The 67,624-nt window shown below is 39.7% G+C and overlaps 1 protein-coding gene across 1 annotated transcript; it reads left to right on the forward strand.

Moving 5' to 3' along the window:
* The first annotated feature begins 1,234 nt into the window (after window positions 1-1,234).
* hdac11 (histone deacetylase 11) lies at window positions 1,235-48,478 on the forward strand. Its single transcript, XM_063474853.1, has 11 exons — window positions 1,235-1,651; window positions 2,125-2,184; window positions 2,292-2,440; window positions 6,527-6,627; window positions 11,312-11,428; window positions 14,389-14,431; window positions 21,413-21,489; window positions 21,819-21,881; window positions 32,638-32,734; window positions 35,660-35,838; window positions 45,161-48,478. The coding sequence occupies exons 2-11, from the start codon at window positions 2,150-2,152 to the stop codon at window positions 45,401-45,403; spliced, it is 1,104 nt and encodes a 367-aa protein (XP_063330923.1). The 5' UTR covers window positions 1,235-1,651; window positions 2,125-2,149; the 3' UTR covers window positions 45,404-48,478.
* The last annotated feature ends 19,146 nt before the right edge of the window (window positions 48,479-67,624 follow it).

A 67,624-nucleotide genomic window follows, 5' to 3' on the forward strand; every position in this document is an offset into this window, starting at 1 on the left:
AGGATTTGGTTTTTCTTGTTCCCTTGTTGCACAGTTTGAAACGAGGTAAAACTTTGTAAATGCAGCTGGGAAAGATACTCATTAGAGCGGCCTGTGAAAGTACAATAATTGTGGATGGCAAAAGAAATTAGTATAAAGGTTAGTTAATTAGGGAGCTGGCTGTTACAGCATATGCTCTATGACTTAATGCATATTAGTCACCTATATGCAAATATGTCCTGCACTGTTCATAGCCGGAAGGCATGTATGAAAAGGGCTCTGTGTATACATCATTCAACATACAAAGAAAATTAACTGGATCAAATGAGCTTGATACAGCCAATACCTGAATTGAATCCTGTGCTGCTTCTCTTCTATTATATGTGTACTTTTCTTCCTAGCAAAACGTAAAATAGCTCCAGTTCATTGAAGATTCAAATTCATTGTGTGGCACACAGCCTAAAAAATACAAATAAAAAAAAAATCAATAGCCCTGTTGTGTCGAATCAAAGTCTCTGTCATCTTCTAGTCATAAAGCCACTGTGCCTGGCATTCACTACAAGATATTCCTCATCATCATGCTGTCTCATCAATGCTCCAGTGGTTAAACCCTTTATATAATGATGCAGTATTGTCTCAAAAGGTTGGATGGACTTGTATTATACAGTGATGATGAAATAGGAACCACCTGATTTATTTCCAAAGCTTTCCTGCCAAGGCTTTAAGAGTACTTCACATCTCATCTCCATTTATATTATCAACAGGAACGTACAAGTCTTGGGAAAAAACACCAAGTGCACTATTCACTGCTGTTAGGATCAAACTGCTTTTAGAGGCCTACAGTTAGTATTTAGATTTTTTCTGCCTCAGTATGCTATTTGAAGAGTTTTCACATTCATTCGGGAATTTAACAAAAATATAAAGAACACTTATTCCAAAGCAGATTACACAATAGTGCAATAAAGTGTTCCTGCTCACTGTAGATCTCAGTGGACCTGCTAAAGGTTTCGCTTCTTTCTTTCATACTTTTTAAAATGTTCAACACATTATCTATGTTTATGTGATATTGTTGAGACATTACAAAATATATCAAAATGACACGTTTTACACTTAAAACACATTAAATGAAACAAGTAAAATAACATAATTACAAAAATAAGCGCAGCAGGGAAACAAGTTTGTTTCCCTTTCAGATTAAAAGCTAAAGAACTAAGTGATACATTGAGTTTAAAAACGGGCCTTTAAAGACGGACCTCAACCGCAACATAAGGTTACCTTTCAAAATAAAAGCAAAACCAAATCATCCGGACTGAAAAATGCACAATAAAGTTTACGGTGCCTCTTTGTGAAAACGTGAAGTTGAGCTGACAATAAGGCAGAGAAGCTCCCGCATTCTACGAACACGTTTCTTCTTTAAATCTCCGCTAACAGCGTAACTGTACGTCAGTTACGCGGGTTTGGAGCTCGCGCGTAGTCGACGCACGTACGTGGAGCTGGAACAGAAATTAAGCGAACTGTCCAAGAAACACTGAAGAAAAACGTTTCTTTCGTTTCGTTAACTCAATTCTGACAACAGCCCCGCTTAAACCCCGTCAGGAGGGACAGAGAGTCTCCGTCTCTTTACATCCAGCTGCTGTTTGGTGGCCTGCGTTATTCCACAGAACAGCAGCAGGTGAGTCACATCGGGTTGTTGCTAGTTTCTGTTCTCTGAAACGGTTCCAGGCTGTTATGCCATATACAGCGTCTCTGGTGCTGTTTTTTGTCCTCCACGATGAAAACAAACAAACATGAAAATGAGTCGGGTTTATCGTTGAAAACGGCCAGCACACAAACAGGTTTGGCGGCTGTGTGTACGGCTGGAACATTTCCTTGTCCCGTTGCGTCTTTGTAATATGTATACAAATCACTGCGCACGCGCGAGACACGAGCCCTTTTTTTTGACAAGCTAAAGCTTAGGTCCTCGTGTACCGTTTGTGTACTAATGACGACAGTTGGTTACAGTGTGACACAAAGACATTTTGAAGACATTTCAAGCTCTTAGTCTTCTTTTAAAATAGATAAATTGTGTCCTGAGACTTCCTGTGCATATTTACGGCAGTCACAAGTTTATGAAATTTTTTATCTCATTCCTTTTTTTTCAATTAGATGAAAGAAGCAATGCCTGAAAAACATGTCTCACAAAGAAGATAACGAGGAGAAGAGGCGGTAAGGAGTACAAACAAACAGCATGACACTTTCAATAGCGCTTATTAACACACTGGGGAAATCACTGCATGTAAATGAAATACACACTTTTGACTTTCCTCTTTCAGCTGCCATCGCACTGATTTGTATGCCAGCATCCCTCGAACATGTCTGCCTATTGTGTACCACCCAGACTACAACATCACTTTTATGGGCCTTGAAAAGCTTCATCCGTTTGATGCGGGAAAGTGGGGGAAAGTCATCCGCTTCTTGAAAGGTAAGCGAGTGAAGAACAGAGTGGCAGATGGGGAGGATATCTCCCTGAGCTGATGAACACTGAATCACTCAGACTGAGGTCATAAAGGCGAAAAGAGCCGGGGAACAAAGCAGAAACAGTGGAAGAGGTAGTTGTAGTTGAAGAAGAGGGAGTGGGGGAGGCAGAGCAATAGAGCACAGATAATTAGAGAAAAGTCCCTGTGGGAGTTTGTGCAGGTATAGTAGATGAAGGCCAGTGTGGTTTTGGAGGCTGAGGGAAAACAGTTGCTGGATAACTGGCATGACTTCACACCGAGCTGTTGTCAGGCTGCACGGTGGATCATCTGTGCTGTTAAACGTGTCGCACGCAGCTTAATGAATTCACAAAACTTTCCGAAGTTAAGAGTGCAAATAAAGAGCTGAGCTTGTGCTGACAGAGGAAAACCTTGGTTTTTCTAAATTTAGCCATGCAGTAATTGGAAGAAAACTGGATGATATTGCAGAATTACTCAGCATATTTAGAGAGTGATACAAAGGAACTGGTTGTGCACTGGGTTTTTAATGAGCCCTCTGTGTTACGTCCAGAGTTGGAAGCCAATTTTGGACCATCGCGTTTCAGCAGTCTAAGGGAATAACATGTAAAATGGCCCACAATTGACCGGCTGGTGCTCATCAAAAATAACCTACACTTCTTGATATAGTGACATTAATTTATAATGAAACTAAAAATTTAAACTCCACGCTTTTAAGCAGCTACTTTGGGACTGTTTCTGCCTGATTTTACAAACCTCTCTTTAATGCTTTATAACTTCTTATGCAAACACGACAGCTCCATGGTTAACGGTTTAAATTTTAGCATTAAATAAAAAGCACAAGTTGCCTAAATAATTTATCTCTAAGAATTAAATGAATCCGAAAAACATTTTTGTGGCGCACTTTCTTTGAAGCCACAGTACTTGATAAGTATTGTACTTATCAGTTCAAAATTGATTCAGACAGGTTAGCTGGCCTGTCTGTTCAGGTCTGTGTTTGTGTTTTCACCAATCACAGCTATGAGTTTTCAACAGTTCTTTTTTTTTAAATTGCAGTTATTGAAATAAAAATTCAGTCTTAGTGGCGGGCAAACCATAGACCATGTGCTTTCTCATGTAGTCTCTTAAAAGAATATACATGCATTTGTATGTATAAACAATGTATATAGTGCAAAACTGAGGTTCTGGATGCAAAAGTCCCATTCATATTCTCCATAGAAATATTGATTATGAGCCATAATGTAACCATATAATGTAAACTTAACATGAAACATTGTGAAATGATGGTATGTGCTCCTGTAGAAAACACACATATGTATTACTTCAACCTTGCTTTACCAAAAAAGCATTTTACTTTCAATACCAAGGAAAAAAACTACTCTGCCCATAATCCTGTATTGAAACAGCAATGCCTCTGCTTGGTGGAGGTTACTGTTACCATGGAGATGTTTAAACCTATGAAGATCAGGTCAGTTAGTGAGAGCAAAATTTCAGAAATGGCGAGACTGGTGACTCCACTCAGGAATGAAGGACTGTACCATACAATAATATGACTATACTTTACTACATACAGCACACAAACTGCAAAATCTATTCAAAATGATTATTATATAACACTATGATAATGAAAGGATTAATTTTGAGAATGTTGGAAGTTGTTTGGTGTGGAATTTTTTTTAACCTCCTAGGACCTGGCGTCCACATATGTGGACATCACATTTTGGGATGTCTAGACTAAAATACTTCATTTTTCTCTACAAGGGCCTGATATCCACTTACGAGGACATTATAGTGCCACTGTTCTATCAAAATTTAAAACTTAAAATTTTTGTCTAAGAAACAAAAATTAGGTAAAAAAAAAAAATCTGGTAACTCTTTGTTTTTACATTCATCAGGTCCCAATCAACCCAAATAGCAAAGAAAAATTTAAAATGCATGCTATGAAAGAGTTCGGGTCTTAGGAGGTTAAGGCATTATGGGATAAGTAGTTCCTTCACCTTTAAAGATAATTATGCACACAGTTTAACTGTTTACACATTTGCCTAACAAGCAAACATTCATGAGTCAATGAGCCCTTCTGAATAAAAGAGCAACCAACAACAGCATCTATGTACACGGTCTTGTACCTTCAACTTTTTCTTTTTTCAGTTTTTCTTTTATTTTTTTGATCCACATCAAATCTTTTTTTGCTCATAAGTCACCCTGTAGCTTGTAGGTCTGGTTCAAGGCTTAAAATTTTTTATGTAACGATATTCTGAAATGTCACATGAATGGGGAATTCACTTCTGAAACCAGAGCCTTAAAGTGGGTGGTCACCGTTGCCGTCTACAATTCAGCCCAAGCGGCCTGTGTTTATCTCAGTAATGAACTGATAACCCAACAGCAGTTAAGATGATGCTGTTGAGTTGTAATTGACAAGTCAGTAGTCAGTGAGAGGGCACCCTATCATGGTACCATACTGGAATTCACTGAGATACTGAGAACAACCTATTGTTTCACAAATGTTTGTAGAAGAAATCCACATGCCTAGGTGCTTGATTTTATACAGATGTAGCTCAGGTGGTAGAGCGGGTCACCTACTAACTGGAAGGTTGAAGGTTTGATCCCAGTCTGCTCCAGTCTGCATTCCAACCCCATGTTGCCCCATTGCATTGGTGAATGCATCCATCTCCAGTGGATTGTATGAATGCTAATAGTAAGCACTTAGAAACAGCATAGAGTAAAAAAAAAAAAGTGCTTGTAAAGCGCTTTGAGTGCTCAGAGTAGAAAAACACTATATAAGAACCAGTCCATTTACCATTTGCCATCTGGCTATGAAAGCAATTGGATGAATACCTGATTGAGTGAATATCTTCGGCAATATAGTGTACATAAACATAGACTTACATTCGTTTATGTAACAGAACTGATAACTCACTGGAAAACAAGGGGATTAAACTTAAGAAAGCTGTCTAAGGTGCTTCTAAGGCCACTTTTGTACCCCTGGCTGCAGCAATGATGTTAAGAAACCAAGGATCTACTATCCACTTTCACACTGTCTGTCTTTAAGCAGTCGTTGGTTCTGGGAAAATCCACCTGTTAGCTAAATGAGGACTGTCAGGGGTGGCCCATAGGGTCCGGGGGAAGATGCATATTTTTGAACTTTTAACTGTATATTTATAAGTTTTAGAGTTTTTCCTGCTGATAAAGACTTCCCCACTGCCATTCAAGCCACACAAAAGTAGTTAAAAAAATAAACAATTAAATTATAGAAAAGTTCCTGTTTTTCATTGTCTGCTATAGAAATTTCAGTTTAAAAAAAAAAAAAAAAAAAAGAATTTTAAACAAGTAACTGATAGTTGTTTTTATAAATATGGGGCAGTCTGGGCAATGAGCTACCAGAACTTTTTCTGTAATTTTACACATTTATTATGTAGAAAAACTGAGGTGGACTGTTGAAATTATGCTTTTTAAAAAAATGTTATGTTAATATATCTCTGGGATTAAATGTGTAGTTAAATGTCTTTATACGGACAGAAAGAGGAGTTTCACTTGTCCAGCTCGCTTTGATGTAAAGTGGGCTGGACAAGTGAAACTCTCCTTTCTGTGGCCCTCATTGTAAAATGATATTCTGAACTCTAGATGGTCAGAAAATCTTTTTCATACCAAGTGTCTTAAAATTGTGGTCCTCAACATGGTCCTCTCATACTGCATTGTATTATCAAGAGAACTGTTTCTGTTATATAGTCCACTCGCTTTAGAATAGAAACTCCTGTTGCTATAATGCAATAAGCACCACATACTGCAGCCTCATAATTCCTGTGCAGTTTAATGGCAATCGGCTTTGAAAAGCTAAATATTACAGCTTTCATAAATGTAGGATTTGTTACATTCTTCTGTTTCTGCATGCAAATTAGTCTGGTTACTGATAAGAGTTTCAATGAATGCTGACATCTTGGTTCAGATATTGTATTTTAGTAAAACATACTAAATACCAAACTAATTCCTACAAATTGTGGAGCACAAACGTTGTAGAAGCTCCCCCTCTAGCATCCAGTGTTTTGTAACTGTGCTTCCTCCCTCTGTATGTGTTGCAGAGGAGCAGTTTATCAATGATGGGAACCTTGTGGAAGCTCGTGAAGCTGCTGAGGAGGATCTGCTGATCGTTCACACCAAACGCTACCTCAACAGATTAAAGGTAGCCTTGCTTGCTTTATCTCACCCATAGTGCAGCATCTATCACTTTGACTGGCATCATTTTTCTTCCATCTTTCCTGCCGTAACACATGAATTTAATCAAATTCATTTGACATGGAGTGTCACCTCACTGGAGAGGATGAAGTCTGAACCTGTATGCGAGGTCAAGACATAGTGACTATGATGTAATCGGGCTCACCTCAACGCATAGCTTGGATTCTGAGACGAATCTCCTGAACATGTTTTAAACTTTATACAAAACTGGAGTTACCTGCAGTGAGAGGTTGCAGACAGGGCTGGGTACACTTGCGTTCCTATGACTCGGTGCTGGTATGTTGGGTTTTTTCCCCTTGTTGTATGAGAGTGCTGCTCCCCTATAATCAGCGCCTGCTCCCCTACCTGTACTGTGCTCCGTGCTGACTGTCATCTGTGGCAGTTCAGACTATCTAGTCTTCCTCGAGTCTCTGGGTGAGATGGTGGAAGGTACCCCAGCTGTGTACTCCATTTTCTTACTGGGAGAGTTAATGCCCACATAGAATAGGATAGAAATTGACATTTCCTTTATTGTCCCTCATTGGGAACAATCTGGTGTTTACACAATTTAACAATTTACAACATAATGAAAAAAATACTCTACAGTCATTAAGATAAAAAAAATTGAAAGTGATTAAAAACAAAAGATGGAAAAACTGTGCAAATAACAGCAGGGATATGGGCAGTGACATTGCAACCTAGAGGGAGTGACTGGGGGGAATGACCTGCACAATTTGAACCTGAGCCATGTTCTGTCAATGAATCTCTGTGCTAATTATGGGCAATGAACAACATGCTCAAAGATACGGCTATTCTCAAGTGCACATGGCACCAGGATGCTCTAGGTTGTAGGTTGATGTAGGGGTGGGCGATATAAACGATATACGATAGAAACGATATAAATTTGGCCAACGATAGAGATTTTGACTATACCGCTCTATCGCGATAGCGCATGTTTATGATGTCATCAAGCTGCGCCTGTTTTGGTCGAAAGCATCGCAGCGGCTACAACCATTATCATCTGCAAATTATGCCGGGCGACAGTCATAGCAAAGAGATGAAGCACTTTTGACATATGGGGAAAGCCAAAAACTGCGCTTCCTCCACTTCCGTAACATTGGTTCATTAATGTTGAATTCTCTCGCAGCTGCTCTATTCACATGTTGTTGCAGTATATTAATAACTAACCTCGTATTGTGGATGGATTATCTCAGTTGTTCTCCTGACTGAAGTTTGGCCCGTGTATAGCATCCTGCTATGCGATTGCATTTGTCCCTAACCACCAGAATCCCTCACGTTAACTTTTATCGAGTGGGAAAAAAGTTGGCGTTCATCCTCCAGCTTCACTGTGCTAATGTTATGCTAACATAGCTGTGTCGCTAGCAATCACGTAGCACAACATTATATACCAGCTAGTCCAACTTCAGTAGCCCTACAAACGCCACTGCTGTTTAGTTTTCTGTCTTCATTTATGTTGGAAGTGATAGCAGAGCTGTACATTTTAATTAGTTTCAAAAATCTGTCAGTCAGAACATGGTATGTCATGTTTAGGTGGAAACTAGCGAGCTAACTTCCTGTTAACTTCTAACTCCGTTAAATTTAATAAATTCTGTTTTCATGGATGCCTGGATGTTAAACTTAATTGTTACACCTGATAAAGCAGCAACGCTGATGATTTTATTAAAGATGAAAGAATTTAGACCGTTTTTAACTCTCAGTATTCGTTTGACTTTGGGACCTGAAGCGGATTGAGTTTTGGACCCAGATTACTCCGTGAAGCTCCTCACTACGGCAGCCATAATGCTCTGACAATCCATCAAGCAGTGCGGCTTACCAAAGTTGTACTAAAACATTTTTAACAGATTTCTGCACGCCAAAATCGGTTCGAGGTCAGTAAGCACAACCAGAATTCATACATAAGGCACACTCTCGATTTTTGAGAAAATTAAAGGATTTTAAGTGTGCCTTATAGTGTGGAAAATACGTTATACAGAAGAAAAGAATATATCGCGATATATATCGTTACCGCACGTGCTTCAAATTATATCGCGATATGGATTTTAGGCCATATCGCCCAGCCCTAGGTTGATGGATTTTGTAATCAAATTGTCAGATTTGCAGGTGAAGGTGGGAGCAGAGCTGTCAGCTGATCACCACCTGGTGATGAGTTGGATCAGGTGGATACCTGACAGGTATGGCGCAACCAAATGTGTAGTGAAGGCGTTGGGAACATTGTGATGTTCCTGGGGTTTGTGGGATTTGCCCAGAGTTCCTTAAGGCTCTGGATGCTGTAGCTCTGTCTTAGATGATGTACCTCTGCAACACGTGAAAGCAGGGTCACTGCCTCTGAATTGGCAGACTTGGGTGACGATTCCCCTCTTCAAGACAGGGAATCAGAGGGTGTGCACAAACTTTAAGGGGGATCAGTCTCCCCTTTGAGATGGTTCAGGCGTCTTACTAGGATGTCTCCTGGAGGTCTGGGTATAGTGTTTCAGGTGTGTCCTACTGGGAAGAGGGCCTGCTTGGATAAACTGTAGAGATTACATCTTTCAGCTGGCTTGGGGATGTCTAGCTTTCCACTGCATGAGAACTAGAGGAGGTTGCCCAGGAGATGGAGGTCTAACCTCTACTTTGACTGCTGCCCCTATAATCTTTTCACCCTAACCTGCTGCACAATAGAGCAGGGCGATATGACCAAAAATATTTATCACGATATACATTTGAAAATTTGCAATAACGATATAACTGACGATATAATTGACACTAGACAAAATACTTTACAACTCCACAACTTTATTAGTGCAAAAAAAAAAATCAATGTATTTTCACTTAAACAAGCAGCTGTTTTTTATGTGCATTAAAGTTATATAAAAATTTAAAGTGCAAATGCAAATTCCTTGCTGACAGTTTAACCAAAAGGCATTTCCAGTGGAAATTGGCCAACATATCCTGAGCATAACCATGTATAATATCCACAAAACTTAAAAAGAGGCTAAACACACACAATACGGTAATATTATGTTGAAGCACAGTACGTATCACTCCGCGAGGCTCCTGCCTACGATAGCCGTAATGCTCCGACAATCCATCAAGCGGTGCGGGTTCGTAGCTTAGCAAAGTCGTACTAAAACATTTGACAGATTTTCGAGCGCCGTGTACCACATAAAATCGTTTCGAGGTCTGTAAACACAACCAGAGTTCATACATAAAGTACACGGGATTATAAGGGCCCTGTCGATTTTCAGAAAAATCAAAAGATTGATTTTAAGTGTGCTGTATTTTCCAAAAAACACGGTAATAACGACGGCCCGCTAGCATGCTCTACCAAAAAATAGTGCTTTGTTGTGTATCTGATGGACGAAAGCTAAACCAGTTCCACACCACTGAGGTTGCAGCATTTTTACAAACCAGTTCTGGTTCATCTGTTTCATTCAATGATCCACTTTCGCCCTTCTCATTCTGCGTCGCCGCCATGCTTTTTCCGCCATGTGCGTATGAAAACAAAGGCACTGCGCATGCGCGTTTAACCCATATTCTATCGCGATATTTCATTTTCTTATCGTTGCCCAACATTATACCGGTATTACCATGAACGGCATGATATGGCTCAGCCCTACTGCACATCTTTTCCAGCTCTGTCTCTCTGCCTAACTAATCAATGCAAGCCCTTTCCCCCTTCTTTGGCAACTCTTCTGTAACACCTATTGCCTGTCTTAACTCTTTCCTGAACTCTATGCAACATTCTTTCTTCAACTTCCACCATTTAATCCTTGGCTTCTTCTCCCCTGCCAGTACCTTGCAGTCTGCTCTCTCTTTCACCTTCTGCATAAGATGTAGTCTCCTCCACTCTTATACATTACTCCTGTTTTATCCTTTTCACAAAATCCATCACTATTTTTCTATTATACTTTTTTTTGTCTCTTTAACACCATACCTTCCCAGCACCTCCTCATTACTTCTGTTCATGTCCACTGAAGTCTGCTCAATTCACAACTGTCACCCAACCAGGTGCGTGACAGTCTCTATCACGTCATCCATCTTACTTCAGAATTCTTCTTTCTCTTTCTCTCCAGTCAGTTATCAGTCACCAATCAGTCCTCATCTGATTAATCCTTAGTCCTCAGGGAATATCATGTCACTCATATTAACAACATGGCAAATCTTCTTTGAGCTTTTGTAATTTTAATTTATCATCTAGAGGGACTGATTAGCGTCTACATTTATTTACCTTTCCCTGAGTGGATTTGGGAATTTTAAGCTGTCTGTGGATGTCAGGAATGCTAACGTTTCATTGTAAAGCTCTTCATGTAGAGTGCCTGCTACAGAGGAAGCAAAGCTGATAACAGTATTTCTGTCACATTCAGAGGCTTTGTATTTATTCTGTTTTCCCTCAGCTGCCCAAGTGAGGTGCAATAGCTTTATTCTTTACTGTCGTTTTTTCATGAGAATTCAAGCTTCTGCCTGAACCTCCTGGCAACATTATTCAGTTTTTCTCCACCTTTATATCCACATCCTTTTTTACCTTTCTTTTTTTGCTTTGCTTTCCGTGCTGTTCATTCAGTTGAGGGCAACTTAGTTTTGTTTGTCTTGTGACAGATGGCAAAGAAAAAAACATCTCTGTACCGCTCGAATTATGTTCTGCTTCCATTTAGTGGTCTCTGGTGGTGGCAACCATCACAGAAATTCCACCTCTCCTGTTTCTGCCTAATTTCCTGGTGCAGCGGAAGGTGCTAAGGCCTTTGCGGACCCAGACAGGGGGAACAATAATGGTAGGTATCTGACACCCTCATTTCCTCTTCATGCTTGTGGCTGATAATGACATGTTATCTAGCCTCATTTGTCAGAAGTAGAAATAGAGATGATGTCCTGTAGTGTACCACCATCACATAATGATGAGATCCACTCTTGGCTCCGTTTACTTTTATCAACTAATACGAGTGCAGCAGAAACGTTAAAGTTCACACCCACTGCACTCAGCATCCAGCCAGCACAATGAGGTTCTTCCACAAAAAGGCCTTGAATTTTCAATGACCTTAAGTTGAACTCAAGTTGACCACCTTAGTAGATAATCCGCATATGGTTTTAGTGTGTGTTTTACAAAAAAAAACTAGATGCATGAAATAACTGTACAGTACTCAGCAGAAAATTCCAGGAGGAGGACAACACTGCCACATTCCAGCACACAGATCATTATTCTGCAGTAAAGTGCAACGCTCTTTAATTTTTTAGTTTTTTTTTTTTGTAAGGTTCTGGCCTGTTGCCGACCATATACTGCTTTATCTGGCATGGAAGACTGTGCTTACACATGTAGCTGCAGAATCTACAGATGACATTTAGTACTAACTGCAGAACCTCAGATGTTCACATTGTTTTATTACCTTTAGAAACTTTACATTACCTTCATGTTCAAGCTCTGTGACCATGTTGTATTAACAAAAGGGTTTCTTGAAAAGACTTGTGCAGACTTTGCTTTAAATTGATGCTTTCTGTAAAAGTTGTGAATTCAAAGGAAATAAAGGTTCTTGTTTTGTTTAGTCTTGTGAGGGTGAATACTTCCAAGGGAAAGCAGCCTAATAGAAAACCTGTGTTAAATATATATAATTCATATATAAAAACTAATCTCTGTGGTGACAGTTTTAGGGGGAAGATGGGGTTTTCTCTGTTGAACATATTGTGTGTTTGCACTTTTAAATGGAAATACTCTTTCATGTGTTTTGGGGAATGGTTACTTAAGTTGTCTTAAGTAGGACGAACAGTCTATGTGACTTTATTTGAAACATTTGTTGTGATTTACTTCTTTAAATCTGTAATGGTTATGTAGAAGGTTTCCTCTTTAAAATCCTGTTAGCTGTCTGTGTGAGGCAAATTGGTTTGAAAACATTAATATTTTTATCCAAGTTTATCTGGAACGCATTCTTTCTGTCTGACAGGCACATAAAAGCTAAAACTCATATTGACACATTATTTCTCTTGGATTTATATCTTAATATTTTTGGCTGATCTGATTGTTAAGAAAATATTAAATTAAAAGGTGGGAGTCCAGTGGAAATCATAAATCCTATAAATTGATTGATTTTTCTCATGTAGTTTTTAGTGGAGCATAGGGAGAAACTGGAATCTGGGATCTGCTTTTTTGAGCGTTCTTATTGAAAATGGAGAAATAGAGAATAAGAAATAAATGGAGTACAAGAAGAAGACCTAAATGAACCTGAACTATATGCCCACTATAATGCAAACAACACATATCATATGGTTTTCTCAGCATATGCTTGATGTAATTACAAATGAAATCATGTCAAATGTATTTTCTCTCAAAGAATGCATTCTGGGCCTGGTGGTCGATGGAACTGAGGAGAGTGGTGCACATGAGATTCGAGGGCTGTTGTAAAATATGCCTGCTACGCTCTGTAACAGAGTGTTCTTGTTTTCCCCAGACAGAGTGGAGTGTTACGCACACACTCTGTCCATGGACAGACTGTGTGCATACATGCAAATTTGTGTTATTACTCATCCATCAGAGAACCATACTGGCATTTACACACAATCTCCCCAGGTCACATCTCCTCTCATCAGCTCTTATACATGCTGGTCTCTAGAAGAACATGGCAGAGCAGCCACTCTTGTCTTTTCCAAGCGAGAAATCGTGACCTACCACGGTCTTATCGTTGTTAAAAAAAAAACAAAAAACGTCTAACTGACGACATTTTGACCGCCAGTACTTGAGAACATTTTGAGTTTGAAAGTTGAAACTACTTTCCTAAGAATGCCCTTTATTTGTGAAGTGGCTTAGATAAATAAGCCTTTAGTTTGTTTTTTACATAAGGCTAAACCAGGAGTGCAACCAGGCCCAATTAATGTCTTCCTGAGGTGTAAGCAGGCACATCAGGAAGAAACTAATGAACTTAAAACGCTGCCCGTCTCACGTTTCTTAAGAAAGCTGCTCTCAGGAGTAGATTTGGATCAGTGAGGCTCTGCAATGAAATCTCCAAAAGGAATTGTAAATATTCCTTTTACATTGGTATTCTGCTGAATAATTCTTGGCTTCAGATATATTAACCTTTAAAGATTTTAGGTTTTTGGAGGGTAGTACTCTTTAGTCCCACTTTCTTTATTTCTTCAAGCTTTGTTTGACTTCTATCCTGCTGTACACCACAAGCTGGTCTGTGTGGCTTCGGGTTTTTGTTCCATGACACAGTGACAGGGCTCCCATGGACAAGTTGTTTGAAAACCTGTCACCTTTTAATTACACGTCACTGCTGAAGTCTCAGCAGAGCAGAGCGCTTCGCATGGGACAAAGTCGGAGCACCAAAGGAAAGCAAAGAAAAGAGCACGAGTCCACTTTATTTTTCCGGTTAACCCATTAACTTTTGCAGTAATTAAGTCTGTTGTTGTCCATATGCATATTTAGAAATGGTACATGTTTTACATAGTTAGAAGTCAGATTCACTAGTGGTACTTACTCATTTTTAAATCCGTGTCATGCACAGAAAACCAGCATTAGAATGCATCGCTTTGCACCTTTTATTTGTTGTTGTTTTTCAGTCAGCATGAATCAGTTCATGGTGACTGCAGGAGCCACTTGAAGATTCCTGTTGCATTCTGTAGTTTATTTTTTAAAAGGTCATTTTCCTTTCAGGGGATTTTCTGTCTCTGTCAACCAGAAAGGATCATTTATACATTTTTATGGTCACATAAAGGCAACTGAACTGAAATATTGTCTCTTTCACAGGCAGGAAAACTTGCTGTTGAGCGAGGGTGGGCCATAAACGTAGGTGAGTTTGCAATATATGCACTGATCCATGCATCAATAATACGTCTATCTGCAATCAGCTGATATATGTTTAGCTTTGATATGGGAAAGCGGTTTACCCCACACTCTTCACCTCCCTATAGAGCCTAGCTATGGAGGTTTCCATGAGATAGTGGTGTCACATGCCAGGTTTCCAGTGTCTTCAGCGTGTAACAAAAGCCTTCATTTCCCACAGTGGTAGCTGTTAGAATGGGAAAAACTAAACAAAACAAACAAAAAACCACCCAATTATTTTCATTGTTTTGCTTGCGAAAAGTTCAGTTTTCTATTTGGAATTTATATATTATTTATATTGGACTCGATGTTTGGTTTCCGCCCTATTTTTTGTTTTTCTTTCCCCACTTAGCAGAAATACGTTTTCGAATCATTTGCAAAGGGAATGCTCTGTGTTAACGAGATGCTATAAACTCTTCAACATGAGCGTCTGTTTCTGGTAGCTGTGAGTGAAACAGTGTTCAACATAAAGTAGAACATGCTGATCAGTTTACTTAGCCGCTTATCACCTAGAGGAGGAGTGGCGCAAACATAACACTCGCCAGACATGGACCGTATTTTTCGCATCATAAGGCGTGTTAAGCGAAACAAAACAGTCAGATAAGTCAAATTTTATTCATCTCATTCTTCTTGCTTCCTCTACTTCCGTACCATTGATTCATTAATGTTGATTTCTCTCGCAGCTGCTCTATTCACATGTTGTTGCAGTATATTAATGACTAACCTCGTATTGTGGATGGATTATCTCAGTTGTTCTCCTGATTGAAGTTTGGTCCGTTTACAGCATCCTGCCATGCGATTGCATTTGTCTCTAACCATCAGGAACCCTCACGTTAACTTTTATCAAGTGGAAAAAAGTTAGTGTTCATCCTCCAGCTTCACTGTGTTTATGCTAACATAGCTGTGTCGCTAGCGATCACGTAGCACATCATTATATACCAACTTCAGTAACCCTACAAACGTCACTGCTGTTTAGTTTTCTGTCTTCATTTATGTTGGAAGTGATAGCAGAACTGAATGTTTTAATTTTTTCAAAAATCTCTCAGTCAGAACTAGAGATGAACCGATCCGATATTACGTATCGGTATCGGTATCGGTCCGATGCTGACCTAAATTACTGGATCAGATATGGGAGAGAAATAAAAAATGTAATCCGATCCATTAAATATCACAAAAGCAGCTCACAAACTTGCGACATAACGTATCCCAGCTCATAACCTTAGCATGTCGGAGCAGTATGCGTCTCGTGATACAGCGGCTGTAGCGTGTGAGACCTGTCGGCGGTCTGGTTGAGCATTTGGAGCCTTGCTACGTGCTTCCAAACCGGCATTTCATCTCCGAGAAAGCTATCCCACAGAAATAAAGCAAGTGTGTAAGTTCATCTCTGAATGTTTGTAAAGCATTCCCACGTTAAGCTTACAACCGATATATGGAGCGACTGCCTCTCTCCCTCCCTCTCCTGTTGCTACTGCAATCATGAAACTGATCAATGATCAGCTGATCGGCTTTTCTGTCGCGACTCCCGTCTCTCTTGTTTGTTTATCGCTCACTTTGCACCAGAAAGAGGAAACCAGCGGATAAACAACAGCAGCACGTTTAAGCTTGATAAGCTGTTCTTAGAATTGATTTAATATTACTTTCTACACCAGGATCCTTTTCTACGTAGCTGACGGTGGGTAACTATGCAGGGGCGGGTCTAGCAAAGTTTAGCCAGGGGGGCAGGTAGGGCATTAACAGGGAAAAGGGGGCACAAAGACATACTTTTCTTTCTTATTCTCATTTAAAATATCTAGCTTTTAATAAATAATTATCTGAATCTTACACCCAAAGTTTTAATCTGATGTAAAATGTATAGAAGTCCATTATTGTATATAGTAACTGTTAAGTCAAATTTATAACCTAGAAAGCTACAGTACTTTTTCCTTTGCAGTTCTGTTGAAGAAAGATGTTGAATCTATTTAATTATTGTAGAAAAAAATATTGACTTCTGTGCATTTTTTTTTACATGTGCTTTAAATTAAAGTCGATTACGTCAATTAAGCCTGAGTGTGGAGGGTGGTTCCCTATTGTTTTTTTGTTTTTGTTTTTGTTGGGAGTTGGCAACCCTATTAGTTAGGTTGCTTAATATTTCCACTAAGTACTCTTTAAAATACCAGAATAGGGAGGATGGTGCAGGTTTAAGTTTATTAGATTGATCAGTGTTGCTGAACTATGAAATATTTTGGGTGCAGTGTATTTTTTGCATACAGGTATAACAGAATAGTTTTAGTTTAGTTTTGTTTAAAACTTGAGTATGAACTTATACAAAATGCAGCAAGATATTTTAAAAAAACATTTTATTGATTATGAAATACACTATATCGGATTTATATCGGTATCGGCAGATATCCAAATTTATGATATCGGTATCGGACATAAAAAAAGTGGTATCGTGCCATCTCTAGTCAGAACATGCTATATCATGTTTAGGTGGAAACTAGCGAGCTAACGTCCTGTTAACTTCTAACTCTGTTAAATTTAATAAATCCTGTTTTCATGGATACCTGGATGTTAAACTTAATTGTTACACCTGGTAAAGCAGCAACGCTGATCATTTTAATAAAGACGAAAGAATTTACACAGTTGTTAACTCTCAGTGATGTTGCAGTGTTCGTTTGACTTTGGGACCTGAAGCGGACGGAGTTTTGGATCCAGATTACTCTGCGAGGCTCCTGACTACAGTAGCCGTAATGCTCCGACAATTCATCAAGCGGTGCAGCTTTGTAGCTTAAGTCGTACTAAAACATTTTTTTTGACAGATTTTTGAGCACCGTGTACCACATAAAATCGGTTCGAGGTCAGTAAGCACAACCAGAATTCATACATAAGGCGCACTGGATTATAAGGCACACTGTCAGTTTTTGAGAAAATTAAAGGATTTTAAGTGCACCTTATAGTGCAGAAAATATGGTAGCATTTTTACAAGTGCTACCAGTCTGCCATTTAAGCAGCAGCCAGCTAGAGTCAGGTATATGTACACATTGCTTTCCTGGATATTCTGTATCACAGCAGCTAGTGTCTCAGCTTAAATGAATGCATTTGTTTGACTCTGTGATGAAGCGTCAAACAAATAAACTGCTCAGTTAAGGAGCCACAATGTTTTCATTTGGGATTTTTTGTTGTAAACGTTGCTGCAGACTCACAGCAGAAACCTCTGTGCCTGTTGCAACATGCAGGGTGTATCTATATAAAAGTCATTCATAAAGACAATGACATTAAAGTGGACATGAAATACGACATGGAGCCCTGGTTTAAAAAAAACCAAACACTTACGTAGATTTAACATTCTCAGTGAAGCTGGATTTAAGAAATAAGTGCTTAAAATTTTCAGAACATGTTTTTTGCCAGTACAGAACGTGACGTCACTTTTATACTGCATGTTAAGAAACCAAAGAAACCAACAGGTTCGAGCCTGTTTTGAGTGAGGTGACAGGTGGTTCACCGAAACAATAAGCTAGAGTCAGAAACACTGGGATTTTTTTTTCCTCTTCTGGCCGTGTGTACCATGCAGCACTATTTTATTCAATAAAACAGCATTTCATTCCCCAAGCACATCTGAACAGTTCACAAAATAATAGGTCACCACATGTGCATCACACCACAACTATAACTAATACATAGAAGACCTGACTAAACTAGAAGTGATAATTTTAAAATCTGTTTAAAATGTGTCTAATCAGAGCTGATTGTTAATTAAACCTACAAATCCGTAATATAAGCTTAAAAATACATGTATGCAATTCTTAAATGAAATCAACTACTCTGATTTAAGCAGAAATCGTGAGACTCATCTGTATGAGGGAGCAATTTGAAAAGATAGGTTTGGAAGCATTTAGTATTGACTGTAGGACCTCTTAATAAATTTGAAAAGAAATAAAACTCTTATAGTAGGACTCCATATTAGCATTTTATTCAAGATCTTGTTATTCAAGATCTAATCTCATTTTTCGGTGGACTCTGGGGCCTTCTTTTTTTGTTTTAGGCCCACAGCCATGAGGAATCTTTTCCACGATGTATTCTTCTTTGTTTTTCCTGGGAGATTTTCTAATGGACCAGCAGCTTCCCCCAGGAGCTTGACGGCCTGTGATTCGGGGACAAGGTGTTCCTCCTGCTCTGAAACCTTCATGTTCATCTCAGCAGTGTTAACTGTGAGGCTGGCTGCAATCAGCTCTTTGATTTGTGATCTTAGTCCCTCCATCTCTCTGATAAGTGACCGCTCCTTCTCCAAGGTGTCATTTCGCTGGGCTAGGAGCTCACATATCTGCTGTTCTAGGTGTTCCCTTGTGATGAGGAACGCATCTGTTAAAGCGCTTCCTACGTGCAGTCTGTTCTCCTGGTTTAGATGATGTTGAATTTGCCTGAGTTCTTGTTGAAGAGCTGCACTAGCTAGTAGCTCCCTGCTGTTATTCTTTTGCTGCTTCAAGGTGTCACAGATCTTTTGCAACCTTCGTACCTCTTTCTTTGCTTTCTTCTCTGCATTCATGAACTTGTTCTTCAGACTTCTCTCCTGTTTTAGTTTATTTGCCACCCTGTCCAGCTGTTGATGTAGCCGATCCATCTTTTCAGTTGACTGTTTCATTGATGTATTCTGTGCCATCATGATGTTGATCTGACTGAGAAGTCTGTTACCGTGTCTCATAGCACTCTGCAAAGTCGTTTCCTTTTCCTTCATCTGCCTTTGGAGATGCTCTATTTGAGTTTTCTGTTCTTCCAGCTTGGCGGCCCCTTGAGCAGCCTTTTTTTCTAGGCAAGCACACAGAGTCTCAGCACTTTGGAGTCTATTCTTCAGCTCTTCCACTTGTGAAGTGAGCTTCCTCTTCTGAAGCTAATTTATAGCCTGACAAAGAACTCCAGTCAGGATTTAGTGACTTGTTCATTTTCGTTGTTGGATTAAATGTTGTCCTCTCTGATGAGCTGTGCTGTTTCAGACAGGGCTGCAACTGACGATAGTTTATTTATAAGTTGGCATCAGAGAAACTGTAAAGAATGGAACCGCGTCAGTTTGAAGACATAAACAAGCTCCACATGGCTGTATACACTTTTACACCAACAGTTTTACAAAGCATGTTATGAAAAAATGTGCACTGTATTTACTTCAAAGATTAGAAAAGACTGCCTTATTCACCCAACCATATTGTTATATTACAATGACAACACTGAGAATATAGCATAAAACACACTTTTCCCTTTTTTTCTCATTGGACACACACCATTGCTGTTTCTGTAATTATTGCATGGTCATATTTTTATTACTTTCTTAATAAAACAACTGCCCACAGCTAATGAATGTAGGAATGTAGATCAACTGGGAAATCAACAGCTCTGCTTTCACATTAGGCTCTCTTGTCACCACAGCTGACTGGTGTAGTGTGCTCATCATTGCAGATGCTTCGTACTTTTAATGCATTTGCAGAGAGTTATTATTTTAGCATAAAGGGAATTTACTTTCTTTAAGTGGCATGTAATTTCAAATGCAGCGTTTCTATCAGCTTAACAAACATCAGCAAACACACAAACTGTGCAGTTTGTCACACAGTGTGTTGCTAAAGGTCCAGCTGCTGTATTTCACAGGGAGAGAGAGAAAGAGAGCTAACTTCACTCAGGGATGGAGAACGATAAGAAAGACAGAATAGGAGAGGAAGAAGAAGTTAGATTAAAGGTAAGGACTGCTCAGTGGTGTTAAACTGTAAATGTGACGCTTACATAGAGGTCCTCATGTTTTTAAATCAGATATTGGATCCATACATGTGACATTACTTTTTTTTTTTTTATATTGTGAAACATGCTGTGAAGCAAACGGAGGCAGACTAACTTCTATTTAAAAGCTGCATGAAAACACTCTGCAGTTTAGTGCAGGATAAACAGGTTAGTTCAGTATCTACTGATATTATTTTATCGTTACAGTTGCGCATATGAATGATATGAAAAAAACGTTTCTTTCACTCATGCATTTGGGCCAGAGCCTTCCCTGGGTCTGCCGTGCCCCAATCCCGGGTTTCGGCACCACTGTAAACGATCCATGATAGCGTCCGACCACATCCCAACACTTTTCAGCATATACTTTTATTTCAGGACTGACATGTTTAGCCGCATGTTCTCATTGCTGTCTGGTATCCAAAAAACAATGGGCAGCTTTATTGATTGAGAAGATAAAGAGCCTCATCTAGCTGTTACTAATGTTAAAGGGGGCAATACACTGTATTAGGAACTGGGGTATACAATCCTCAGATCAGGGTCATTGGGGTAGTTTGTGTTGAGATTATGATTTAAAAAGAGTAAACACAGTTGTTTGACAATAAATGTGTTCAGCCTACCAGAAACCATGAACGAAAGTAAAGTTTTTGTGCTATCATTCATTTTCTCTGAAAAATGGTTAAGAAATCATAAATTCTGCCAGGGTATATCAACTTATGAGAGCAACTGTATGTTAATATAGCACAACGTTCACTTAGCTTTACACAAATATAGAAACATCTTTTCGAAAGTTTTTGAAAGCTAGGCAATAATGATCATCATATTTTACCAGCCACTTTTCCAGCCTTAATTAATATTTTGCTCAACTCTGTATTTTAATGAACGTGACCAAAGCAGGTCAGAGGAGACTATATTTCTTAACCTGAACGACGGCTTCTCATCCCAGTTGTTAAAAAGGTCTCTTCACACAGTGCTTTTCCCTGTAGACTGCTGCTGTCCTAGCATTATAGCAGCATTAGAACAGTCCCATTTGGTGTCAGTAGTCCCACTGTTATACCACACGGGAAAAGCAGCCATTTTTATAAGGTGCAATAAACTCAATAACAGCCCATTTTAAATCGGCTGTTATAGCCATTTTGAATAATGGACTTCTTAGAAACCTGCTCGGCTAGTCTAATGGCCCTGAGACAGAGCCTGTGAATTTTCTGTTTCCCAGGAGGAGGCTTCCACCACTGCTCCAGCGACAGAGGAGGTGGATTTTGTGCCTATGCTGACATCACTTTGGCCATCAAGGTAAAACTGAATGAGACACTTTTCTTTTTAGATTCCCCATTATTTAACACATTGACTTGACACTCATTGTTAAAACTGCCATTATTAAAAATCAAGGCATGAACCCAAACGCAGTTGGAAAAAGGAAAGTTTTCACTAGAATAGCCATAAAGTACAAACAGGAATCGCATGAAGCTCATTGTTCTTTATGGATGAGTTAAAAGATTAATTTGGGCATTGTGAACATTGTTCTGCTTGAGTTTTTAATTCCATGTGAGATGTAAAAGTTTTTCTCATGCTGGGAATGCGTGTTCAGAAAGACAGCAAATATTTTCTGATTTATCTCTCAGTTTCTGTTTGAGAGAGTCGAAGGCATCTCCAGGGTGACCATCATCGATCTGGATGCTCATCAGGTGAGCCGATACATCACTTCTCTCCATGCCAATTCACACCGCTGCTTAGCAGCCATCATTGATGACAAAATAGCCCCACTTTTACCGCCAGAGGCTCCCTGCAGGCAAATTTGGCCCTTACCGTCAGATTCAGCAGAATGCATCTTAAAACGTCTCCGCTGACAAACCACCGAATGCATACAGGCCGATGCGAACAGTAGGATGTCTTCAGCAATGTTAGGTACCTTGTTTGTTTGGGCTTTTTTCATATTGTGAAAAATGTGTCCTAACCATGATAAAGAATCACTTTTGATATTTTTTTTAATTAAAACAATGGCTATTTTTACAACTACAGCTTAAAAGTGTTTAAGGCCAATATTGATTAATTTCATTCTGATGTTTTTTCAATAATGTTGGAAAACAACAGAATGAATGCTGTTCTTGAAGGTCATTTCACCTTTGTTGTGGAGATTTGAGGAAAATGAGTGAAAAAACAGCATCCAGACATCATATTTCTTTTTTTTTCTCTTTTTTTTGTCTGTCCCATTTGTTTTTTTAGCCGTCAGAATTGTTGTCTGAAGGCCAACAAGGATACCCAATGGATTTACTTTACCAAGTGGATCATCACGGCCTTGCCGTTGTGGTCCATTTGCTCGACCTTTGTTGTTATTATTTATTTTATTTTAAAACAGTACATTTGTTAAAATGTACTGTTTTATTTTAGAATTTAAAAATAAATTTTGACTAAAGAGGTTGTACATACTGGTGGATTAACGATTAATTTGGTAATTACCAGTACTGTTAGTTTAAGGCAGCTGTGACATTAAACTTGCATTAGGTGATGGTGTAATACATTTAACACTGTATAATGTAATGTATATAAACAGAGAAATTAGGATCTATTCTCTCATTTTTCAACCTGCTCTGCATCATTTGTGGGCTGAACTCACTTAAGCTGTAGAAAACAATGACTCAACCTTTTTAAGACCCTGATTAACATATATTTGCCTTAAGATGTATTTTCAGCATAATGACTTGTATCCACCACCAATTAGGCTTAAGAATTATGCAAACACTGATGATGTCTTAACAACCCGGGTTCAAGGCTGTATTGTATTAATAGACTGGCATTCATTTTTGAGACCAGTTTGCACGTAATAACCTACATCTATTGACAAATGGTAGGGATCAATATAGATGCTGAGTGAATTATTCATTAAGAACAAAGAATAAATCTACACTGCCCTCTTAGCAGATAATTGGACTGAGAGAAAAGCAGTAAAATCCTAATTATAAGCTGGAAACATCAGGCACCTGTGGCTCAGGTGGTAGAGCAGGTCGGTGGATTGATCCCTGGTTTCTCCTGTCCATGTGTCGGAGTTGCCCCCAGTGCAACCATCCAGAGTGTTAGAAGTGCTGAGGTACAGAGAAAAAGCATTGTACAAATGTGTGTGTGACTGTGTGAATGTGACTTGTAGTTGAAAGCACTCTGTGTGCTCAAATTGAGTAGAAAGGCACTATATAAGTATCGGTCCATTTACTATGGCATATAACGTTTTCTTGTGAGCAGTGTAATAGATTCTACAACCCTGTGATGCTTTTTCACCCAGACAGCAAAGCAGTAATGATTTTTAGGTTGAGTTTATAAGAGGCTTGCTTGGACTCCAGCTCTGAGAGCATATTCTTATCTGTCTATTACGTTTATAAAGCATCACCTGTGTGTGATACGGAACCCAAAATATGGATTTTATGATCTCAAATGCATATATCCGTTGATCATTATATAGTCTATAATACTTAATGCTTAATAAAGGCGAACAGTTCATTATTTTCTGCAATATAGAGCAATACTATGTCTGGAAGGAGAGAATCTGTTCAAACCTGACTTACCTGTACCAGGACAATCACTGATGTTTTCTAAAATCGTTTGCTATGATGACATGTCTGCAGTGTGTTTTTTCATTGCTCAGTATTGCATCACAGGTTTTGTCACTTTGAATAAATACTTGGGTGGGCCAGCTATATTAATGAAATATTTATTTATATTTTTTTACCCAACCGTGCATTTGGCCTAGCCCAGCTATAAAGGACAAAAAGTGAGGTACACCCTGGAAAGGTGGCACAGGGCTAACACAGAGAGACAGACAATTACTCGTACTTGCATTCACAGTTAATCTAACGTGCATGTCTTTGGACTGTGAGAAGTAGCTGAGGTAACCAGAGAAAGTCCACGCAGGAAGGCCCAAGCAGCTATCACAAGGTCGCAGCCGCAGCATTTTGCTGCATTGTACTTTGTACCAAATCATCATCAGTGGCTGACAAGTGGTGCTCGCTTTCAGACATGTCTGGGTTTGTGTTTTTGTTGTGTACACTAGTTCACAGCCCTCGTATTTAAGTAAGCATGGATGCGCCTTCTTTTTTCATGTACACATCTTTGCTTGCTGGCGATGTACCACTACAATACTTCAAACTGTTGAAATAAGTTGAAACTTTTTCACAAAGACCCTTGGGACTGTCAACCAGCTTTTAAGTTATCACCTTCATTCTCCAAGGAGTTCATTCCAAATCATCCCAACCAGGCTTAGACTGAACGATTACTGCTTTCTCGCTCTCACAAACACACACACTCACACAAACAAACATACACTATAAGCCAGTGTCAAGATTTCGCTGGCATAAAGTCCATTGCTTACATTTCTTGCCCTAAGAAGTTATCCAATTTTTATTGGCCTCCCTCAGTACTGGTTTCTTTGCAGCAGTTTAGTCATGAAGTCTTTATCCACACAATTTCTTGTAACAGTTGATGTTGAGAAAGGTCTACTACTTCAACTCTTAAGGATTGATGCAGGCTCTTATGCTTTATGAGTAGGGATGGGAAACAAGGACCAGTACTTCCATTACTTGGAATTTTTAGTCTGCTTATCGATTCAGCTTATTGGTTCCACTTGCACTCGCACCAGGACAGAAACAGCTGCATTATGTTGCTTACACAACCTTGGCTCTTTGCAAGCAGCTGCACAGACAGCATGCTAGTGCTAAACTAGCCAAGAACCCAGAGTGATGGTAAAGCTGAGTGAACTTTGAACCCAGGCCAGCAGCCAGACTCTGAACAGTTAACAAACTGATGAGCAGTCAGTCTGCATCTTCCTTTTGTACCTGTTAATGTTTCTACAGTTGAATCACCGCAGGGATCGCTTTAAAGTCTCTCTGTGCCGGTGTCCATCTTTACTTTGTGCTGTCGCTTTGTGTTCATACCTTTTGTATGAATACCTTTTTGAGAAAAATCGTATGTGTGTCCTCATTAGATCAGAAATTTGTCTTTGTGTCTGTAGCCTGAGGATTATATTAAATTTTTATAAATCTCTATTTGTGAGTGTGAAATGAAATGATGGGATATGCTATCATTACGTGGGTGAGCATGTATGGGAAATGGTTTTCTAAACAGCTTCTCATTTTGAAATCAGTGTTTCTTTTCCGTACTGAAACTTGTTATTCTGTGTTCCAATTTTGACTTTAACTCTGTTTTATTGGCATTGAATTAAAACAGACTTTAATTATAAATCACCAAAACTACAGTGTATGTGTATAGACAGTCAGCAGCCTAAAAAAATATTCTCTGCATCTCTGAGATGGAAAAAAGGGATTTTTCTTTAATACTCTTTGATTATGATTTGTTAAGCATTAATGGATGGTTCTTATATTTAATACAGATGTTCAAGCTTAGTTAGGGAGGATATATATTCCAAAGAACTGAGGGAAAATTCCTGTTAGAAGGCTTTCAGCTGACACTAACAAATGACAGTGAAACAGCAGTCTTTTATTGTACAGTACAGGATGTGAGGAAGAAGATAAGATGAATAAGACTGGAGGCAGCAGGAGTTCAGGCAGCATATGAGATGATTTATAGTCTCCGCATATCTTTTAGATTTAGAGGACAGGGCATTCACTTATGTAGTCATTCTCTAAAAGAAGTCTGTGTGACCCCTCAGTTCAGTATGTTGGTTTATAAGATAAGATAAGATAAGATAACCTTTATTAGTCCCACACGTGGGAAATTTGTTTTGTCACAGCAGGAAGTGGACAGTGCAAAAGTTATGAAGCAAAAATTAGAATAAAATAAAATAAGAATAAATACAGTACACAACTGTACAGAATAGAATAAAATAGAATACTATATACACTAGAATAAAATATACAATAAGATAAAAATGCTATATACAACTGAGTAAAAATACAACGATGCCGGAAGAGATTATTGCACATTAGTGTTATTGCACATTTGTGGATGTGTGTGTATGATCAGTTAAAGTCTTTGTTGTGGAGTCTGACAGCAGTGGGGAGGAAAGACCTGCGAAATCTCTCCGTCCCACACCGTGGGTGCCGCAGTCTCCCACTGAAGGAGCTGCTCAGTGCTGTCACAGTCTCATACATGGGGTGGGAGATGTTGTCCAACAGGGACGACAGCTTAGCCACCATTCTCCTGTCACTCACCACCTCCACTGGGTCCAGAGGGCATCCTAGAACAGAGCTGGCCCTTCGGATCAGCCTGTTCAGTCTCTTCCTGTCCCCAGCAGAGATGCTGCCACCCCAGCAGACCACACCATAAAAGATGGCTGAGGCCACCACAGAGTCATAGAAGGTCTTCAGGAGTGGGCCCTCCACTCCAAACGACCTGAGTCTCCGCAGCAGGTACAGTCTGCTCTGCCCTTTCCTGTAGAGGGCGTCTGAGTTATGAGTCCAGTCCAGTTTGCTGTTCAGATGAACACCAAGGTACCTGTAGCTGTCCACAGCCTCAATGTCCATACCTTGGATGTTCAGTGGTTGCAGTGGAGGATGTTTGTGCCTGCGGAAGTCTACCACCAGCTCCTTTGTTTTACTGGCATTGATCTGGAGGTAGTTCAGCTGGCACCAGTCCACAAAGTCCTGAGTCAGTCCTCTGTACTCCTTGTCGTCCCCATCAGTGATGAGGCCGACTATAGCAGAGTCATCAGAGAACTTCTGCAGGAAGCACTGGGTGGAGTTGTGGGAGAAGTCTGCAGTGTAGATGGTGAAGAGGAACGGAGCCAGAACCGTTCCCTGTGGGGCCCCCGTACTGCAGACGACCCTGTCCGACACACAGCCCTGAGTCCTCACATACTGTGGTCGGTCGGTGAGGTAGTCCAAAATCCAGGTAGTGAGGTGATGGTCCACTCCTGAGTTCTCCAGCTTGTCCTTCAGAACCGAGGGAAGAATAGTGTTGAAGGCACTGGAGAAAACAAAGAACATGATTCTCACAGTGCTCCCAGCGGTCTCCAGGTGAGCGAGGGAGCGATGTAGGAGGTGAATGACGGCATCATCCGCTCCAATGCCAGGCTGGTAGGCAAACTGAAGTGGGTCCAGTGATGAGCTCACAAGGCGCCGAAGCTGAGCCAGGACCAGCCGCTCCAGGGTCTTCATCAGGTGGGATGTCAGAGCCACCGGCCTGTAGCTGTTGAGGTCCTTGGGGCGTGAAGTCTTTGGCACTGGTACAACACAGGAGGTTTTCCAGAGCTGTGGGACTCTTCCCAGCCTCAGGCTCAGGTTGAAGAGGTGCTCCATCACACCACACAGTTGGTCCGCGCAGGACCTGACGACCCTCGAGCTGATGCCATCTGGACCCGCTGCCTTCTTGGCTTTAATCCTCCTCAGTTCCCTCCTAACCTGGGTGGTTGAGAGAGACAGGCTGGAGCCTTGTGTTGAGTGTGTATTGGATGCTGTTGTTGGGGGTGGGGAGGAGTGAGCAGGGTGAATAGAGGAGGTGTGAAGTGTCTGAGGTGTCAGAGGTGGAACAGCAGCAGTGGGGGTGGGTGAGTCTGCAGCCAATGTTGGAGACTGCCTCATGGCTGAATCAAATCTGTTGAAGAAATGATTCAGTTCATTTGCCCACCTCACATCCCTCCCAGGCAGAGAGTTCTGATGTTTGTGGCCTGAGATGGTTCTGAGGCCTCTCCAGACTTCACCAACGTTATTTTGCTGAAGCTGGTTCTCCATCTTCTGCCTGTAGCTATCCTTCCCATTCCTTATCAGTCCCCTCAACTCTCTCTGCACCCTTTTCAACTCCTCTTTGTCTTTGGATTTGAAGGCCCTCCTCTTCTGCTTGAGGACGGCTTTAATTTCTGGGGTAATCCAAGGTTTGTTGTTGGAGAAACACCGTACAGTCCTGGTAGGTACGGTGTTATCCACACAGAAATTAATATAGTCCGTAATGCATGTGGTAAGGCTGTCGATGTCCTCTCCGTGGTCGTCACAGATCACCTCCCACACAGTCGACTCAAAACAATCCTTAAGAGCCTCCTCGCTCTCCTCCGACCATCTCTGCACTGTGCGGGTGGCTGGTGGCTCCCTGCGCACTAAGGGCTCATACACAGGGACAAGGTGCACCAGGTTGTGATCAGATCTGCCCAGTGGAGGGAGAGGTGATGAACTGTATGCCTCTTCTGCATTGGCATACAGTAAGTCCAGTGTTTTATTGTCTCTGGTTGGGCAGGTCACATACTGGGTGAAGGTGGGCAGTGTGGAGTCCAGTGAGGCATGATTGAAGTCCCCTGATATTATGAGGAGGGCTCTCGGAGATTGTGTTTGCAGTCTGCTGACCACTGAGTGGAGAGTGTCACAGGCTGCATCCGCGTTGGCCGAGGGGGGGACATACGCTGTTATCGCGATAACATGCGAGAATTCCCGGGGCAGGTAGTACGGACGCATGCTAACGGCTAACAGCTCAATGTCTCTGCTGCAGAGTTGTTCTTTTACAGTGATGTGCCCAGGGTTACACTATCTGTCATTCACAAACACTGCCAGTCCCCCTCCTTTCCTCTTACCGCTGTCTCTTGTCCTGTCCGCTCGCAGCAGCTGGAATCCCGGTAGTGTCACACTCATGTCCGGAGTTAGCGGTGTTAGCCACGACTCCGTTAGCATCATGATGCTACATTGCCGGTACTCCCTCTGTGACCAGGTTAGCGACGTGAGCTCATCCATTTTATTGGGCAAAGACCGTACATTTCCAATAATTACAGAAGGAAGAGATGGTCGATAACGTCTCCTTCTCGGCCGACGGCGCTCCTTCCCAGCACGACACCCCCGTCTTTTCCTCCTCAGCTCGCTGGGAATGTCGAGTCTGTCCGCCGGCAGTACAGCTGCTGGACGCAGCGCTAACAGCTGATCCTTACTGTAAACAAAGGATCCCTGCTCTGGGTCCCCACACACGGGTGAAAAAAGTAGAAAAAAACTAAGAAAAACGACCAGAACTAGCACAAAACGGTAGAACATGGTTGCAAAGTCTAATTACTAATACGTTAGTTATAGAAAAATTACGAGAAGAAAAAGATAAGAAAGAAAGAACCTCGGAATGAGCAGAGCTGCTGTAACAGGCTGCCGCACATGGGGGGCGCCGGAAGTAATTCATACAGTATAAAATTCATACAGTATAAAATACAACTACATGCAAAAGTTACAGTTGTCTTCAGATGCATCCATGTCTTGATTGTTATTATGTGATGTCTACAATGCATCTCTAAAATAACCTAAGGGCAAATAAATATGTCTTGGCTGTTCTGGAGAAGCTTCAGGTGGGTCTTTCAAATTCTTTAACCTATGTGCTACATGCAGTCCCATTTCATCTCAAGTACTCCAATCTATTAAAAAACAGAGGAGAAAGAAAACAATCTGTGTGTATATCATTACATGTCCATCCAAAGTTACCAATTAAAATAGGATGTATTCTGCTTTTCTGTATTTCCTGTCATATATATACTATTATACAGAGTTTATTCAGTGAAACTTCTGGTCAGTTAGGTAGCAGAGGGTGTTGTTAATCAGTTTCAGCTGCTTTGCTGTTACTGAAATTAACAACTGATGCACTAAAGGGGCAACAATGAGACAATCCCCAAACTGGAATGGGTTTGCAGTTGGACATTTTTTTCCTCATCATTGTTTCTGACTGGATATGCAAAGAGGAACAGGATGGGCATTGTAGTGCCCTACAAAATGCCCTCCAACACACCACTGGTGTGAATGTCTCTAACCAAACAATCAAAAACTGACTTCATTAGGGTGGGCTGAGGACCCAGTCTCCTCTAGTATAGGTCCTGTATATTTGGTATTTGCACCCTGTGATTTTCAGGGTCTGGAAAAGCTGTGGAGAACATTATCCTGCCTGTAACATTGGCCACCATGAGCAGTTTGTTGGTAAGTCTTTGATGGCCTGTGAAGGCTTAACCATGCATGGACACAGAGACCTCCACAGACTAGGCAATGGCACCCTGGCTGCCATTAGGTATCAGTATGAAATCCTTGGACTCATTGTTGGACCCCACAGTGGTACAATTGGTCAATTTAACTGACATCCCGTGATCTCTGCTTGCAGCGTCACTACTACTGTCTTCCTGTTTTGATGCCTATTTAATGTGGTTGTCTAAGGGACAGAGCTCGGTGGCTGTAAGGGGGCGATGTGACTTACCTTTCTCCAAACCGCATGTCAAAGTGTCCTTGGTGAATATGGCTTTTAGTATAGAAGCACTTTGAGTGCTCAGTAAGAGCAGAAAATTACTGCATAAATACCTGTGATTTGCTATTTGCCACACCACTCTGGCTGAGCACTGTAGCCCCACCCACATGCTCTTCAAAACCTTTTGTTTTAGAGGTACAAACATGCATGATATTTTTGATTTCACTGTAAGAATAAAAACACCCCAAAAATGTATGATTACGAATATATAGATTACTGGAGTCAACCATTTTTATTTGGTTTGATTAATCAATTCTAGTAATGGAGTGAAGTTTTTTCTAACTGTATACTAATCTTTTGATTATTACGATACTCTTCTGTCCTCTCTGACCAGAGTAATAGGATCATAAAAAATGTCCCAGCACATCTCTAATATAGACGTTTTTTTCCCCCTTATTCAGAAGTTGTTTTCATTCACACACCTAAAGTTATCTGGGTTATATGTCTATATGGGCTGCTGATGGATGATGGGATAGCTGATTACAAATGGTTTAAGAAAAATAAAAATAAATGTAAAGGTTTTCTTTTTTTCTTCTTGGATTACCTGACACCAAACCGGCTGTAATATATCTGCACGGCCTTGATAAAGTTGTTCATCAAAATTGACTTGGCTCCTTGTCTTGGTTTCCTCGATGAGAGGAAATTTATTATAAATCAAATTGTAATATTCATTGAAATACATTTTTTGCAAATTGAGACCAGAAAAAATCTAAAGGCTTAGTCCAAATTGACATTCAATGCTATCGGGAACAATCAAGTAAAAGAAAATGTGCCCTCTTTTAATTGGAGGTTTTATGCATCATCATATAATAAAAAGATCATCTGGTCCTTTGCAGGTCTTAAGATTTGGTAAATACAACCTCAACAACATGTAACATGTTAAACTGTCCCATTATTTATTCATGAAAAACTAAGCCTAAACATATTCTCACACCCTCTTGTTGAATAATAATTGCTGTAATATTCAGTTTCACTCTCACTAAATAACTAGTACTTCTAGTTTCTTTAGGATTTATAAGAATGTTTGTCAATATCGTTCATCTAAAAAAGTCATGTTTTCTACTAAGTTTAGCCTTCACATAAAGTGAAGTCAGAGTTTGGTATCAGGGAGTTTCATAATATAATAATAATTTAATTAAAAGTAATTAATAATAAACAAGTGTAGTTTATTGCTGCTCTTTTAGAAATTGTATTTTTGCCACTGCATGTCCGTCATGCATGTCATGGAGTGGCATGACATGCATGACGGACATCATGGCATCAACCACTGAAAGCGTTCCTTTTTTGACTGCAGCTGGGAGAGATTTACTTCTCACAAGCAAACCCACAGCGTCAGACTGAGCTGTTCACACAGTGAAGCTGTTGTTACATCGTGGAGTCAGCGTTCTGGAGACTGGTGATTCTTTATTTAATTGTCTGCTCGTGATGCAGCATCTGCCTTCTCTGCTTTCACAGCATTTGAGCTAATGTTGGCTCCTCGGTGACACTGTGCCCACCACTTTGTTCATTTGTCATTGTTTTAGATCCATGCTATTTTTATATAAACATTATTATATTTAGTTCTGCATTTATCTGTGACATTTGTCATAAATGCAATATTTAAGTTTAATGATGAATTTCTATAGATGTTGCAGTCCTTGTGCTCTTTCATGTGCAGCCCTGCTTTGCTCCACTCACTCACTTGATCTTTACTTTGGATTTGTCGTTGAACCAGACATGAGAGCCTATCAAGCAGCCATCTTTACCATTCATCATACAAAAATGCATTACACAGTCATTGAGCATGATGCTCAGCTGGTACAGAACAGTCCTTCACGTCCCATACATCCGCTATTCCATCCAGTACTACTAAACTTGGCACAAAGCCTAATCTCCTGACAGCAGCCAGACACTTTGAGTGACAAATGGAGGGGAGGGAATGAAAAGTGATGGAACAGCCGTGAGTTTTTTGAAAGCATTTTTAACATTTAATGCCTTCAGATGACAAGACTATTTATTCCTCATCTGCTGCTGTCAGTCAGCGCAGCATGTCTCGGGTAAACAAATGGGTCTGAGGGACACCTGTGTGGACCTCGGCACTTTCAAATGATGTACTGTAGCTGACTGTCAAAGACATCTTCAAGGGTGAAAAAGGCTTACTTGATTCAGTTTGTCAGTGCTTAATGATGTTTGGAGAAACAGTGACAGCATCAAAATGTTTTCATGTTTTTTTGTTGTTGTTTTTTTTTAATGGCACGTGGTCCTGCTGTTTTACAGGGAAATGGACACGAGCGTGACTTTTTGGACGACAGGCGAGTGTTCATCATGGATATGTATAATCGCTACATTTATCCTGGAGACGAATATGCCAAAAGTGAGTGAAAAGCACCGTCGATTTTCCTCTCAAACTGCCTCTTTTGACCTTTCAATTCATAACAATTTTGAAATAATTCGTACCTTCAAACAGGTTTATGCCGTTCACATGTTCTATGGGACTTAAATGCATAAGAAAAACAAACCCAACACTTCTCCAAATGCCCCATCAAGGTTGAGGTAGTAGCAGTGGTTAGTTGCCTTCCCCCACTCCCATCCCTTAGATGTCACTGTGTTTTAATTATGCTGTGATTTCCCCGAGCACTACAACTCACTCTGTTAGCACTCAGTGGGAAATCTAGCACGCAGCAGTCCCTGCAACACCATAATCATGGCTTCTGCACAAATTAATCTGTCCATACATTAAAGCTCCTCTGACAGGGACCACATTCCACTGTGTAGCCCCGATTCTAACAATACTCTGCAGAGCAAATGTCGCAGTCTGCCTTAAAAAAATTCTCTCCGTCCTCCATCCAGTTATCTTGTTCTGCACAATTAATTGAATTTAAGACATTTTATAATTGTCTCTCCCTTTAAGAGAGTAAAATAAATGTATATTCTGGCTTGTTTAAGATATGAAAAAGAATACGACTGCAGTTTTTTTTTATTTTTTCTCTGAGACACATTTATTTCTCTGTACCTTTAGAGCCCAAGCTTATATGTTTTTTTTCTTGAAAGTCTTGTAAAAACTACCAAGAACTTTTTGTTTGACTTTAATGTGCCGTTGCACTGGCTCGTCCTGCTTTTAAAGCCTTATTCTGTTTAAAAACATTAAGGTTTTCTAATTAACCTTTTTCATAATTTTCAAGTTTAATTAGTATAAATGGAGTTAAAGCACTTCTGCAGAATTGTAAAATTTTAGAATGAAGAAATCCAGTTACCTACATTGATATTCTATTAAAAAAATCAGATGTTGTTTTAGTTTGATTTGTTAATCATGTTAGAAACAGAGTATTACTAAAGAAAGTCAACAAAATGTACTGTAAAATATACATGAAAAGGTCTCATAAACAAAAGTCGGAAGAGCTAAATCACACATTGGTCCGGCATCCTTACTTGATACTTGTTATAAATAATTAGCCATCTTCTCCAGTGTCCGTCATACACAAATACAGGTAAAGGGAACAATATTGACCATATTGTTACAGTTTAATGTATTGCTGGTTAAACATGTAATTGATGTGGGTGCTGCTTTTACATGTCACATCCACTGTGTTGAAGATCAAACACGTAACATCCAGCATCCTTGTTATAGAAGTTTGGTTAGTTTATTTTTTTTTTAAACTAGGGATGCTGAAGATGTATTTTAAGTTGTTTTTACACCCAAAGCCGCTTTCACCTACTGACACAGCGCTTTATTCAATCAGTGATAATTTTGTCAACTTATAAGTTTTCGTTGGCGACAAGAACGAATGCTTCAGGAAAAACACTATGATAAAATGTGTTGACACTTTCGTCGATGAATTAAATGCTCCCATGAAAACACAACGTAATGTGAATTCTTGGGAGGAGGAGGAGCAGACACATTTCGTGTTTAATGTTAAGGAAAATAATATTTTTGCAAACGGTGTGGAGAAACTCTCACCGGTAAAACATTTTAGTCAAAAGAATCTACTTCAGATTTTATCTATGATAATCTTATGTTTTATCAACTGAAACTAAACTAAAATAAATCTGATGGCTAAATTATGACTAAAACTAAATCAACATTTGCTGTAGAAATTAACACTGTATTCAGTACACTTTAAAGGTGCAATATGTAAGATTAATGTTCACAAGTGTAACTTTAGGTGTCTAACTCTGAAATAAGAAACAAAGAATTACAAGGAATTAAAAGCTTTTCCCATTAATAAAATGTGGTCATATGCAGTGGTACAGACCAGGCATGCAACATGAATACACAGGTGTCTAAACTGACAGCTGTTATTTTAGATTCTGCTAATAGTCTTAGCTAGCTCATAGTTTTCCAATGAACAGCAGCTCTCTGACTGAAAATGCCTCATTGTTGCCAGAGGGGAATGGCCAGACTGCTTCAAGCTGACAGGAAGGCAACAGTAACTCAAATAAACACATTATAACCATGGGAACAAAGAGGGCATCCCTATTGAACTTTGAAGCACCAAGAACAAGAAATTCAGGTTACACAGACTCACTAAAATAGGACGCATAAGGCATCCATGAGTAAATCGAATTAAAGTATCATTAATGCTTTATTTGCTCTGTCTGTAGCCCCACTCCTGTGTGACTTCAAAAATGGTATTAGTAAATATTTTATATTGACTTTCTGATGAATTGTTGTCTGTTAACCAAAAAATATGGCATGGGCCGTGTTTAAGCTTTACCCTTCCATTTCACTGATTTATACTTGGTGGTTAATGGTCTCACTCAGTGCCATACAGTGTCATACTATGTCAAACTGCTTGTACTTTTCAATAAAACTGTCTAACCTATTAATAAAAAGTTTTTCTAATATGTATTAAAACAGGGGAAGTATAGACACTAATCTGAGGTTGGAAAGATGATGGTTACTTCCTGCTTTATCTAACAGTAGAAAGATTTTCAATTTACTTGGAAAAGTATCCATTTGGAACCACATATTACAGATACGAGTCAGAAGTTTTACAATACCATCAATGGCTTCCTTCACTATTGCCATACCAGTTTTATTACAGTCAGTCGACGATTTATTCTTACACTTTCTCATAATATTCATTTCTTTTATTGCTCTCAGAACTCTGCCAGTTCTAAAAGAAATCCTGTTGAAATACTGCAGCAATTCCTAGACCATGTATAAGTGATGTCTTTGGAATCAACTCCCCATAAATGCTTCTACTTTGTATCAGTTGGGTTATTGAGTTGCTATGTTCGGTAGCTTCACTGTGTCTTATATGCACCAGTCTTGTATTAATTTTTTGTTCAACAACAGGAGCAATAAAAAGGAAGGTGGAGCTGGACTGGGGCACTGAAGACTCAGAGTACCTTCAGAAGGTTGAGCTCCACATGGAGGGAACACTGAATGAGGTCTTGCCTGATATCATCGTTTATAATGCAGGGACAGACATCTTGGATGGGGACCCACTTGGGGGACTCTCAATATCACCACAGGTACTGTCACTACTGATTATTTTATACAAGGGTTTCAGAGTAGCAGCAGTGAGCTGGGATGACATTTGCCATTTTTGAGTTGGCAAATGACCTCTGCTAATGACCGTCCAGAGGTCTGGATCATCATTAGTGGGGTTTCTACTCATGCAATAAAAGTTTAGCAGCCCAGCAAACCTATAGTCAGGTAAAAAGAAAGTGCTTCTTAATTTGCTTTATGGGTCACCACAGGAGATAATCTTTCTCCATCTCACTCTATCCATATCCATAGTGTTCCATCACATCCATCCTCTGCATGTCCTCCTGCACTACATCCATGTATTTTTTTGTGGTCTTCCTCTTTTCCTCCTGCCTCGACGCTCCATCTTTAAAATCCTTTATCCAATGTATCCTCCGTCCCTCCTCCACACGTGTTCCAACTGCTCAACCTGAGCTGTCACTCTGATGTACTTATTTCTAATCTTGTCCATCCTGGTCACTCTCAATGAAAATCTTAACATCTTCAACTCTGTCACCTCGAGCTCAGGCTCCTGTTTTGTTTTGTTTTTCTAACACTGCTGCCAGCTCCTTGCATGATAACCTTTCCAGCTGTCTCCGTCTCATTCATCCACATGTATTCTGTCCTGCTTCTACTAACTTCAGTTCGTCTTTTCTCCAGAGCATACCTGCACCTGTCCAGGCTCTTTATCACCTGCTCTCTACTCTCACTACAGATCACAGTGTCATCTGTCAACATAATTGTCCACTGAGACTCCTGCTTGACCTCATTAGTCAACCTGTACATCACCATCGCAAACAACATGGGGTGCCGAGCTGATCCCTGAACTCATATGTGACTCCTACCATATACCTCATCACTGTCTTGCTGTCCTCATACATGTCCTGTAACACCCTTACATGCTTCTCTGCCACTAGACTTCCTCGTGCCGTACCACAGTTTCTCTCTTGGTGCCTTGTCATATGCTTTCTCTAGATCAGCAAAGAAGCAATGAAGCTCCTTCCGACCTCTAAACTTCTCCATCAACACTCTGAAAGTATACATCGCATCTGCAGTGCTCTTCTGCACACTGATTGTCATTTCTCTTCTAAACCTAACTTCAACTACTCTTTCCAATAGCTTCATGGTATAGCTCATCAGCTTTATCCTTCTGTACCTTCTGCACATAACCCTTGTTCATGAAAATAGCTGCCAGTACAGTTCTTCTACTCCTCAGGCATCCTGTCAGTCTCCACAATCATGTTAAAAAGTCTGATAAAAATGTCCAGTGCCCTCTGTCCTCGACATCTGGATCCACTCTTCATATCTGCCCTCACTTCCTCCTTACTAATACTCTACACTTTGTGATTCACTAACTGTCCTCCATCTGTCCTCCTCTCTCTCATATTTTCTATTTTAATGAGTTTCACAAAGTGCTCTGTCCAACACACTCTCTTCAGACTTTAGTACATTTCCATCTCTGTCCTTAATCACCCTAACCTGCTGCGCATCCTTTTCATTTGGATCTTTTCTGTCTCACGCTGATAGAATTCATTTTCTCCTTCCTTAGTGTCCAGCCTCACATACAACTCACTATAAATATTACGACTCATACAACATAATTTCTCTGCCTAATACCTTACCTACCCAACTCCTCCTCATCACCTCTGTTCCCTTCACCTACATGTCCTGTAGGACATATGCACTGACAATGTTTAATATCAGCCCTTTGACTTGGAGCCACAAACTCCTGTCTGACACTCTCTTCACCTCCACAACACTGTTCACATTCTCTTCCTTCAAGCTTACTCCTATTTTGTTTTGCCTCTTATCTATAACATAAGCATTGTACAGTCTGATCTTGGGATGAATTTGCTAGGACAACCACTCCTGGGAAAACTGACTGCTGGACTTAGGGTTATATAACTTATATAACCCTAAGTCCATGTCCATGTTAATCGACAGCAACTGGATAGTTGTCCATGTCTTTCTTCCTGGGAATTGTGTTAACATACATTTGGATTATCCATACCTGGATGATACTTAACCCTATTAATTCCTATGGAAGCCATAACAATGTACTTTGTTTTTCACACACTGCTTCTGTATTTTGGCTTTATTTTTGTGGTGGTATTTACCTCTTTTTAAAACCTGTTATATACTGGATATGGATATACACACACACACACACGCACATGCACACACACACACATACGCACACACACACACACACACACACACATACGCGCGCACACACACACACACACACACACACACAAACTGCTAAAAGCAACAATGGAGGACATTTAAAAACCAGAGAAATCCTTTAACACAGACCTTCCCAAAGTGTGGGGCCCGCCCCCTAGGGGCGGCGAACATTTTTCCTATAAACAAAGGGGGGCCCAGCAAAAAAAGTTTGGGAACCACTGCTTTGACATATTACTGTTTTATCTGTTCTGACAATATCCATCCGTTTTTGTCAGCTAATCAAAATAAACCATTTATTGCTGTATCTGACCGAGGATAAATATGATACGGCACACTTCCTTTGGTTATATACACATTACTTTTTCCATGGTGTCTCATTCTGTCCTCTCCCTCCAGAGCTGCACATATGCAGTCTGTCTGAGCAACCACACAGTTAACAATTAGCAACATTTAACCAAATACTGGGCTGCATGTGTTCAGAGAACTAATGTTAGTCTGATACCTTTGGTATGTTCTGTTTTTTGTTTGTTTTTTGTGACTATCCCTACAGTGTCACAGAGGTGTTAATTCAGCTCCGTAGCACGGAGTAGGGCTGTGCGATATAACCAAAATCTGATATCCCGATGTAAGACATCTATCGTCCGATAACGATATAAATCACAAACATTTTACATTTTCTTTAAATCTGTGAATCTCGGGCAGCTCGAATTGCGTAAAGTGTTTCCAACTGGCCGTTGTGTACCTGGAGTTTTAACCGATGCATGAAACTATACATTTTTAGACATAAGTTGTAACGGCCGCCGTTTTCTTTGTATTTATTACACGGCGTGCTGCGGGGAAAAGCCTGTTCTAACGTTTAAGTCTAAGGTTTATGTTTTAGCATCTGGCGGCTCTTTTTTGCTTCTCATCCGGAAACACTCTGCATACTCTTTCATGTGATTCAGTTTATTTTGAAAAGTCTCAACAGGATCTTGAGCTTTATTGTTTATGTGGAAAATAAACAAGCAGACACGCGATGGTTTTACTGTTGTTGTTGCTAACAACAACGCATAAAAACAGTCGCTTGTCCGTCTGTAGTGTGGTTATATTAAATATAAGAGAAAGAGAGAACTTGAAGAAATTAATATAGCCACTACAGTGACCATCAAAACAGTGAAAAAATATTGCAGTAAACAGTTTATTTTGCGACACCACGAAACAAACGATAGTGTAAAATGAAACGATAGATGTTTTTATATCGTCATCCGATATATATCGTTACATCGAACAGCCCTAGCACTGAGGTCATAACATTGAGTTTTACCGAACTATATGTTATTATATTTAGCCCTGCTTCTAATACTTACCTCATATCCAGGTTTATTACTTTAGCGGTGTGGTCAATGTTTTGTACCCAATATTTATTGTAGTATGTAGTTTATAAACAGGAAGTATAAATACAGTGCAGTCTTGTAAGAACTTCACCACCTATGACTAGGCAGTCAGAGGATGATCAAACATTTGTCAGCGCTGGAAAAATGTATAAAGGTAAAGTTGATATGAAAGTTGTAATGTGTTATAGGTATACATGTTGAACCCGGCACTGAGTAGGGATAGCTGATTCTGGAAGTCTTTTTAACTACTGTAAAAAGCTTAAATGTATGGAAGTGTGTTTATTGAAATCCCCAAAAGAGAAAACATTGTCTGGTCCTAAATAATATGACACATACGCTCAGCTCCTGTTCAGCTGGGGCCAAAACACTTCACCACAGCTGCTGAATTCATTCCTCACCTTAATCCTATAATAACATGTCTACAAAACATAATCTCTGGGTCTGCCCCAAAACTCATGTTTGTGACATTTGGAAGTTTTCAAATGTTTGCTTCGGTGACAGAGTGGTTCTCTGGAGGTTTATCAGAGCTCAGTGGGAGACATTTCTTTTAATGAGGACGTCCTGCAGCTCTCACTTACACAAATATACATCTTTACAGTTACATTGCTAAAAGTCAATGCAAAACAGAGAATGAATGAAGCAGTTAAAAGGTGTGAGGGTTAAAGCTAATAATCATATTCATCTGGGCGCAGCGTTTCTGTGTATCCCACAGTTTCTTAGAACCAGTTTATTAGGCATGCAATTGGCAGCTGGATGCTCTATCAGATGATTGTGGGACATTACAGGACACACAGTGTTAAAAGTCTTTAGGCTCATAATCTTACGTTGTATTATTATGTCTTATTCAGACATTGCGTCTGCTTATCAGACGAACTGTGTAGGTTGCTTTATTAAATAAATAATAATAGCTCTAAACAGCTTTCCTATTCACCACAACTAAGCAAAAGCATGGTTGGGTTTGACACAATTAGGACAACATTCATTGGATACACTACGCAACTTGGAGGTGAAAATTTTTATACAGATTTTCAGCCTCAAATATTTAAGTGTTACTTGCTCTCCCACCATCAGTCCTGTACACTGCCAGCCATAGCAGGGATTATTAGCTGAGACAACCATGACTTGGAGGGAAAACATCAGGATGTGATTAATTTGGGAACAAAAAACAATGAAGATTCAAGTTACTAAGATTTATTAAGGTCACTGAAACCAGTATATAAATTACAAGATGCAAAAACAAAAGGAAAGAAAGAAATTAAATATCTGATGTCATAGAATTTCAACAGCTTTCGTTTGTTTGTTAGGCTGATTTTGGTTTAAAATGGGAAACATACAAACAGTCTTATATGTGAAAAAAATGCGCCACTCAGTTCCTTCTCTCAAACATGGTTTTCATTGAGCCTGGATAGTCTGAAGTGACTCTGAGTATGCACTATATTTCACTGAATCGAGTCTCTACTAAATATGCTTGACTATGCTGGCAGTTTAAGTGGATGGGGTGAAGACAAGACAAGAGTCAAGACTGGACCTAGTCTGCTTTATTTGAGCAAAAATAACAATTATGTTTTGGTAAATAATTGTCACGTTAGTTATCCAACATGATTACTCATCAAGTAAATAAAAACGCAACGTAAAAGAATATTTACAGATGACTTCCTTAAAACCTAAAGAGCCAAATTCAAAAGAAAATTGAATGGATGAAGAAAAAAGATAGAGGTGGAGGCATTGTGTTGTATTCCAGGTATTGCTAGTGATGGCTGAATGGCTCTACCTTGCTAGAGAGTAAAACATTACCTGTTTTTCTGACTACTTCCACTGGAACATGGTCAACTCAAATGTGCCATTAATCTCAGCTCTGACATTAATAAACTGAGTGGGTTACAGCTTTGAGGGAGGGTTGAAAAAATGCACTGCTGAGAGAAAAAATGTGTACTTAAATTCTAAGACAAAAAAACAAAAGCTTGGTAGTGAGATGATTGCAAACTAATAATCACATTATTCTGATTTCTACTGGCACTGGTCTCTAAACGGCTTGTGTAGGTGTGACAGAAACATCAGGCAGGCACTATGACCAGCTGCTGACTGAAGATATGAAAATATCCATCCATCCATCCATCCATCCATCTTCTTCCACTTATCTGGGGCCAAGTCGCGGGGGCAGCAGCTTAAGCAGAGAAGCTCAGACCTCCCTCTCCCCAGCCAGCTCCTCCAGCTTGTCCGGGGAAACACCAAGGCGTTCCCAGGCCAGCTGAGAGATATAATGTCCTGGGTCTGCCCTGTGGCCTCCTCCCGATGGGACATGCCAGGAGCCATCCTTGTCAGATGCCCGAACAACCTCAACGGGCTCCTTTCGATGTGGAGAAGCAGCAGCTCTACTATGAGCCCCTCCCAGATGGCTGAACTTCTTGCCCTACTTCCAAGGGAGAGGCCAGCCACCCTTCGGAGCAAGCCCATGTCTGCCGCTTGTATCCACAATCTCGTTCTTTCGGTCACTGCCCACAGCTCGTGACCATAGGTGAGGGGAGGGATGTAGATCGACTGGTAAATTGAGAGCTTTGCTTTTACACTCAGCCCCTCCGCGAATTTCTACCTTATCGTGGTGGAGGGGTTTGTGTGTTCCAGGGATCCCAGGGGCTATGTTGCCCGGGGGCTTCTGCCCCCTGGTAGGGTCTCCCATGGCAAATTGGTCCTGGGTGAGGGACCAGATAAAGAGTGATTCAGAAGACCCCTATGGGAAGAACATAAAGGGAACAGTTCACCCTCCCCGGGATAGGGTTACCGGGGCCCCGCCCTGGAGCCAGGCCCGGGAAGGGTGCCCGAGGGCGAGTGTCTGGTGGCCAGGCATTAATGCGTCGTTAAGATATGAAGAAAGGATGTACACAGCCAAACATACTGTATGCATCCTGTAAATGCCTTATTTTGTTTCCCATACTGCAAATCCGTTGGAACAGATCCAACATAGACTGAAGCACACATCAAAGAATGAGAGCACGCTGTAGCTGCAGCTGATCACTGAGTATTGTACTTCATTTTGGCAATCAACAATTTGAATTCATGTGCTTGATATTCGTTACATAGTGTATTAACTTTCCTAGAACCATTTCATTAGTGTATATCATTAAATGTATGTACAGAGGCTTGTATAACTGTAAATCATTTGTTTTCACCAAGATCAATTTTAAATGCAGATGGAAGCCTTACTAATTTCCTCTAATTACTGAAATAAAAAAACACGGTGTCAAGCATGTTTATTCAGTGCTAACTGGTTTATTATTTCTCCTGTCAGACCAGTATCAAGTGGTGTTTGTTAAGGATGTTAAGGATGCGTGGGTGTAGACAGTAAGTGATTAATCAATTAATTAAAAACACGTTTTGGATAGACTGCATGTATTTGCATTTGTTTGAGAGCTTGCATTAAGTCATATTAGAGTAAATGGGGGGGGCCGAGATACAAAACCAGCTGTTAACTGCTGTGCAGCTCTGTGAAGTTGAGCCGTGTAGCCTGAATCTAAGGTTTCACTGAAATGTATTTTGAAGCAAAGTAGTATTAACATGGTTAGTACATGGTTAAACATTAAAGTCATTTTATATATATTGAGTATGTTTGTCACTTGCACACCATGATGTCAACAGTTGGGTTTTGAGCCCCACAATTTGAAGTTTTAGCGTTGGTGTTTTGGCTGCTGACATTAGCTAACATTAGCTACTTAGCAGATGCATTCATAAATCATGTGGGTGGCACCAATTAGTCAGTATGTATATAAAGAAGAATTGAATTGAATGTCCAGGTGGGAGGCCAAAACAGGGTTTTACTTTTGTTGTAACATAACACATTGTTACAGAATTTGTTGTTTTGGCCTTGGAGGCCCCAGCATCTGTTCGCTTCCTTGTGTTCATTTTGCCTTTATGAATTTGTTATCTAACTATCGGAAAAAAACTATGTGAAAAAAATGATATGCCCCTGATCCAGGGCTTGTTTAATAGTTTTTGATTTAAGATCTGGGTTTGCTAGTATCTTTTAAGTTAGGCCTTGTGTACTGTAAGGTATTTAATGTTATGGATGAGGTAAATCTGTTTGGTGCAATGCAGATATTCTTTTGTGTTGAACTATAATATGCCCAGGCCTATGAATCCAGCCCATTTGTGTCTAATATTGAATGAATCTGCACTGCTTTAGTAGCAGGAAAGAAAAATGTGTAACTGGCAGGCTCAGCTGAATCAGGCCACATGGGCTCTTCATGTAACCAATTTATCAGGAAATTTCAAATTGTACTGAGAGCTGGTCAAAATGAGCCAAATTGGAATTTATTACTTACTGTGCAGAGATTTCCAGCCAGTGATCCTGTGAATCCCAGAAAGTAATTGGCGCAAATAAGGTAAATGTGCAGGATGTGTTAGTTGTGGTGGCACGCTCTTGTATGTTGCAGACCTATTTTGTTAATTTAAACTGGTAAATGTCCTTAAAAAAAAAAAAGCAGCGTGCACCTTAAATAATTATTATTTGAAGTTCTGGCTGAACATGTGTTTCTGCCATGCTCAATAATGTTCCAAATCACTCAGTGTTTTAACAGATGTCCCATAATAAATGACAGTGTTGACACAAACTATTGACTGTTTGAATCCCTCCACAGACATGCATGTGTGCTTCTTCCTCTAGCTGTTCCAGAGCTCAGTGACTCGGTGTAGTGGATTTCTTAGCCATAACTTTGTCCTTGGGTTCAGATCAGGACTCTGGACTAGACATGTCGATGTTATCAGCATGTTTTATCAAATCTTTTATCAATGAGATGCACTGTCTTGCATAAAAAGTGGTAGCTGTTTGTTCCTATTCTGATATCAGCTTCCAGTGTGTTACTGAAGGAAGTTCTAATAAACATTAGTGTTCTCTGTTGGGTAGCTAAACTTATAATCACAGTTATCCTGGTTAGCAGTTGTAATGTTGAACATTTAGCACAACTATTTGTTAACTTGAAAACCACCAAAGCAAGAGGACCTTGTTAAAATAATTGCACAAAAGTGCATTTTTTCACATTTATTCTGTTTTCATAATTGCTGGAGGCCAAAATTGTCACTCAAGTTTGCCTTTGAAATGTAATTGCCAAGTCCTTGCATGGGCATTTTTATGAGTATTTAAGTCGAACAAATCACATTTGCCACATTAATTTATTACAGTCATATACTAGAGTTCAAGTTTGGTGTCTAGGTTCACTACTCCTGGCAAATATGACACAGAAATTTAGGATTGATGAGTAAATATGAGTTGGGAGCTACAGGTGGAGGATGGGCAGCAGTGATGCAGGGCAGTGGCACAGGGAGATTTTATGGCTTATGTACACCTCCAAAGTGGGTGGGTGCTTTGGTACATGAAATGAGGAGTATGAGGCATATGTGTGACACAGTGCTTCTTGAGTTCCATGCCTGCTCCATTAGCGTGATTGTAATGCTTCAATATTCTACAAATGAGGCTCTGGGACACTCATCATCCTTTTGACCTTCATCTTAACGTGTTGGTAGTTAAATAGCCTTTGTAAGATGCTTCCTGAAAGTGGCAACAGATGGGAGATTATCACCAATAACAAAAAACTCCACAAGTGTAGTTTTGTTTGCAGCTCTTTGTCTGTTCATGTTAGCGTGTGTTTTTGGGCCAGATCTTCCTGTTCTCTCAGGAGAAAAGAAGTCCAGAGAATCCAGAGAAGGTAGTGCTTGAAAGCATGGAGAGGCTGCCTCTTCTTCTACTTCTTACTTTCTTCTCCTTCTTCTCTGCCAGGGCATTATAAAGAGAGATGAGCTCGTGTTCAGGGCTGCGAAGCGTCGGGGGATCCCCGTACTCATGATGACATCCGGAGGATATCAGAAGAAAACAGCCCGCATAATCGCCGACTCCATCCTCAACCTGCACCGGCAAGGTCTAATAGAAGGCAACGCCACGGAAGGAGAGGGATCGACACCACTGATGACCCACATGACGTCCACCTCTGGATCGGCAGGGTCAACATCCACAGCTGTCTGAGGAGCCTTAATCCTGAAGCTAACACTAACATACCTGACTTTAAAGCACTAAGTAACTTTATATTGTGCTGTGATCGTGTGACAGCTGTTGTAACATTCAACACTTGTCTAAACTCAGATTATGTAACAAGAAGTTTGCACATGTACACTTAAATATTCATAAGCTTTGGTAACATTTTCACATTTGTTATGCGCAGGTTGACACATACTCAAAGGGAATAATCATTCAGAGGGAGAAAGCTGTCTTTAAACAACCGTGTTTTCACAGCTACGACTTTCATATGGCACAAAAGAGCTTTTTAAATGTTTAATCAGTAGGAGAGTTGTGGGTTTTATGTGTAATGTGTGATCAGGTCAGCATTTTGGCTAAAGGTAATCTTTAATCTCAGGAAATGCAAAACTAATAATAGCATATGAAGCATATGCTATATTAAGGCTTGATGTACTTAAATAATATACTTCCAATGTATGTGTAAATAATGTCTCAAGTTATAAATAGAAAACATATATAATATAAAAACAAACATAACCGCACATGAAAGTGTAATTATCTTAATCAGAAGTAATCTTTGGGTGAATTTTAACATTGAAAGAAGATCAAATCTATATATATAAGTGACTAGTGTCTTAATTGAGATGAGTTTTGTGCTTTGAATCCAATCTAATATGTACAGTTAATGTTTAAAGTTATTACAGGTACTAATTGTCCCTGTAATTGAAAAGATTTGAGACACTAAAACTTTTGACTGAGCACTTTAACTGCTTAAGAAACTCAAGTCCCCCAACATTTTAGACTCCTGAAATTCAGTCTGCTTGTTCCAGAGTTTTTTCCACCATGTCTACATTTAAGTCTAAAATCCAGAGTGTTCAGTGATTAATGAGAAAGCCTGTACAGCAGGGTTTCCAGTGGCTTTCACTTTTGATTGGTTGTTTATAGTTAGACACAGAGCTTCCCTAATGATGTTTACACATGCAGAAACGTTGTAAAAGGAGCCACAAAAACACTCAGATCAATACGATTAATGCAGCAACTGAAACAATATCACCGCTTCCAAAAGATACTAAAGACATCGTCTGACACAGACTGAATACAAGCTGTGTGCTGGGGTGTAATGATCACTACGACATTTTACTATCAATCTCTGCCTAAAACATGCACGAACTGAAGTCACAGTGCATCACAAGCCTTTCTGTGAAATACTGGCATTGTCCTTCTTTGCTAATATAAGCTGATATCAAATGACAGGGCATAGTGGTGGTCCCACGAGAACCTACATCAGTGTTGGCTGTGGAATCATTTAGCATTCATTATATTTTGGGTGTCTCATGTTTTTGGCATTGCAATGATGTATTTGTTCATGTACATATAGGAGAATTTAAAGTTGCTATTTTTCATATGTACAGTTTTGTGTGTGTCCATCTACCCCAAATCAAAAAACAAACATCAATGGAAAACATTTTGTGAGCACTTTATAATTGGCCTTGCAGCTGTGATGGCCACATTGCAAATACTGGTTATCGCTGGTGTCGGTATAGCTAAAGCTAGTTAACCAGCTACATGTATTTAAAACATCAACAGACACATGGCCATATACGCTGTGTGAACGTGAAATCCACCCAAGCATCCCACTATGGTAAACAACTTTTTTCACTTAGCATTACAAAAATGGCTTTCAACTTTTTACATCCACCTGACAACCTATCTGAGGCTGCTTTGGAGTTTGGTAAATGTCCACCAAGCAGGCAGAAAGGTGAAAATGTGGTGCTCTCCCCGAAACATATTAGGATTACAGGACGGAGCCAAAGCTTGGGCACTTCAGCGACAGCTTTGACTCATCCACCCACACCAAATTATGAACTCACTCTGATAACCTCCCTCCTCTCTCATTCATACTAAATGAACACTCCTGGTTGCAACTGTCACAACCACATTAGGTACAATGCATGCTTTAAGTGTTAAGTTCAGAGTAATTTGCAATAACACTGCCTGCATAACCTATTAGTAAGTCATCTTTGATTAATTGAACAAGTACAAAAACCAAGTAGGTATTCGCACTTGCACTTTGCACAGTAAATTTTGCCCTATATGTTGGGATGCCTTTTTCTGGAATATTAAATAGTTTCCTCCCACAGGCCAAAGACATGCATGTTCACTTGAATGGTAACTAAACTGGTCGTAGGGTAGATATGCGGTTGTCCCTCAGTGTTAACCATGTGGTGGATTTGGGACCAATCACCTTTCACCCTATAGTGAACAGGCATTGGCTACAGCCAAGCTATAACCCTGTTTTGAATGTGTATTTAAAAAAAATGGATGAAAATAATTATCAAAAAAAGAAAACCTTAAACCCCTTGTACTAATTCATTTCTGCTGTTGAGGGTACTGTTTGGATTTGGCTTTAGATTATTAAGTGTGAAAATACTTTCCCCATTTGGCCCAGTAACATACAATGAAAGCATGTTTAAGTAGTGTTTAATAACAGCAGACAAGGGTTCTGCAATATCACCATGAAGGTGGTACGAGAGTTTTTGTCATTGCATTCAGTTGTTCTTTGCTATTTTGTGGCTGATTAGACCTGAAGTGGCTGTAATCTTCATGTTTGTTGTGTGCTATTGCTACAGCTGTACTGTGAAAGTTTATGGCTGTAATGCAGACTTGCAGTTATTTGAAAGATTCAAAGGTCCATCTTTGAACAGCGTGAAAGCCGTATTGGGGTACTTATCCTGGAAGCTGTTTGGAAACACTCAAAACCAAACTGTGAAAGGCGGGCCATAGTGGTGTCTGTGCTAATTAGTTAAAGCCTTTGATCTGGCATGCTGCTTTTGAATGCAGCTAAAAGGTTTAGTGCAGTCTACCTTTAATTAGGACTATGAAAGTGTTGCTTACTGTATGGAGGTTTGTTCTTAATACACAATGCCATCACAGCTCGTCTGATCCTTTCTGTGTCAGCCAGTTTTTATTACTGAATCTTATGTGCCAAAAATAGAACTTAAAAGCTGTACTGTATGTTTTTGTTGTGTGTAAACACTGAAAATTCCTTCTATGCATTTATCATGACATTGAATAAATTCTATAACAACCAATGAGGTTCTTTTCCATGTTTTAAACATTAAATTAATTCTTCATCTATTAAAATGATCATATTCCACACGACTGTTTTAACAGCCCTGCTTCATTTAGTGCAAAGGAGGTCATACAATTTTACATTACTGACTAAATGTCCTGGTACAGGTTTGTAAAAGTAGCTGTTCAGTTTCATGTACAGAAATCAAACTCTCAAACTTGGTCACCTGGGGTTAATTAAGTTTTGGCGTTCTTTCCTCAGTGAGAAGCCCATATATACATAAACAAGCAGACAATATAATAGCAACAGATCCTTATGACTCCTTAGCATAGCTTAGGTTCTCCCAGCCATAGGCAGCATAAAAGTGGATGTAGCGACTCACCTACACCTCACCTAAGACATTGTGAAGTCTTATTCTGAAGCCTTGAGATGAGTGTTTTGCCACACCCTTGATGATTGCTGAGTTATCAGTCATAAGTTCACAATCAATGAGCATATCCTGGATGCTCCAAAAAAATTTGAAATGGCTAAATGTAGTGTTCGGGGGTAACGGAATACATGTACAAGCGTTACGTATTTAAAATACAAAATATGAGTAACTGTATTCTGTTACAGTTACTGCTTAAATCTTCACATTTGAAGAAGAAAGGGATGGGTAAAATCTGACCGTGCAACCAAGCTGCTCTCAGTGTCAAAAGACTCCACCTCCAACCTAAAGAAACAGTAACCTGCCCAACACTGGCTAAATGCTGTCGACCTCTATAGGACATGAAGCCCTTTTTCAAACGAGATTTTATCCCCTAGTGGCCATTAAAAAATGTGGGTTTAAAACTGTGGCTATATATGGTCGTGGCCAAATTCATTGTAGTTTAGTGTTTTATATGTGTTTTGTATAAGACTGTGAGCTCTCTTCTGTTGAGAGTTCTTCTTTCTGCTCTGCCGATTGGTCCAGTCCATGAGCTGGCTTGTCAACATGTCTGCTGCTTAAGCTACATCTCTCTAACTCACCACAAAGATACTGATAATTTAAAACAGGAGGGGAAGAGATTTTTTTGTTCTTTGAAAATAATTTAGGAACCACAGTGTGCCTTCATACTTTGGTGGCTTACTGTGTTTATTATTTATTACTAGTATCAATGTAACATTTGTAGTATAATTAGTATAACAGAATTTTTTTTTTATCTATAATTAAATTGAGATGAATATTCGTTTTGTAGCTGGATGTCACAGAAAGCTGTCCAGGTGATAAATGCAGTTCGTAAAGTTGTAATAAGGAGCTGCAGATCTGACTTTTGTAGGAAATTCTGATGATTATTATGTATTTGATAGCAGGAATATTTGTGGGATTAGTTAGCAAGACTCCTGTAAAATAGGACAATCAGCTGCTTTGAATTCTTTTTATGGTTTTTGTTTTTTTGTTTGTTTACAGCTAGCAGTGCGTTTCACAAAACAGTGGTGACTGGTGGTTATATAATCGAAAATTAATGATTCCCACCATCAACAAGCTGTTAAATTAGCTCTTAATTCTCTGCAAGTTCACAAAATAAGCAGCCCATTTATACTATCATTTTATACAGTGAGATTTAAAAACACAATCACAGTGTCAGCTGTTTTAATTATTGCAGCCAATTATTAAAGAGGCTAAAATGACAATGGACTTTAAAAGTAGCGGTGACAGCACAAAGCAACATCCAAAAGACGGTCGTCCTTAAGAAAAAAAATGGGGCAACAAGATTTTTGACATAATTCAAATTAATTGCCAGTGAAGTCACTGATCACCTAAATTTGGCTGTTTAATATTGTGCACCATTTTATTAAACAAAAACAAGAAAATGAAGAAGAAAAACAAAGCTCTCCAAGCTTGCTAACTGACAGTTTACAAACCTTTTAGCTCATTAGCTAAATCTGCTACAGACACGTTAAGGAGGACAGCAGTTGGATGATAATTTATGTACACTCTGAATTCCAGTACCTTTCCAGTCTTACATAAATTAAGTAATTCAAAAATGTTGAGTCAGGCCTCCTGCAGTTTCTCAAACTGTTGTTTCCATTTAACAATGAGATGAACAAAATTCTGTTCCAGACACAGCTTTTGGTGAGCACGTTACAGACGGACAACTTGCATTGAGTGTGATGTATGAAACAACAATGCAAATGGAAAACATCATAATCATTCAGAGGTGGATGGTGAAATTAGCATAATATATCAATAATTTATCAAACAAATTGGGATTCATGATATGTAACGATCATATAGATATTTGCTGATTTATAGATATAGACATCCTGAAGATGTCAGAAGAAGGTAGCATACTGCTCCAGATCATTTTCCATTAACTTCATTTGATTGTCTCAGCCACAGATGATAACTGGAGACGCATACAAAAGTGTAAATAAAGCTGCAGAAAAACTAACCAATAGAAAACATGCCGTCCTCCCTCTGAAAACTTGGGCCTACAGAGCCTATAGAAGCAGTATAAAAACCACGTCTACAATGAGTCTAAGTTTGATATTAAAAACACACAGTGACCACATTTGGACTATAAATAGCCTGTACACGGAGGTCCTATGGACATCACAGTAAATATAATACTTCCAGTGCACTCATTAATACTACAGCAACGTGCATTAGTAAGGAGCTCAGTTGTTGAAATAGGTCTGTCATACCTCATAGTGAATATTCTAAAGTAGGTGGGTGATATTGTTTTAAGCAGGCAGCACACCTCGAAATCCATAGTGTGGTAAACACCTGTGTGCTTACTCATTTAAAGGTATTTTTATTTTATTTATTTTGTTAAAGGCTAAAACACATTCAAAAAACTGAATAGTTGTAATTGATATCCTAAATGCTGTGCTCTTAAAGAATGCCTTTTAACCTAGTTATACACTACAAAGTGCTCTACAATGTTTTCATTTACTCATATGCAGTCAATCATACACTGTATATTCAAGATGAATTTAGCCACTGGAATAAAATGAGCTGATTTTGGAATCTGTATTTTGAGGCTTTGCTGTGTTTTGGCTCCTGAGAACCAGCCTTTTCATTTATTTCGTCTTTAATGGATATTTGTTTTTGGGCTATATCGTTTGACTTATTTGATTTATTTATTTATTTGCTACCCTAATAAGAGGACATCCTGGCCTTTCCAATGATCTCTCATGTGTTTGGGGGGTTCCTTTAGCTCAAAATAATCACAAACAATTTAAACTGAAAGATACTTGTTTCCTCGGCTCTCAGGAGGATATTGTTGTTTCTTTTAAAGAGCCCTAAAAGGTTCTCAAAGTCCTTAAAGGTTTAAGATTTAAACCTTTCTCTATTTTAGATTCCAAAACGACCAACATGATGACTAAAATAGCTTATGCTGTTACTTATTACTCATCATTTCTGCCCCAATCCGTCTAACAGTCGTGATGAAACAATTGACAGCCCAACTTTTCCATCCCACAGTCGTGCTGCTCGAAAGGCTCAGAGAAAAAAAATAAAAAATAAAATGTTCAAAATTTAAGCACACGTGACAAAATTCATGTTTAAAATGTTCCTTTTCAAGCTGAGATAGTTCGATCTGGACAGCATCTGTCCGATATTGCTTCAGACTGAACTATACAGATTTCTCTCCAGAGTCATAAAAGTTAACTGTTTCACTGGCTTCCTTGTGACAAGTAAAATGAACTTCATGTGTAATACCAGTTTGTGCGCTCCTTTAATCTCGTCAAAGACCATAAAATTCTCATTACTGCAGCCTCATGTGAGAGCAGAACACACTGAGCAGAGTGTTCTTGTTGTGATGTTGTTTTTAGTCTAACCTAATTCGGGGCAGCTGATTGGGCGCTGTTCATGCCTCACTTGGGTTGGGTCATGTGGAGAGGTGAAAGCAGCACCGACGAGGACTGCTCGGCTGTCTCGGCGCATGTCCAGATGAACTCCTGAAGCAGTTCATCTGAGGTAAGACGCAGTCCAGGGGCCAGGCACACAGCCAGGGAATCCGGTTTAATGATGTTTCCTGCAAGGTTTCTTTGTCCTAGCGCACCGGTACATGGTCTACAGGAAATGATGTCTATCTGCCTGTGAGCAGACATATGTTACCATAACAATACCAGATAGCCACATCACACCACAGACTCTGTATGACTGTATTTCAGAGTTTCCTTCAGTAAGTATAATAACACTTAATGGTGCACCCATTACTGCAATAGCTTTCCTACTTTGCATCACTAATGAGCTCATTTGTTGAAATAGGTCTGTCATACATCACAGTGATTATTCTAAAGTAAAGGTGGGTGATGTTGTTTTAAGCTGGTAACACGCTGTGTAACGCATAGTGTGGTAAACACGTGTGTGTTTAGTCATTTTCATTTTATTTTATTATTTTATTTGTTTTGTTTAAGGCTAAAGACTTGCATAAAACTGAGTAGTTGGAGTTGACATCTAGATCACAACCTGACTGAGATGCTGTGGTGGGACCTTAAGAGAGCTGCGCATAAACAAAGTTAAAAGTGCTAAAATTGGTCCTACAAACTACTGAATCATGGATTGCACTTGTTTTTTGTTCTATAATAACGACACTGTGACACGCATTGTTCATCTGTATCAAAATCTGCTGGAGCGCAGCTGATCCACAACGATGCTAAGCTAATGAATATTAGTGCAGGAGTATTATTAGATTGATTTTAACCTTTGAGTCCATAATTTTGGAAGCTGAACCCTAAATTGAATAGAGTAATATTTTGTGTATTACATATGACATTCTTGCTGTTTTCAGATACCCATGCAGCGCTGTCTGGAGATCCATTTCATTCTTTGAGCAAATAACTGTATTCAATGATCCAGTACCTGCTTCACACATTTTAAATGGTTTTATTTGTCCAGAAATAAAAGCTCACCTCCCCTCCGGTTATGATTTATAGTGGTAAATATGACATCTCCCTACACGCCCATCAAAGCAAAATTATTAAAAAAGACCACGATTAAGAAACATCATGGTTCACTGGCTGTGCTGTCAGAATAAATGGGCCAAGCCAGCAGAACGGGAAGGAGATCTTACAGGAATGGAAATTTGATCATGCAGTTGTATTGGGGTTTGCTCAGGTGTTTACACTAAGTCATCAATTACTGACGTGTTTTGCATAATGTCAGGTCTGCCGTTGCGTCCGATCAAAGTCTACTGAAAACGCATTCGCTGGCAAACAGGTTCAAAGCTGTATTTCTTATGCCTATCTGTCATTGAGAAATTTGCAAAAACATTGTCAGCCCTTACGGTTTTCTAAGCCACATGTGCTGACCTTTCGAGTCACAGAGAAACGTGATCTTTTAAAGAACACAGACTTGGTGCCTCGGCCATCTTACAACAAAGCCTTCTGCAAAGATAGTTTCACTAAGTACTCCTAATGACTGTTTATAACTGCAGATCAAAGTGAGTTTCTGGCATGGCCATAAAATAGCTGAGAGCAAATTTTGCATGAAAGTGCCTCATTTTCTGGGTTATTGGCCAAACATTGAGTAAATGTTGGTAGACCTTTGGGCCATTGGTCTCTGGTCAAGCTGAACGTAACAGAGGGACGTTGGAGAAGATTCAAACCGACTCTGGCTTCATCAGTCACTTAAAGTATGCATTAAACTAACCACTTGCTACATGGCGGCCTTCCAGAAGGACTACAATTTACAGGCTGACTAATGTCAGTTTCAATTTTTCTGTTTGACAGTTTTGCCAAGGTGGATGAAGCTTGATTTGCATCCCTATATAAAGTTCAGGAAACTAGTAAGCTCTCCAGGATGTTCAGGAAATTAGTTAGAAAAGCTAATGTGAAGTTGGCTGTGAAGGTTGAGTCAGTCTCCATAGACTGCGAGCATGTTTACAACCTGGTACATTAAAAGTTGTTGATGGTAGATAATTGACCCTTTTCACCAGTGTTTGGAAGAATTTAATTTAAATGTGTAGCACTTTTCTACTCAAGCATTCCACACAATAAGTCTCTTTCACTCATTGTCTACACCTAAGTGCTTTATATCGAACATTCATATCAGGAGCAACTCAAGGTTAAATATTTTGCCCAAGGATATCTGGCATACACGCTGGAGCAGCCAGGAGACTGAACCACCAACCTTCCAATTAGTAGATGACCTGCTCTACATCCTGAGCCACAGCGAGTACAGGTGCATACCACTGTTAAGGTTTAAAGTTAGAGACATGGCTACCCTGACAGGTGTGCCAATGCAAAACCTGCAGTCATCAGCTGTCTGCTAGGTATCATCTCTGCCAATTTATTCACTGAGCTGGAGTGATTCACCATATATGTGCTGTTTGTGCAACACAATTATCTCATAAATAATATGGCTTACTGTATAACACAGAAGTCTGTGCTTCAGTGTGAAAATTTCAGTTATTTTATTAGTGTTTTACTCCGCACTATTAAACACATATCTGCTAATTAGTGCTTGGTGGTGGCCAAAACATGTGTAGCAGAAAAACCTGTGGGTGTTGTCACAGTAGCTGTAGCCATCTTTTATATACAGACTATTATTTTAACCAGAGACAGGTTTGAAGGATAATTACAGTTGATTTTAACCTGGTGACCTAATGACCCTTAATATGTGCTGTCATGTATTAAAAAGCAGCATTTAAGTTTGGGCACACTACTTCAAAATTATTATTTAGTGATAGAATTATTTATGGCTCACTTAGCGCTAGCTTCCAGAGCTCAACATCCAAAACATCTGACAAAGCAGGACGTTTGGTGATAATTGGTTCAAAAACGGCTCTAGATCTTTCAGTGGTGATTGTTGCATATGCTGCTTTCAAGTCGTGTTAATAAATGTAAACGAGCCCTGACAATACCTGACTTAATTATGGTTATTAAAAAATAAATCAGAATTGAAGTTTGCGTTGAGCAGCTCCTAGAGTCAGAAATCAGTCTTGCTGTTCGATCCAATCATCAGTTAAACTTTTATTATTTCTTCCTGACATTTTGCCCTGGGTGTGTTATGAAGAAAACAAGTGAATTATCCATTTTTTAAATGAAAAAATTCTGCCTGTTTAACCTGAAAATGTATTTGACGAGAGCTCTGAGACTGAACCAAAGCAGGAAAAACTGAGACAATGAGGTGAAACCTACTAAAATGCACATTAAAGTTCTTTTATTTGTTTACCTGTCAAGTCCTATGAATGAACACATTTAAGAACAAGGAAACTAAATAAAAAGTAATACTTCTAACCTAGAACTACGATCAGATCTCAACATGTATGCCTTTGCCCCATGATCTTGGTCTAATCCAACTCTTCCTCATTATGTGTGAAGACATTCACCGTTTCACTTGGATGCATGCACCATGTATCACTGGGTCACTTCGTGGTTGGATAGAAACATCCATCTTTTCTGCCTTTTGTAAGATTGCTCCTCAAGCAGTTTGGTTTTGCCAAATTTTAAAAAATGCTTCTGAGTTCATTTCTAATCGGTCAAAGCATCAGCCAGTGTCATTAAAAGGTAGAAACAGCAACATCCAGAAACGGTGTTGCAATTACTCAGTGGCACCAAGTTTCTCCTGGGAAATATGTCACTGAATGCAAACCTAACTGAGACCCTGAATGGGGAGAATTGGGTACTGAGTTAACAGCTTCTGATCCCAGTGTGACACAACTGTGAGGTGCAGCTGTGACAGACTAGTTATGTTATCACAGCTTAGGTAACATGTCTGACAACAAAACCCACAAAAATCTCAACAAATCTTGTTTTCCATTACCCTCCTCCCTTCCTCCGGGTTAGTGTTCAGTGATTCAGTCACCTGTGAGCTCAGAGTCAGTGAGATATTTGTGGCAGACAGACTTTTTGTCATTGTTTCCCACCAGTTCACTGAATGCTTCACAATGGAACTTATTTACAACCTAATGGGTAACAAATTATGCAATTCTTCTCCTGCAATGCAGCGGGAATATTAAGTTGTTGCACTCTTCCTTGTCAGATTTGTGTTGTAAGAAGACTTCCCACACACTGGTGAGTATTATCTGTTTTTTAAACTCCCAGTGGTTCAAATGTAATCACAAGGACTTAGCAGCCATCTTCAAAGACATTAAATGGATATTTTCTTTGTATTAGAATGCAGGCAGTCCATGAGTTGGCAGTTTAAGAACAGATTTGTTGTGCACAAGCAGCGAGGCTGGTCCTCCCACATCACACTGACTTCAAGGCTGCAGTAACTGGGTTAGACTGTCTGATTTTTTCAGAGCTAAACATCAGAAGAGTTCTACAGCAGCGGTCCCCAACCCCCGGGCCTCGGACCGGTACCGGTCCGTGAGTCGTTTGGTACCGGGCCGCGAGAGTTGAGGCTCAGGTGTGAAATGTATGGTTTTCAGGATTTTTATCGGTTTTTAGCGTTATTTTGTTATCGTTTTTATCGTTAACTCGGTTTTCCTGGGTCTTTTCACGTGTGTTATGAATAAATCTTCTTTTTTTTCGGTACCGGTACTAGTTTTATTTTGTTGTATTTATCCGTGACACCTTAGAGGCCGGTCCGTGAAAATATTGTCGGGCATGAACCGGTCCGTGGCGCGAAAAAGGTTGGGGACCGCTGTTCTACAGCACCTGTCCAGAAGCAGCGATCCATCATTTTCAGCTATAAACAGGTAGATCTGAGTACATTTAATGGAGCTGTATAACTGTACGCCAGGTAACACGATCAATGTAAAAAGCCAGAATTTAAGTAAGAACATGGCAGGACAACCTAATAATATTAGAATGTGCCAGAACAAAACAACATGGCACCTTCAGCTGATAAGCAATGCATTTAACACGCAGTTTTAAACATAGTGATGTCAGTATCAGTTCATTCACTGTGCGCTGCAAACTAGGGTCGCTTCCTGCTGATGCAACTCAGTTTTGTTGAATGCTTCTAAACAAATCTATAAAGACAAAATAATGTCTCACCCCGTGGTTCACCCTGCACACTCTTCACCCATCATTTTAGCCACGGAGGAGGAATAATTACAAGCGGCGTTACTTATTTTGAAGTGGCAATTAATTTCAAATGCAGTGTTACAAACAGCTCCACAAATGGGGGTTGGGGTTTTCAGGGAAGGTCACCTACTAATCAGAAGGTTGGTGGTTTGATCCCCAGTCTGCATGCAAAAATCCTTGAGGAAGATACTAACCCCAAGCTGCTCTCCGGTGCATCCATCGGAGTATAGGTGAATGTTAGATAGAAAGGACTTAGGTAGCGTAGTGTGAATGAGGCGTGTTGCATAAAGTGCTTTGAGTGCTCCGGGAGAGAAAAAGCACTATATAAGAATCAGTCCATTTACCATTTGATAGAAACCGGATCTGATCCCCAGAGGCAGGAACATTCACCTTGGTAACAGTACTGTCAGGTGTTCTGTGGCTTGCAAAAGTCTTAGATTGAAGAGAAGTCTAACCCTTGAGCTAGAGCAAGTGTTGTGAGGGCCAAACATGACCCAAATGTCACCTGAGTTTTAGGCCTAACCTTAGTGCCACATAGGCATTAGTGCCTACATGGCTAACTCTGAATCAGCTTCATCAGTCAGGGTTAAACGTGACCCTTAGAAAACCGCAAATGTGTTTCACATATATATTAGAATAGAAACCATTCCATTTACCAAATACAACCAAACTGGTGTTTTTATGCAGTTTGGATCATATTGTGTCTGCCAGCTAAAAGTGCAGTTGCTGTTTTTCCAAGAACAAACTTGACTCTTAGAGATGCAGAAAGACACAAAAAAAGAAAACCAGAGAAAGATGAGGAAATATTATTATATTATTCTGACATTTAAGGACTGCTCAGTCGTGTTCATGTACAGTGGACCTCTACACAATGTGCTGCAAAAGTTATCTGGTTATTTCAATTCAATGTTGTTTATATAGCTGCAAATCTCAACCGCATTCACAGCAAGGGACTTTGTATTGTAAGGTGAAGATAATACAGGGAATACTGCAACAACTGAACAACTCCCAGTGAGGAAGCATGTGGCAACAGTGGGAAACAGGAACAAACCTCAGACAGAACCAGGCTTAGGGAGATGCAATGACCATCGCGATTGATTCAGAGTGAGGGGACAGAGACAAAGAAACACTGTGGAAGAGAGCCAGAGACTAAAAGTAACTAATGATTAAATGCAGAATGGTGAGTGACAAAAGGTGAGTGAAGAAGAAGCACTCAGTGCATCATGGGAAGTCTAGGCCTGCATAACTAAGGGAGGTTTAGATAATAACAATTAAATGTTGTTAAAAGGTTACACAATCATTGCAAGTGTGTAATTGCACAAAGAGCAGTAAAGCTGAGAGCAGCAGCACAGGTCAGCTGATCACAGCCTGTCCTCAATGAAGAAAGCTCACATTAGAAGTCAGGCCAGTCTTTCTTAGCCTGCGCTGCTATACCGATCATAGTGTTACCCCACCAGCCAAAGATCACTTTAACCCAGATAATAATAACAATAAAGGAACATTTCCACCGTGCCAGTTCAATAAACACAGCAGCCATAATGTCACTCTAATTACACAGCTTGTCCTTTTATTTGGATGCTGGTTTTATTCAGCAACAAATTCCATGGTGCCATTTTTTGATTTGTTAATTAAATGTAGGCGATCCCTGTACACGTTTTACTTTAAACGCTAAGAAAAGGGTAACACCCACTGGGCTGCTGTATAACATTTAATGAAACGGGTAGAGTTGCTGATTGATGGAAACAGTGCATGAAAGCCTTTGTTCACTTACAGTGAAAGACAAGAACTGTGAGTACACAGCCTTATGAAGGTGATATTATTGTATTTGCTTGACACTCTGTTTTCTTTTATTATTTTCACTGAAGGCATTTTCCATTTACCTGGTGTTATTTTTAGTGATCCACCTCCACACAGTTGGGAAGCTGTGTAAATAAAAACAGAACACAATGATTTACACATCTCATAAACCCAATTTTGTTCACAATAGAACAGCGGTCCCCAACCTTTTTGCCTCACGGACCGGTTTATGCCCGACAATATTTTCACGGACCGGCCTTTAAGGTGTCGCGGATAAATACAACAAAATAAAACTAGTACCGGTACCGAAAAAAAAGAAGATTTATTCATAACACACGTGAAAAGACCCAGGAAAACCGAGTTAACGATAAAAACGATAACAAAATAACGCTGAAAACTGATAAAAAACCCTGAAAACCATACATTTCACATCTGAGCCTCAACTCTCGCGGCCCGGTACCAAACGACTCACGGACTGGTACCGGTCCGAGGCCCGGGGGTTGGGGACCGCTGCAATAGAACACAGAAGACATTAAATGTTCAAAATAATTGATATGTTTACTTGATTTTTATATTTTAAGAAAACTATTATCACTTTGCGTTTGGCAGTAGCAACATGAGTCAAAAAACTTGTGATGGGAGGACAAAAAGGTGGAAAAGTAAGTGTTACAAAGAGAAACGTTTTCCAACTGACAACAGGTCAGTAACGTGGCTGGTGTAGTCTTAGAGAGACGTAAAGATGATCAGAGGTTCACCAATCTGCCAAAAAACCCCTCTACAAATGTTTGAAATTCAGAATAATGTTTCTCACCATGAAGACTTTCAGTATCTCACCCTCTAAAGTACAAAATATCACAAAAACACCAAAAATCAGCAGTTCTATCACGCAAAGAAGAAGCCGTATGTGAACGTAATCCAGAAAGCTGTCTTCTTTGGGCCAATGCTCGTTTAAAATGGACTGAGGCAAAGTGGAAAACTGCTTTGTGGTCACACCAATCAATTCTCGAGATTCTTTTTTTATAAAAACATGAATAATGTGGCCTTTGGACTAAAGAGGAGGAGGACCATCCAGTTTGTTACAGCACTCAGTTCCATACAATCCTCTGATTGTATGGAGGTGCATTAGTGCCTATGGAACCGGCAGCCTGTACATGTGGTACCATCATCGCAGAATGATGAGCTTTGGAGCAGCACATGTTCCCATCCAGACAACGTCTTTTTTTCGGGAAAGGGCCTGCATATTTCAGCAAGGCTAAACCACATGGAGGGGTCAGGGGAGGAACACACTGTGGAAAACAACTAACTAATAACAACTCTACGGCTTCACTTTCTTACTTTTTTCAGGCTCAAACATTTATCTTTTTTAAATGTATGTCTTTTATCTTTAAACCATGCGCCAATTTTCTGCTTCCTTTGTTTGTTTGGCAGCATTTAGGGAATGATACTGGGATATGGGGAATCAATTTTTAGTTTTCATCCAAATATCATGTCTCATTTGACCTCTGACCTCACTTTTACATTTCACATCTGCTTTCCTTTCAAGTTGGCCACAGATTGCGTTCTATCTTTAAAGAAAGTATTGTCAAGAGAAAGAGAATGAGGTGTCTAAAAAATACTGTAGTATAATAATTACATATTATTGATTCTCTAGTAAGCTCAAGTTATATGTGTCCAGTTATTTACAAATCAACACCCATCGTCGATGACCTACTCCTACATTATGCTTGTGTAATCAAAGTAAATACCTGTCATGCTACCCTTGTCTGATTTTTACTGCACTACAAACTTCTTAAAGTATGTTTAAAAAAATAAATAAAACAGAATATTATTGCCTTAAAAGTAATTACTGCTGAGAGAGTGAGCTGCCTTGGCACAGTTTTGCGCTCTCAGAGTGCTTCCTGTTTATTCATGTATTTGATTAACAGCATGTGTGTTGCATTTTGAGATTATTTGATATTAAATATTGATGTTGGCATGCCTGGCCAGATGTTGCTTTGTCAAAGGGAGCATTTATTTCTGATATGTTAAAATAAAGTTGAGTGCTGTATGTTTGGCTGAAAGAGACCAAGACTGTTACAGAGCAGTTCGTTAGGTTCTAAATAAAATAATTAAAAGGCCACTTCGAAAGCAGTGGTTATGTGTTTAACTGAAATTTATAATTATATACATTAAATTGCCAGCAACAGATTTAAGCTGCAGAGACAGGAGCGATTCACTCACTGGACATCAGTTTGAAGCTTGAAGCTAGGTTAATTAGCCTAGGTAGCCCTCTATTGAAAGAGGCCTGGTAAAGGAAACTTGGTCTAAAGTACAGAGATCTGTCGTTGGGATAATCAGCAATCTCAATCAAATGGCCAAGATGAGCAAAGGACAATCTCTGACTCTCCTTGAGTTGCCCACCCGAAGCTAAACCTTCAATCCTGCAGACTGTCTGTGGAGAAACCTCGTGATGGCAGCTCACAGACATCTCCAGCCAGTTTGTCAGAGCTTGACAGGATCAGCCAGGAAGAGGTGAATAAACTGCTCAAATCCAGCCTCACCCCAGGAGACTCAAAGCTGTAATTGCTGCCAAAGGGGTTTTACTGCAAAGTGCTGAATTAAAATTCTACATACGTCTGAAAAAATAAATGTTTGCCTTTTGGTTTTATAGACATGTTTATCTTTTTCATTGTAGATTTTTGGAAATTCAATTAAAAGTCAGTCGACACTGTAAAAATGTCAAAAATCGTCATCTGTGCTTGCAGAGGTGCTCAGGGATTTAAGCTAATGATCTCAGTCTAAAATATGTCCCACTACCCAAGTGTTCAATAGTAAACACTACACCTTTCCCAACTCTGTATTTCCCACTGAAGTTGCTTCCTGACAGTCAAACACAACACAACTCATCACAGAAGCGTGGAACATTTTACGTCTCCCCTCAGGGTAATTCACCCGGCGTCTTCTTTTATCATATCTCACTTAGTGCATATGCCTCCTGTGGCGAAGACTGTCGTTCAAACAGTTGTTGCTAGTCTGTATTGTGATATGTGATGTTGAGCCAAAAGAGCGAAGCTGGCAGCTGTGTGTGATTTGTTGATATCTTGAACGGTATGACTCAGGCTGCCTCGCTGTTTGGCTTGCTCTGAAGTTCCTGCACCCTTACAAATGGCCATGAATTATTCAAAAGCTGAACTTGTAATTCTAGCCCCTAACCAACAGGTGGCCCCGTGATGAGAGAAGGCAGTTTGCTGGGTATAATGCTGCACTCTTTGGGGTTGGAACATGTTTTCTCACTTAAACAATGAGACTTTTTAACTTTTAGTTTGTGTGAGTGCTTTGGGCAACAGAAACCAACAATAACACGGGCAGGAAGTATGAATAATGGATTACACTCCCAAAACGCAAACACTACACAGCACTCAAGGATCCTCGCTTCTGTTAACCGTAGACCTCCATTTGTTCACAGTGATCATTAGACAGATTTTCTCTGAAAAAGAGCTCATTATGTCTGCCATGAGAATGTAAGCCTGGACTGAACAACAAAAACATGCACAGCAGCACAAAGCGCTCAGCTTGTCCCGAACGGTTCTTCTTGGAGATGAATGTGACATGTGATTGGACATTGGTGGTGTTTGGGGAAGGTGGTGTTGAATTGAAATTGGCTTTAAACAGAGGAAACATTAAGAGGTTTGTGCAGGAGAGGGGTATAAAATCGCAGTAAAATTACATCAAGTTGCAGACTGAATTTCTAAGAGCACCCAGCAACTGTCAGCAAGAAACAACCACAACATTTAAACAACGAGGATTTATTATCGGTGAGTCTGTCTGTTGGATTCATTCACTTGTTTTGTCTACCAGAAATAGCCCAAATCTCCCACAACCCAAGCTTTCAAAGTCTTGTTTTGTCCAGTCATGAATTTAAATCAAACATTAGTTTATCATCATAGATGATAACAAAGGCTCCTTAGTCCTTGATCTAAGTGATTGTGTCAATTTTTTGTTCTGAAGTGAGGTTAGCGGCACTGACAGATCTGTCAAAGCAGCCAGACCCCTAACTTTAAGCCATAGCAGTGCCCTAACTAATTATCTGCTAAGTTTTTCCCTGGAAATATGAAAGGAACTACCACCGACACGTCTTCATTTTTCAGTTCCGGATGTTGCATCTCGACTAGCACACATTTTACATGCACTTTTAAACACAGCCACTAGATGGCCTTCTGAGTCATTAGGTGAACAGTCTCTTAAAAAAACAGCATACTTAAGAAATCCACAGTCTGCTGTGACTGTCATATTCTCAGATTTTCATTTAAATGACCATATATCTCTAATTGAAGCTTTTTATTTTAAAATTTTGCTAAATTATAGCAAAATGGCAGTATGTATAAAATGACAATAAGATAAGCAGTGTCTGAAGTAAGAGTCTAGTTCACGGTGCGGTTAAGTTTTCGTATGATCACAATATAAGGATCAGGAGTTACATCCAACATTCCTTGAGCCCTTGCTGTGATTGTTGGCATGGTGAGTCTCCTGCTTTCCAAGGCTACAAATCACAGCAGACAATGTACCCTGAAAAGATTTCTCAGCTGTCAGTAATTCAACCCATTCCCCCAAATTTTGCTTTTTGTCCAGTTCCTACTCATAAAACTATGTATTCCCCTTCCTATTATCTCATAAGATGTCTGTAGGTGTGTTCAAGACAGGAAAATCCTGCCAAACCAGAGACCTCTGGAGCCGCTGGACCACACAGGGCTCCAGACTGAGCTTTCCTCCTTCAGTCCACTAACAGCCTCAGAGACATGGCCCTCTGCCTGGACGCAAACCGAACAATAATCAATCAAGCTGTTGACGTATTGCACCAAGAATCACTGCAGTCTTCCAGTGACGGGAGTAAGTGATGAGTTTGTGTCTGTGTCTCTTTAACACTGGTATCTGCGGTGTGTTGTTGCTCTGCTCTGGAGAGATTTAAATGGTATTTTGCTTAAATCATCTCTTACATTTTTTTTTCATTAGAGTTTATGATTCAGGTCTGTGAGGTGTTCAATACCCAGAAATCATGTAATGTGAAAGTGATGATTTTATACCAAAGCCTAAAAAGCCACAAAGAGGCAATGCTGAGTCCAGCTTTCTTTGGCCTAAGCCTTAACTGCTGTTCAGGAAATAGTTTGGGGAAATTTGTTGACATTCTGTCTAACAGAGAAATAGAAGGGAAGTTCCACATCGAAGCCATGCCTCGGGATTAAATGTGAAAGATCCTTGAATCGATTGGCCTGTTAACTCACTCTCTGCTCCAAAGTTAAAACAAACAACTGTAAGCGCCACCTTTACATTTTGTCCAGCTAAAGTCGACTGCAAAAAACTGGAGCTAGCTTATAAGATAGCAGCTACTTAACCTTTAACATCCACTAGTTCAGGCTTTCTAGTTTGATTGGTGCAGTTGTGGTTAGTTTTTGTTATCCACAGAAAAGAGAAGATTTTTCAAATTTCAAATGTAGTTAATATGCATTTTGGCATTACGGTTTTTCTCCTACAAGCGTTTCTATTTATGTCTTTAGAAGCTTAAAAATGTTGTTTAATAGGAGAATCAGTTGTGTTATGGAAGTACAGCTTGTAATAAGTTGAAATTCTGAAAATATATAAAATAAATGAAAATATAGAGCTGCTCTTTTAATTATGCCAATAAAATCACAGACAAACAAGACCAAAACACCATAGTCAGTCCAGCATCCACTGAGGTTTAGTGACCAAGCTTTGTAAAATGTTTTGTCTACTTGCACAACCTCAGTTGAGTCATACACTCTCACAGGATGAAGTACCTTACCAATTTTCTGGTCACTGCATTGTTAGTGCAGACTATGTCATCACAACCCTGGAACCACTTATACTGGCTTTGAGTGAACTAAAGGAGGCAGCATTATTTACTGTAACAATGTACTCGAAATGAAAATACAAAAAAAACAAAAAAACAAAAAACAAAAGATAGACTAGAAACTAAGAATTTTGCAACTATGAATTTACACCTAGGATAAACCAAAGGGTCCCAAAACACACCGCAAGCAGGAATGACACAACAACAAGCAGAGGGAGAGGATTTAAATACACACACAGGATAAGAGGTGATGGGCAACAGGTAGGAATACAGGAGGAACAAATCAGCTATAACGAGATGGGAGCGGAGCAAAACTAAACACAACACACATGAGACAGGACTACCAAAATAAAACAGGAAACACAACATAGAGACAGAGAGCGAGGGAGGTTTAACAGGCTAGGGACAGGGAAGGGAACAGACTACATGACCAAGTAACTAAGAACTATAAATATAAAGAGTTAAACTAGGAAGCACAAATCAAGACTACGAAACAAAGATCACCACAATAATAAAGAACCAAGGTCTCAAAATCCAGAAAACACTAAAACTCTGAAAAAAACACATGAAACTCACTGAGGTCTTTTTCTGAACACCAGTTGTCATAACTCAGAAAATACAGTTTATAAAGAAAAAGATTTTAGGGTTTTTTTGTTGTCTAAAACAGCCTATTCCTTTCAAGCTGTTGCAGCATCTCCGTCTGTATAATCGTACATTTTCTGCACCCCCACAGTAATATATGCCACAACTGCTTGTGTGCATGCTGCTTCCCTACTCAGGAGGTACAACAGGTCATTTCCAAATGAGAAGGTCAGTGGTTTGATCCCAGGCTCCTCTGGCTGAAGTGCCCGGAAGGTGACAGGATACTGAATCCTAAATTTCCCCATCAGAGTGACTGTGGGCAAGATAGTTGGAAAAGCACTCAAAATGCAGAGAATATTAATATGGGTGTAACGAAAACAACGCGAGTGTTGAATTAGAGTAGAAAAGTACTCTTCTAAGTATTAGTTTAGTTACTTTACTATCAGGAGGAGTGACACCAAAAGGCATCAGCTGTTAAAATGTGAATGTTGCGGTACCTCAAGGTATTATTGTTGTACCTAGTGTTGAATGGTGCAGAATTTGGTATCAATACATTCGTCCAATTCTATTTATTTATTTCTCAAAACAGACTCACTTTTAATGACACTTTTCTAGTCTTAGTGACCACCTTATAGACATTTGTACCTACAGGGGACATTTGCATTTGTTATACCTTTAGGAGCAGAATCTGACCCTTACTGTATCCCTGTTTATTAGAGTGTAGAAACTATTTTAAAAAGACGGTCTTAAAATATCCTCAAAGGAAGTCAGAAACATATTTTCTAGTGGAATGCTACAGTTAGTGATTTTTTATTTTCTGTGTTTATCTGAATATCTGAGACAAAGTGGTAAAATTTAGTGAAAGAAAGCATGGAAGAGTGGTGTTCACGTTCAGGAGACACACTGGGGAAGATGTTTGGAGACTCAGAGGTTGATTATCTGACCCATTAAAACTGTTCCTCTGGGAAACCGGCTGCTCTTGCTGTGCAGGCAGCGAAGAAATCATATTCTAACCTTCATTTGATCGACCTGCTGGTGGGCCTCGGATGGAAGCCAGGCATTTATTTCAGCCATCTCACAGGAAGTCTCTCAAACCACCACAAACAAGTGGAGAAACCACTATCCACATCCAAGCTGCCACAGTCAATTACTGCAGGACCAAAGATCTCAGAACACAATAGGTCTTTCATAACAAGGGATCATTTATTAAGGTTTTTTAAAAAAATTTTACAACTATTGTAGCTCACATGGTAGAGCTCCGCAGTTCTGTTTCTTAAAAAATGTGTTTGCATCATCAGGAGTATATAAGGAGCCACTTTCAGTCAGTGAAATAGCCTGAAAAGTCTATAATTATCCCAGAGTGAGAAGAGAATCTTCCAAAGTGAATTTTATTGTAATTTACCATTAAATATTATATTTGGGCCAGTGTGATAACTCCTCCAGCTTGAGTTCAAAGAGTCTTCTCTAAGGCAGGTAGTCCACTTATCCTCACCTTTATCTGCATTCAGATGAAGTCAGTCTGCCTTTACACTTCCATCTCAGTTGATCCACATATTGGCACGAAATCCCAATTCAACCTTGGGATGTTATTCTTACAGTTAGTATTATACATTTCACTGATGGCACATGAAGGAATGAGCAAAACACATGCCGCCTGGAGTCCCATCCACACTCTGCCTGCTGCAACTGATTCACGACTTCCATCTCAGGAATTCTTGGCAGGACAAAACAGAAGAAACCTGAGCAAAGAAAAGCCTGCGAAGATTTAAAGCTACATAATGTCAGGCCTCATAAATGAGGCAAAGCGGGGCTCGGGATTTGAATTTAGTTGAACATGAACCGCTCGATGCATTCTGACTAACAGAGGGATTATTTTGAAGTGTTTTAATCAAAAACAGGCGTGCATTCTAACTCCATCAAAATGGTCATGTTAAATTGGTTTACATGGATCAGGCTGGCCACGACTCTAACTCTGCATCGGAGAGTC

Source organism: Pelmatolapia mariae, linkage group LG5, assembly GCF_036321145.2.
Source record: "Pelmatolapia mariae isolate MD_Pm_ZW linkage group LG5, Pm_UMD_F_2, whole genome shotgun sequence".
Taxonomy (NCBI): Eukaryota; Metazoa; Chordata; class Actinopteri; order Cichliformes; family Cichlidae; genus Pelmatolapia; species Pelmatolapia mariae.

Excerpts from the sequence above, each read along its gene's own strand:
- hdac11 (XM_063474853.1), top strand. The coding sequence starts at position 2,150 with ATGTCTCACAAAGAAGATAACGAGGAGAAGAGGCG. Across the intron at positions 2,441-6,526 it reads AGTCATCCGCTTCTTGAAAG|AGGAGCAGTTTATCAATGAT; the intron begins GTAAGCGAGTGA and ends TATGTGTTGCAG. Across the intron at positions 21,882-32,637 it reads TCGATCTGGATGCTCATCAG|GGAAATGGACACGAGCGTGA; the intron begins GTGAGCCGATAC and ends GCTGTTTTACAG.